This window comes from Malus sylvestris, chromosome 12, assembly GCF_916048215.2.
Source record: "Malus sylvestris chromosome 12, drMalSylv7.2, whole genome shotgun sequence".
NCBI classification, from domain to species: domain Eukaryota; kingdom Viridiplantae; phylum Streptophyta; class Magnoliopsida; order Rosales; family Rosaceae; genus Malus; species Malus sylvestris.
In genome coordinates this window covers 14,273,658-14,345,746 of record NC_062271.1, presented here as the reverse complement: position 1 = coordinate 14,345,746, position 72,089 = coordinate 14,273,658, and the positions used below count along the sequence as shown (strand labels likewise).

Sequence of the window (72,089 nt, the reverse complement as noted above, 5' to 3'; positions counted from 1 at the left end):
AAGCCCAAAATATTTCAACACAGTTCTTGGTTGAATTCATGAAGGGTGGAAATTTAGAAGGAAGAAAACCCAAAAAGGAAATAAAAATCCAGAAATACCCATAAAAGAATAAATAATTACATATAAAAGCTATAAGTGATTGAGAAGATGAAGGAGGAGACCATCAGGGAGCGCACACAAATTGAATGATAGTAGTAGAGAAATTTTTCAGATCCATTTTTCGGAAAGGGATCCGGAGAGTTAAAGTTATTATAACTTTTAAAGGAGCCTCCTGTTTTTAGCTGTTTTATCAAATTTCAAGGGTCCGGATTTGTGGATTTGGTGGAAGAGATCTAGAGAGGATCCCTTTCCCATTTTTTCCTCTTTTTGACGGGTGAAGTTATCTTTTCGGATTTCGAGGCCCAGCGTTTAGAAGTTTTAGAAATCATTTTTAATTGAAAAAAAAAGTCACGTGTCTAATAACTATAAATAGGGGCCTTAAAGTCTTTACCAAAAGGATAAATATGTTATTAACATTTTCATTAAAAGTAGCAAAAAAAAAAAATTAATGTATAGGCTTGACAATTTTTTGCACGGCCTGTTATACCGACATGAAAGGACACGAAACTAATAGGTTTTGGGTTAACCCGTTAATGAGTCAGATCGTTATCAGGTCACCTGTTAAAGAGCTGGGTCATTATCAGGTCACCGTTAAGATATCGTTTGCCAGATCTAGACATTAAGCATAACAATTTCTAGCATGACCTATTAACCCGACACGAGATGACACAACCCGTTAACGAATCGGGCTATATGAAATACCATTCCCGGATTTCACTATTGTAATTTATGTTGGGAATTGTTATTGGCACTCTAAAAATCTCATTTTGCACTCTAAACTCACTATAATCAGAAACAAAAATACACTTATGAGGAGTCTATAATGAGATTTTTAGAGTGCTAATAACAGTTCCCTTTACGTTTTATGTATTCGCGGGATTTTATATTATTTTCGTTAATTTTAAACCTTTAGTTAACTAGTTACAAAGTTTAAATTTTCGTAAGTAGTCATTAAAAATTTGTAGACCTTCTGGGATTACTCTTAGTATTTTCGAATATAGTTCAATCCCACGAACTGATGCGAAATATATAAGCACACAAATTAAACCCTCTTTTTATCAATTGTAGTAAAGTATGTAAGTAGGGATCGTTCTAGGCCGGGGATTAGGATGGATTGCTAAATCACTTGGAAACTGACTTGAAAACGTAAAAACAAAGTTTAAAACACTAACTAGACTCAAAGAATGCAAAACTATACTTTAAAACACTAAAACAAACCAAAAGACTCAAAACAGCCCCTAAACATTCAAAACTACCTTAAACACACAATCTGGGCAGTTTTGGGACTCTAACACAAACTTGGACGAATTTTGGTTTTCTAATGAACTAAAACACTTAAAAACATAATCTAAGACAAGTTCTAATTAATATGACTCAAAGAAATAAGATGGGGTTGATTTTGGACGAAAATAATTAAATTAAGACAAGAACAAAGTAAACAAATTCTTAGACAAATTTAAGTGAATCAAAACAGATTGTAAAATGAATTTGAATGAAACTTATGGGTGGAAGGCTAGTTAGGAGGTTCTTCTCCACACATGTCACACTTGCATACAAAACGATTTCCAGTTGCTTTTCGATAAGCTATGAATACTCAACGCCCCAAATTAATCGTGAATTGCACTAATTAACCCTCAGTTTTTCCACAAGTTATTGGGTTGGATGATTGCATACGACAACCCAAAACATTCCCTACAAGTTCCCTACATGAATTGCATAATAGAGATACAAGCAAGAATCATTAAGTTCTATGAAAAACATAAGCATTGACGAGGCACTCGTTACTATGATTTGTATGAAACTTATGCCAAGAATTTACTTAACGTGATTGTGACTAGCAACCTTCACTACTTGTGAATATAAGTTCATAACGATTAGGTGAAACTCCCTTATATTCTAGCGTTAAATTCATGCATGAAAATTAAGCGTGCACTCTCAACCAACATACACAAATCATTTTTTATACGATCGGATAAGTAAATTGAATTCACAACTTATGAATCACAACTGGATGTAATCAAATCATATTGCAAGTATGAACATGGTTTCGAATCACCCCCTAACTAAGAGGGGTTTAGTTCCTCATACTCACAAAGCAAAGATACATAAAATTAGACATTAAAATCAAAGGAAAGAAAACACCTAAAATGCTCCAACTTGGGTATCAAGCGCATCCAAGAATTCTCCTTTGCTTGCTTGCGGCAAATTGCTTTGTGGACGGATTTTTGGGTAGTTTTATGATGTAGAATGGATGGGGAATGGTATGGAAAGGTTTAGGGTAAGTGTGGAGGAGTGTTTGAGGGTTGGAGGGTGGTGGAGAACTAGGCAAAGAGGGTGGAAGAAGGTGGAGTGGCTGTTATGTTTTCTAGGCACTAGAATGGTGTTTTTGGGGTGTTTTGCTACCTAGAGGTTGTATGGATGAATTTTCTGTGATGAATGATGAATATGAGAGTGTGAACCCTTTGCCAAGGGGTGTAAACATGTATATATAGGCCCCAAAAACCTTAGAGAATTAGGTTAGGCTAGGGAGAATGCACGGCAAAGAGTGTTTGTGGTGTGCAATGGTCCAAGGGTGAAAATGAAGTGATGATGCAAAGTGTGAAGGGTAAAATGGAGTGGTCTTGTAGCTAGGGAGCATGAATTATTGTGTACATTGCATAGAGATGGAAAGGGAGGTGAAAATGTGTCAATAAATGGGTCAAAGGTGCAGCAACATGTGGTACACAAGGCATGGGATTCCAAATGTGAATGATGGAGCATCAATTTGTGCATGTTATGGTTGTGAAAGTTGTATAAAATTTTGTGGGTGAAGGGAACAAGAGGTATCAAGCAATTAAGTGTAATAATTAAATGAATTGAAGCATGAAATCAGAAATTATGTAGGGGACAAGAGTGATCAAGCATGGCATGGGAATCCAAAGGGAATTCTATGTTGTTTTGCATGGCAATGAAGGCAAGTTGGGGTGACAAATTTTTGGGCTGAGTTCTTCATCTTTTGGACTATAATTCTTCACATTCTTGGCCTCTTTAGTTCTCAAATTCGTCCATCCACTTTGGCCCAAATATGTGACATGCATTCCAAGCTCCATTTTGCTCCAAAATGCATCTTCTTGCCTACTTTGTCCATAAAATCTGAAAACACACGAAAATGACTTTAAACATTAAAATAACTAAGGAAACACGACATAAATGCACAAGAACAAGCCAACTAAGTCGCATAAATATGCTCCTATCAAATTCCCCCACACTTAGCTTTTGCTAGTCCTCGAGCAAAACAAAGAGATAAAACGAAACAAAGTAAAAAAAAAACACAACCTAAACCTTCCAACATTTGCCTCAGGGATTTCCAATGCACATGACATGTTAAAAATTATTATCCCCACAGATTTGAGTCATCTTCACACTTAAGCATGTACTTAATCATAGTCACCACTTACTTGTTCACAATTAATCGATTAAAATAATGTTTTTGATGTAGTAACATGCCTTAAAGAAATCACTCAATTCCTTACAAGATATGCACTCAATTTTCACTCAGATTTTCTAACTACACACCCTATACTAGTTATATGTGAGAAGATTGATGTAGATATGAAAACGAACGCTCACATATATGTATCACAAAGAAAGCAATTTCTGGAGTTAATAAGCATGTTTAGATATGATCTCATGAATGGAATGCTACTACTTAGATGCGAGAACCAGTGACACCATATGCTCATATCAATTTCAAACTCCACATATTGAAACGCATGACACTCAAGATGAAGTTAAGGGTTGTAACGGGGCTTGGGGTGATGGCTAACAAATGAAGGATAAGGATAACAATCGTTCTTAAAGCAATAGCAAGTAAAGTAATGAAATTGAAACTTAGAATTCACTTAGATTGCAGAAATCAGCTTTTAGACACGAAGGGAAAATTCAAGCAATATTTAGGGCCGAATTCTATGTTTTGGACCCTTTCTTCAACAAGCAGCACTTTAAAACTCTTTTTCGCATATTTTTCAACTCCTTTTTTTTTTTTTTTTTTTTTCAACTCTTCTTTTCTTTTCAACAAGCATAATAACTCACACTTCCCCCACACTTGTTTTCTGCCATACATTAATCAAAAGAAATTCAATTTGAATCATGCTTTACTATGCTTCAAGAACAAGGGTATGGATGGTCCTAAACTAGGCTAGGTAAGGATAATGTGGTTTAACAAAGAATGTAGGCTATCAAGGCTCAATGGGGTTAACTTAAACATATAACGATATGGGATACATGGCAGTTTGGCTTTGGTGGTGGTAACTACACAACTTCATCTTGAATATGTTTTATGCAAATCAATAGCATGCTTTGAATGAAATAGGCATGAGTTCTAGCTTTTGGAACTAAATGATGAAACGCCTTCTAAGTAATAACCAAGCAAAGAATAATGAGATCATGCAACGACTTTAGAAAACAAGAATGCACAGATTTTAACTCTCCAAATAAACGTTTAAGCTCAAGTCTCACAAGGTTGTAGCGTTAGTTTGAGTTCTTTCCTTCAAGCATGTTACAAAAACTAATTTTTTTCTTTTATGATTACATGTGATTTCATAAGTTATAACCACAACCACGCATAAATTAAGAGTAAATCAAACTTTCATCCATGTTTATAACTCTCTTTATCAGTCATGCAATTACAAACCGAATCCTCATCATTGTGTTGGAAGGTACCCTAAGACACAAATAAGCACACAAAAACAACTCTTTTTTGGATTTTCAAAAACAATTTTTCAAATTTTTATGAATTTTCGGATTTTTATGTCAAAACACACTGAAACACTCCAAAACAGCTTAAAAATACTTAAAACAACAAGGAACAACACTAGAAGTAATGGGTGATAAATTTCTACGAATTTCATGCAAAACAATGGTTACCCCCCCACACTTAAATCAAACATTGTCCTCAATGTTTCAAGCATATACTCACACCAAAAACAAGCAAATAACAAACGACAAATAAACATGACAAATATGGCAAAGTAAAAACCAGACAGAGTAGAGTTTAAGAACGCAAATATGGTTTTGGAGAAAGTTGATCTTGTTGACTTTCCACAGCTTTGATCTAGAATTGGATTGGAATTGTACGGCGAAGCTTTGCTCTTTGGTGATGTTGCAGTTCCTTATTTGTTCTCTAAGCAGATGTGGCAGCTTCTTTAGTTCTTCATCTCAGACTCCTTGTGTTGGGTTGATTGTGCAAGCTGCATTCTTCTCTGCTTGTTTCTTCTGCACGACGGGCGGGCACGAGGGAGAGGTGTTGGTCTATTTCCTTCTTCAATCTTTCCAAGTGCCCACCTCTTGCTTTCTTTCTCCTTGTCCCTAGTTGAGGATGAATCAGCACGTTGTCTCCACATGTTTCGAGGTATCATCTTCACTTCCCTTATACGTGAGAGACGAAGAGGAAACATAAGATGATGAGTACTCGAGAGCAGGTGCTGGTTGGAGAAAGGACAGGGAGAAAACATGATATGAGATACTCGTGCTCTCAACCCTTATGATATGAAATACTTGTGCTCTGGATAGGTTGTTTGCAGGGGTATCCCAAGGGATGAAAAATACAGAGTGACTCGAGAGGGTTTGTTGGAAAGCCATTTCAGAAAGGATGAAGGGTTAAGTGAGGCTGAAAGTTGGGTGAGACTGCTTCACTTTGAAGTTCAACATTTATAGAATTTTCTTAATGGCTGGGAAGGCATTGTTCCATTACTCGTGTCGGTAAGCCTGGGATAATTTAACAGTAGTTTTCACGTGCATTCCGCTTCTCCAAAAATTTTCGACAGATTACGCGTGATTTACGCAACGCAGATTTGCAAATTGACAGATGCTGACACATCTCGATATAGCAGAAGCCTCTTTAATATCCGGAATTTACGCTTCGAGTTCTGAGCTTCGTTGAGGGCAGAGATTGCATGTGACAAGTGCTGACGAGGCTGAGAGAGACATATGGTTGGAATCGGTGCTTCGACAGACCGCCCGTGATTTTCGCAAAGCTGAGTTGCGTGTGATGGGTGCTGACGAGGCTGAGACAGTTGACACTCTTCGGTATCTGGAATTGGTGGTTTGTGAGCAAGCCCAACTTTTGAGAAAGCTGGCGCCTCTTCGATCTCCGAATGGCTTCTTCGATTTCTGAGCTCACCTCTTCGATCTCTGAAATCCCATCGCGTGCTGATTTTTATAGAGGTATGCAGGACGTTCAAAGCACTCTTGAATTTCTGCCTGTAAAAACTCCCGTTTTGCACTTCTACGATCTTGACTTGTCCGATCTCTTCTTTCTTTAACACCTCTGAAAAATGTCTGGCCCTTCCGACCGTCGTTTTGACTTGAACCTTGGTGAAGGCGCAGCCCCTCCTTCTCCAGACAACATATGGCGTCCGTCCTTCATATCCCCTACTGGTCCTCTCACCGTTGGGGATTCGGTGATGAAAAATGACATGACCGCTGCGGTGGTGGCCCAGAACCTTGTCACCCCTAGAGATAACAGACTGCTCGCTAGACGGTCTGATGAATTGGCGGTTAAAGAGTCTCTGGCTCTTAGCGTGCAGTGTGCGGGTTCGGTGTCCAACATGGCCCAACGCCTATTTGCTCGAACCTGTCACGTTGAATCGTTGGTGGCTGAAATACAGAGTCTCAAAGAGGAGATTAGAGGACTCAAGCATGAAAATAAACAATTGCACAAGCTTGCACACAATTATGCCACAAACATGAAGAGGAAAATTGACCAGCTGCAGGAAACTGATGGTCAGATTTTACTTGATCACCGGAGGTTTGTGGGTTTATTCCAACAACATCTGCCTTCGTCTTCTGGGGCGGCACCGCGTAGTGAAGCTCCAACTGATCAACCTCCGATACCTCCTCCTTCCGTGGCCCCACCGACTGCTGAGACTCCGCCGACTACTGCAACTCCGCCGACTACTGCGACCTCTCCCAAGCAGCCTTTGTGAAGGCTCCCTCTTGTATTATGCTATGTTTCTTTATTTCCCAGTTTCCTGTTCATTTCCATGAAGTTTAATGTTAAAATCCTTTGCATATTTGTTAATGTTTCAAAATAGAAAGTCATAACCAAAAATAATTAAACAAGTAATAAAATTGACAATCAAGCAGAATAAATGGGTTGCCTCCCTTAAAGCGCTTGCTTTAATGTCTTCCAGCCGGACGATGAACACCTTGATCAACCTTCATGGGAACCCACGGCATAGTGGGTTGTCTCCTCCACATCTTGTTCTACAAAGCTCTCGTACATTGCATCCTTGAACGGAAATGGATAGTGATGTTTGTTGATGGGTGCGTTGTGTTGCCTAAGGTTCACGTTCCTGTGCCCACCGTCGGGGATCTGCTTGGGTATCTGCACCAAAGAAGGGAACCACCTATCAACTTTAATGGGAATTGGATTTGGATTAGGTGGCTTACCTATGTGATGTGATGAAGTGGCATCAATGTGAACATTCTTCCCCATGGTGCTTTCGGCCAATTTGAGCATTGTGAGGGCAGTGGCCGTATGGTCCTTGTACTCCACTCCAATTCCCTCGTCTTGCATGGTTGTTGATGCATCCTTTGTGCTTGGTGCTGAACGGTCCAGTCCTATCTTTTCAATTTTATTAATGGCACAACAAGAATGAACAACATTAGGAGTCTCAATGGATTCAGAAATTTTAAAACTAATCATGTCACCACCAAATGCCATAATGACTAATCCTTTGGCCACATCAATCTTCGTTTGAGCCGTTTTCATGAATGGCCTTCCAAGAAGGATGGGCAATGAAGGGGCATGGTCCGATTCATCCATTTCGAGGACATAGAAATCTGCCGGGAAGATTAAATGATCAACCTGCACTAAAACGTCTTCCAAAACTCCCTTTGGATAAGCGTTAGATCTATCGGCCAATTGTATGATTACACCATCATTTTTCAATGCTCCTAAGTTCATAGATGCATAAATGGAATATGGCATAACATTTATAGAAGCACCTAAATCAAGCATGGCAGATTTGAAACGGGTATTACCAATGACACACGGAATTGTAAAACTCCCCGGATCTTTGCATTTGGGGGGTAGTTTATGTTGCAAGATGGCGGAGACATTCTCACTTACATGTACCACATCTTTCTCCCGGACATGTTTCTTTGTTGTACAAAGCTTCTTTAAACACTTGGCATACTTCGGGATTTGCTTTATGGCATCAAGGAGGGGAATGTTGACATGCACCTTTCTAAATGTCTCTAGAACATCTTTTTCCTCCTCTTCGTTCTTTGATTGCAAAAATCTGCTAGGAAAGGGGACATTCAAAGGAAAAACATTAGTCGGAATTGAATTTAACACATTCTTACCCTTATTGGATGAATTGGACAGATTTGGAGCCATGGGGGTTTGCGGCATAGGTGTGTCCACCTTTGCCGTGGGTGGGCATGCTTCCTCCTCCTCAAATTGAAGTTTTTCATCCTCTTTGTGACCTGTTTTTGATGAAGAACCTGCCCCAATCTCTTTTCCACTTCTCAAGAGTATGGCCTTTGCACTTTCAAAGCCTCCCTTCGGGTTTGGAATGGTAGAACTAGGAAGCCTTCCTTGGTCTCTAATCTGCCCAACAACGTCGGCAATCTGCCCCATTTGTTTCTCTAGTTGGTCCACTCTTTTGTTTTGATTTTCCTGCCCATTAGTCAAAGTGGTTAGTAACTTAATAAGTGTATCATTATCCAAAGCATTACCTGAATTATTTGGGGCAGATTGTGGTTGGACTTGAGGGGGTGCGTATCGTTTGTTGTAGAAGCCCGGGGGTTGTTGCCTAAAGCCTCCTTGTGGTTGGGCTTGTTGTGGCTCTCTCCATTTGAAGTTTGGATGATCTCTCCACCCCGGATTATACGTGTTGGAATATGGATCATGTCTTGGCTGATTTTGGCTTTGAAACCCAATGGCATTAGCGCTCTCCCATCCACCATTCTCAATGAGTTGAGGACACTTTTCGGATGCATGTCCTTGGATAGAACATACGCCACATACCATGGGTCCTTGAATCTTCATTCTCTCGGCCATCTGTGAAACAAGAGAAGTAAGATTAGCTAACTGAGATTGAATATTGGAAGTGGAACTTACCTCATGCACTTGTTGCCGTGGGGGTCCTCTTTGGCCTACACCCTCGTATTGTTGAGCGTTCAATGCTCGATTAGCAATCAAGATTTTTGCAGCCATGGGCGTTTTGTCTACCAATGCTCCACCAGCCGAGGCATCGAGCATTTGACGTTCTAGTGGTAGAAGCCCTTCGTAGAAGTATTGCAAAAGCAATTCCTCCTTCATCTGATGCTGTGGACAAGAAGCAACAAGTGATTTAAATCGTTCATAATATGTAGGAAAAGACTCACCTTCATCTTGTTGAATTCCACTTATTTTTTTACGAAGAAGAATGATGCGAGAAGTTGGGAAAAACTTCTCCAGAAACGCCCTCTTCATACTCTCCCAAGATGTAACTGTACCGGGAGCCAACTCGTATAACCAATCCTTGGCTTTGTCCATTAAAGAGAATGGAAAAGCCTTCATCTTTAAAATACTTCCGTCAACGGTAACCGGAGTCATACTTGAGCACACCACTTCAAATTCTTTCAAATGTTTGTTCGGATCCTCCATGGACAGCCCATGGAACTTTGGAATGTGGTGGAGCAAACTTGACTTTAACTCGAACTCTTCAGTTTTACCTTGAGCAGCCATGGGATATTGGATACACAATGGTGCGGCATTATCCAAACCCGAGGCGGCAAGCTCCTTGAGCGTACGGTTGTCCATGGCTATACCTTGCTCTTCTCCACCCACTTGTGCCGTGGCCTTCTCTTCAACCTCAACTTCTTGCTCTTCTAATTCAGGCTCGGGACTAGGAGGATTAGACTCTTGCAATTTCTTTTTCCTTCTCAAAGTCCTCTCAAAATCACCGTCAAAGTCGGAGATATGCTCACGAACAGGTTGTGAGCTACGGGTCATAAACTAGTACCTGTACACAAGAGCAACAAAGTTAGTAACCAACTTAAGAGACTCGGCACACAAACAAAACACACACACACGGTGCAAAAAAAAAAAAAAAAAAAAAAACTAAACAATTTAAACAAGACTCAAGACAAGGAATTAGCGACTTTGCTAATCCTCGGCAACGGCGCCAAAAATTTGATGCGAAATATATAAGCACACAAATTAAACCCTTTTTTTATCAATTGTAGTAAAGTATGTAAGTAGGGATCGTTCTAGGCCGGGGATTAGGAGGGATTGCTAAATCACTTGGAAACTGACTTGAAAACGTAAAAACAAAGTTTAAAACACTAACTAGACTCAAAGAATGCAAAACTATACTTTAAAACACTAAAACAAACCAAAAGACTCAAAACAGCCCCTAAACATTCAAAACTACCTTAAACACACAATCTGGGCAGTTTTGGGACTCTAACACAAACTTGGACGAATTTTGGTTTTCTAATGAACTAAAACACTTAAAAACATAATCTAAGATAAGTTCTAATTAATATGACTCAAAGAAATAAGATGGGGTTGATTTTGGACGAAAATAATTAAATTAAGACAAGAACAAAGTAAAAAATTCTTAGACAAATTTAAGTGAATCAAAACAGATTGTAAAATGAATTTGAATGAAACTTATGGATGGAAGGCTAGCTAGGAGGTTCTTCTCCACACATGTCACACTTGCATACAAAACGATTTCCAGTTGCTTTTCGATAAGCTATGAATACTCAACGCCCCAAATTAACCGTGAATTGCACTAATTAACCCTCAGTTTTTCCACAAGTTATTGGGTTGGATGATTGCATACGACAACCCAAAACATTCCCTACAAGTTCCCTACATGAATTGCATAATAGAGATACAAGCAAGAATCATTAAGTTCTATGAAAAACATAAGCATTGACGAGGCACTCGTTACTATGATTTGCATGAAACTTATGCCAAGAATTTACTTAACGTGATTGTGACTAGCAACCTTCACTACTTGTGAATATAAGTTCATAACGATTAGGTGAAACTCCCTTATATTCTAGCGTTAAATTCATGCATGAAAATTAAGCGTGCACTCTCAACCAACATACACAAATCATTTTTTATACGATCGAATAAGTAAATTGAATTCACAACTTATGAATCACAACTGGATGTAATCAAATCATATTGCAAGTATGAACATGGTTTCGAATCACCCCCTAACTAAGAGGGGTTTAGTTCCTCATACTCACAAAGCAAAGATACATAAAATTAGACATTAAAATCAAAGGAAAGAAAACACCTAAAATGCTCCAACTTGGGTAGCAAGCGCATCCAAGAATTCTCCTTTGCTTGCTTGCGGCAAATTGCTTTGTGGACGGATTTTTGGGTAGTTTTATGATGTAGAATGGATGGGGAATGGTATGGAAAGGTTTAGGGTAAGTGTGGAGGAGTGTTTGAGGGTTGGAGGGTGGTGGAGAACTAGGCAAAGAGGGTGGAAGAAGGTAGAGTGGCTGTTATGTTTTCTAGGCACTAGAATGGTGTTTTTGGGGTGTTTTGCTACCTAGAGGTTGTATGGATGAATTTTCTGTGATGAATGATGAATATGAGAGTGTGAACCCTTTGCCAAGGGGTGTAAACATGTATATATAGGCCCCAAAAACCTTAGAGAATTAGGTTAGGCTAGGGAGAATGCACGGCAAAGAGTGTATGTGGTGTGCAATGGTCCAAGGGTGAAAATGAAGTGATGATGCAAAGTGTGAAGGGTAAAATGGCAATTAAGTGTAATAATTAAATGAATTGAAGCATGAAATCAGAAATTATGTAGGGGACAAGAGTGATCAAGCATGGCATGGGAATCCAAAGGGAATTCTATGTTGTTTTGCATGGCAATGAAGGCAAGTTGGGGTGACAAATTTTTGGGCTGAGTTCTTCATCTTTTGGACTATAATTCTTCACATTCTTGGCCTCTTTAGTTCTCAAATTCGTCCATCCACTTTGGCCCAAATATGTGACATGCATTCCAAGCTCCATTTTGCTCCAAAATGCTCCAAAATGCATCTTCTTGCCTACTTTGTCCATAAAATCTGAAAACACACGAAAATGACTTTAAACATTAAAATAACTAAGGAAACACGACATAAATGCACAAGAACAAGCCAACTAAGTCGCATAAATATGCTCCTATCACGAACATGTTGGAAAAAATCGTTCGCTAAATGGAATTCTAACTAAAGAGAAATATGAGAGCAAAGTCAGGGGCAATTCAGTCATTTAGAACTTCTATAATAAAAGGCACCAGAAATATTGGAGCACTTACCTATTTTGGAATGCTGACTAGCGTGTTTGACCTAATTTGATTATGCAGAAAATTTTTAACGACTATTCACATTGTTTTTCGGGGAATCTATCGTCGCCACCACCACCAACGGGTAGGTCTCGACCCCAGAAACGGAACCCACCCAAGTTTCAATGAGTTAGCCGTAGGCGGCGGTTCGAGACCACGATTCCTTTGTAGCCACATGGTTTCTCGTAGTTTTTTGGCGAATCCACGAAACGAAGATTGTCACCCTTACCTGGGTTGGACTTGCCTTAACTCCAACTGAAAGACCCAATTTCAGATTGTCCATCAGAAGTTGGATGGTAGCACCTAGTGGGTGCGCCTTCATAGCCTTCCGAGGTTCTCCGGTGATTTCACCACCTTTCGGCTATTTTTGGGAGTCGGCCCAAGTAAGAAATGTCTTCCCCTAATCTTATTCTACTTGTCTGTGAAATTTGGTGGCATTTAGCTCTAACAATCGATAACTATCATGCTCATTAAATTTAATGATGATCCCATGATTGGATTAATGTTAAGTACATAAATCGAATAGTGGAACAATTATCCCATAATCCGAATAATTGAACTATCGTATCGAGCTTCAACAAACTAACCATGGATATAGGGACAGGACATCAAGGATGTCTTGCTGCCTAAAATCTAGATGGTTGTAGTTTCCCACGCACTGCCATGCATAATGGATTCTGGTGAACAGAAGCTGAGATTTCTTATATATACACCAAAATAGTTTAGTCAACCTAGGCAACATAGAACAATATTTTGACGGAACAGTTAAAATCAACTTTGACAGTCCAGCCAGAAAATCTAGTGTCCACCTACGCAAGTTAGCCCAATCATCTTTAGAACCAAGTAGGAATTCTTTTTCTGGAACATCAACCGATATGGTGGGTCAAGATCAAGATTTAATCAATTCCTTAGTCAACAGAAAATTAAAAGTAATAGAAACTAGCTCCACAATCACCCCAACAAGAATTAATTAATGACTTGATCAACATAAAATTAAAACCGTTAGAAACAACCTCTCAGGTAACTCACCCACGATACCAACCTAACACTCAAAACCAAGGAGAACAAACCTTTCCAATAGAATCCGACTTCAAAGCAAGTCAAATCAACCACCAATTACTCGTACTGAACAAACCATTCAAAATTCAATTGAAGAAACTCAATGCTGACATTGAAGCAACATAAAATATTCTCACAAGGAATATTTTTCGAAATAAATATACAAAAGAACAAAAATTGGACATTTACAATAAATGGACCAATTTCATGAAAAATCACAGATTTGAGTATTTTTCTTCGATTTCGTTGAGAAATATTACGAGTCTGAAAAGAAGTTAGAAGTCATCACCAAAGAAAATTGGGTTAAAGAAGACAAAACCGTAGTCTCTTCTAGTCACCCTCCATAAGAAACAATTTTAATTACAATTGCAAAAACACAAATACCAACCACTCCTTTCAAACTTCCAAAAGAAGATGTAGGAGTCAAGCCAGTCATTGAACAAAACAATTTAACAAACTAGAGTCTACGCACCATAGGAAAATAATTAGACAAAATAGAAACCAAAATAGATAGAATTTCTCAACCAAAGCCAACAATCAAGGAAAACCCCATAGTAAACTTCCTAGAGTCTTCCTCTAGCACAATGGCTTTAAAAACAATTTCCACAAGTAAGAAAATAGATCAAATGTTACAAGAGTTAAAACAAGAAAAAACAGTCAATATTTTAAAAATAGGATGCACCGATACTTGTTGTAAAAAAATTTCAGTCCTCAATAAACAAGAAGAACAAGAAGATCTTTTTATCGAGTTAATCAGCAAAGTAGATGACCCTGAATTAAAGTCATTTTATTTAAAGAAACTTAATAAATTAGTCTCCCCTGAAGAAGCCAATGCTAGTCAACCCCAAGTGGCCCCAAAAATCTCTCTTAGCACAACCCTGGAAAGGTTTAATAAGGCTAAGAAAGAAATTACAATCAACGATCTACAAAGCGAAGTTAATAAAATTAAGGAAGAAATTAAGTCATTAAAATCAGAAAATATAGAAATTCGCTCACATCTTAGTAGTATCCAAACACAAGCACTCCTTGGCAATAATGATGAAGAACACAATAGCTCTTCCTCCGATAAAGAATCAGAATCCAAGTCCGTAGAAAACCCAACAGAAAACTTAGTTTTAGGATTACTACAAAAAATTAGGATCCAGAAATGGTACTCTAAAATAAAAATAATAATTGAAGACTTCCAGTTGGAAACAATTGCCTTAATTGACTCAAGTGCAGACTTAAATTGTATTCAAGAAGGTTTAATTCCCACTAAGTACTTTCACAAATCAACAGAAATCCTTAGTGCTGCAAATCAGTCACCAATGCAATTAAAATATGAAATCCCAAAAGGCCATGTTTGTCAAAACAATGTTTGTTTTAAAACTCCATTTGTTTTGATAAAAAATATTTCAAACCTAGTCATTTTAGGTCTCCCCTTCATAGCTCTTCTACATCCTTTTAAGGTACACCATAACCGTATAACCACCCGAATGCTAGGACAAAAAATCACATTTGAGTTCTGCACGGAAACAGATCTAAAAAAACTAAGACAATTACAAAAAGATAGCATCTCAAAAACCATCAATCTAGTTACCAAAAAAATCACAACAAATTAATTTCTTAAAAGAAGAAATTAATTACAAAAGAATTGAAGAACAATTAACAAACAAATCTTTGTTACAAAGCATGGACGACTTTCAAAAGAAACTTGTTAATGAAATTTGTTCGGCTATTCCCAACGTCATTTGGCACAGAAAACAACACATTGTTAAACTTCATTACAATAAGGAATTTAATGAAAAGAAAATACCAACAAAAGCCAGACCAATCCAAATGAGTCAAGAAGTTATGGAATTCTGCAAAACAGAAATCCAAGAACTTCTCAATAAATGAATCATTAGGAAAAACAAATCACCCTGGTCTTGTCCTACTTTTTATGTCCAGAAAAATGCTGAATTAGAAAGAGAAACTCCCAGGTTAGTCATTAATTACAAACCTCTTAATGAAGTCTTGGAATGGATATGATATCAAATTCTTAACAAAATAAATTTAATTAAGAGACTTAGTCAAGCTGTAATCTTCTCAAAATTCGACATAAAGTCTGGATTTTGGCATATTCAAATTCATGAGGATGATAAATACAAAACAACGTTTGTCACTCCTTTTGGTCATTATGAATGGAATGCCTTCGGTCTAAAAAATGCACCCAGTGAGTTTCTGAATATCATGAACGAAATATTTAATCAATATAGTAATTTCTCAATTGTTTATATTAACGATGTTCTCATTTATTCCAAATCGATTGATGAGCATTGGAAACACTTAAATATGTTTGCTAGGATAATTAAGTCAAATGGATTAGTTGTCTCAGCAACCAAAATTAAGTTATTCCAAACTAAAATTAGGTTTTTAGGATTCAATATCCACCAATCAACCATTCAACTAATAGATAAAGTAATTCAATTTGCTGATAAGTTCACAGATGAAATCACTGATAAAACCCAATTACAGAGATTTCTGGGATCTTTAAATTATTTTGCAAAATTTTATTCACATCTTATACAACAATGCAAACCCTTATTTGATCGTCTAAAAGAAAATCTCTCATCATGGTCCAATACTCATACTTCTATAGTCAAACAAATCAAATCACATGTTATGACTCTGCCCTGTCTTGGTATTCCTGATGCGTAAATTAACTTAACACACAAATTTAACCCTCTTTTGACAATTGTAGTACAAGTATAAGTAGGGATCGTTCTAGACCGAGGATTATGAGGGCTTGCTAATAACCTCTAAACTGACTCAAAAACATAAAATTAAACTTAAAAACACTTAACAAGATTCACAAGACTCAAAGCAAACTTAAAATACTCAAAACTGCTTAAAACAACCAAATAAACTTAAACTAGTCTCTTCTAGTCACAGAAAACAACACATTGTTAAACTTCCTTACAATAAGGAATTTAATGAAAAGAAAATACCAACAAAAGCCAGACCAATCCAAATGAGTCAAGAAGTTATGGAATTCTGCAAAACAGAAATCCAAGAACTTCTCAATAAAGGAATCATTAGGAAAAGCAAATCACCATGGTCTTGTCCTGCTTTTTATGTCTAGAAAAATGCTGAATTAGAAAAAGCAACTCCCAGGTTAGTCATTAATTACAAACCTTCTTAATGAAGTCTTGGAATGGATACGATATCAAATTCCTAACAAAAGAAATTTAATTAAGAGACTTAGGCAAGCTGTAATCTTCTCAAAATTCGACATAAAGTCTGGATTTTGGCAGATTCAAATTCATGAGGATGATAAATACAAAACAACGTTTGTCACTCATTTTGGTCATTATGAATGGAATGTAATGTCATTCGGTCTAAAAAATGCACCCAGTGAATTTCAGAATATCATGAACGAAATATTTAATCAATACAGTAATTTCTCAATTGTTTATATTAACGATGTTCTCATTTATTCCAAATCGATAGATGAGCATTGGAAACACTTAAATATGTTTGCTAGGATAATTAAGTCAAATGGATTAGTTGTCTCAGCAACCAAAATTAAGTTATTCCAAACCAAAATTAGGTTTTTAGGATTCAATATCCGCCAATCAATCATTCAACTAATAGATAGAGTAATTCAATTTGCTGATAAGTTCCCAAATGAAATCACTGACAAAACCCAATTACAGAGATTTCTGGGATCTTTAAATTATTTTGCAGAATTTTATTCACATCTTATACAACAATGCAAACCCTTATTTGATCTTTTAAAAGAAAATCCCTCATCATGGTCCAATACTCATACTTTCATAGTCAAACAAATCAAATCGCATGTTATGACTTTGCCCTGTCTTGGCATTCCAACTCCCAATTCATTCAAAACTATTGAAACTGATGCCTCTGAAATTGGTTATGGAGGTATTCTCAAACAGTTAATTTCTTCTGGATCTCCTAAACAAATTGTTCGTTTCCATTCAGGAGTATGGAATCCAGCATAAAGTAATTATAGTACTATTAAGAAATAAATATTATCTATAGTATTATGTATTAGTAAATTTCAAGATGATTTTGTGAACACGGAAAATTCCTGAAACGAAAGCGACAAGAACAACGTGTACAAAGAAAGATTTTGGTGTTAATGGATTTGTAGGGTTACAATCTCTTTATCTTGATCCTTTGATTCGATCTCCGTAAGGTGTTGATTTGTGGATGTTTCGTTGATCCAAGGGTCGTCGAGGCTTGATCTTGGATGAACTGTTGGAAGTTTCTTCAAGGGGCCGTGGGCTTGATCTTTGAAGGTGGATTTAAGCGGATCTTCAAGGAGCCGTTGGGGCTTGATCTTGAGGATGAGTGTTTCTTCAAGGGCCGTTAAGGTTTGATCTTGAATAACGGTGATGAACGATGGTGCTTTCTTCAAGGGCTGTCGGGGCTTGATCTTGAATTGGTGGAAGTTCTTCAAGGGCCTTTGGGGCTTGATCTTGAATTGGTGGATTGTTGATCCAAGGGCCGTCGGGGCTTGATCTTGGAAGAACGATGAACGAAGAACGAAGAACACTTTCTTCAAGGGTCGTCGGGGCTTGATATTGAAGAATAATGATGAACAGATCTTCAAGGGCTTTTGGGCTTGATCTTGAAGATGGATGATTGTTGATCCAAGGGCCGTCGGGGCTTGATCTTGGGATGAACAGTTGTGTGGATTTATTGATGTTGTTGATCCAAAGGGCTGTTGGGGCTTGATTTTAGGATGAACAGTTGTGTGGATTTGTTGATGTTGTTGATCCAAAGGGTCGTTGGGGCTTGATCTTAGGATGAACAGTTATGTGGATTTGGTGATGTTGTTAATCCAAAAGGGCCGTCGGGGCTTGATCTTAGGATGAACAGTTGTGTGGATTTGTTGATGTTGTTGATCCAAAGGGCCGTTGGGGCTTGATCTTAGGATGAACAATTGTGTGGATTTGTTGATGTTGTTGATCCAAAGGGTCGTTGGGGCTTGATCTTAGGATGAACAATTGTGTGGATTTGTTGATGTTATTGATCCAAATAGCCATTGGAGCTTGATCTTAGGATGAACAATTGTGTGGATTTGTTGATGTTGTTGATCCAAAGGGTCGTTGGGGCTTGATCTTAGGATGAACAGTTATGTGGATTTGGTGATGTTGTTGATCCAAAAGGGCCGTCGGGGCTTGATCTTAGGATGAACAGTTGTGTGGATTTGTTGAACACTTTCTTCAAGGGCTGTCGAGGCTTGATCTTGAATTGGTGGAAGTTCTTCAAGGGCCGTTGGGGCTTGATCTTGCAGGAGAAATTTCTTCAAGGGCCGTTAGGGCTTGATCTTGAAGGAGGATTTGACGAAGAACGAAAAGGGCTTTCTTGATCATTCGGGATTTGCTTGAATTTGGGAGGTTGGATGCTTGAAAGCTTTAGAGTTTCAAAGCTTCAAGGATTTTGGATGTGTGGGGAGTATTCTCTTCCATTTTGGGAGTAGAGAAATGTATTTGTGAATTGGTTTATGATACCTTGATGTAGAAGCCTATTTATAGGCTTTGAGAATGAATCACCACCACAAAATATTTTTTTCTTTTCCAAGCACCATTGCCTAATTTCCCACTTAATACAATTTTAAACTTGAAGTGGTAATTTTATGGCCTAATTTTCCACTTAATATCATTTTAAACTTGATATGTGCATGCTTTGTCATTGCCCAAAATGAGAAGAAAACCTTGTTTTGATCTTCAATGGATTGAAATGTGCTTGCCTTGTCATTGCCCAAAATGAGAAGAAAAACTTGTGTAATCCTCCAAGGGTATTTCTTTTTATTTTGTTGAGTCACACACCATGTGTACAATTTGTATGACACGTGGCATATGCCATGTATGCCTTGACACGTCAAAATTTTAATGCGTTGGTGAACATTTATTTCACCGCAATTTCGATGTCTACAGATTTATTAAATCAAAAGTTTTTAGTCAGAGTCGATTGCAAATCTGCAAAACATGTTTTACAAAAAGATGTTCAAAACATTGCATCAAAATAGATTTTTGCACGATGGAAAGCTATATTAATGACAGCAAGAAGATCTTATCAGAGAAGGCTTCCAGCCACTCTACCACCACCACCAGTCAAACAAGAATCAAACCTAGATTCTTCATCGGCCCTAGCCATTACCAACTGATTCACCCCCTTAGGTTCCACAATAGGAAACCTTAGGCCAAACTACCAATCACCACGTCCCAATTATCAAACGGCATTAGTCAGTAAATATGACCCTTATCCCAATATACCAATCATCATCATCCCAACCAGTCAGTTATACCAAAACATCACCATATGTCAAGAAAAACCCCAGTGAATATCTTTTCAATATCCCTTTCAATCTCAATCAAGAACAAGCATTAGAAAAATTAGCCAAAACAGTCTTTCCACCCAATTTCCATTATCATCCTAAAGAATCACATAAAACACTAAAATACTATCAAGCCATCCTCAACGAAACTGAGTCCATTTCAATCAAACCTCTCTACAGCAAAACCCATGAAAACAAAATCCTCTACCATTCCCTCTACATTGGAAGGTTTTTAACCGAATCAGATTGAGGAATCCCTCTTTACAAAATCAAACCTCTTCATACCCAATATATCCACATTCCTAATAACCATTACAATTACTTTGATTACATTGATGCATGGACTAACATCTTTCTCCATGAAACAGAAGATTTTAGTCATTCATGGTTCATTATTTTTTACAAGTGTTTCAGATTGAATTTTCCTGCATTGTTCCCAAAATGGTGGTCAACTCACGGCCCAACAGCCAGTCTCATACAAGAAGAACTTATGCAGGTCCTCTCTACCAGTTTCCAACAAAAATTTGACAGAAACCGATTCAACTACAGAATTACACTTCTCCCAATATTCATGGCCAAGTACAAAGTCCCATAGATCATGAAGTAGAATTATGAAGTCGAAACAAGTGAAGTATACAAAGCCAGATCAGTTAAGTAGTGGGATAAATTCAACCATCGGTCAGGTCCTCACCGAATTTCCCATTACTCAACTCCCAGTCATTCCAGCACAACCAGCACTGCCAATCATCCCAGAACAATCATTATCGGACATTAGTCCATCTTCATCCCTCAAAGGAACAGTCAAGTCTACCAAATCGTCAAGCTCAAAGAAAAATAAAGCCACTCAACTTGAAGATTTAGCACAACAATTACTTGCAAAAGCAGCGATGCTCCATACTGAAGAAGAAGAAGAAGTTGTAGACCCTGAATCTTCAGACACATCCTCACAATAACCATCTAACTCAGCAAGCCAAAAAACACAGTCAGTTAAGTGGGACGACTATCAAGATTCCCAAGACTCATTTGCATAACGACATGTGAAAATTTCAATCATCTATCCAAAATCAACCATGTCAAGTGTTCAGGTGTTCAGGTATTATTCGCACCATTTGGTATATATATATATATATATATATATCAAATAGGGCGGAACTAATGGTAATAATAACGATGAGGGCAATTGAACCAAGGGTAATGATGATTAGAATTGAATAAACTGTTAATTAAATAATTGGAAATTTGATGTGGAGGATAACCATGATTAAATATGCCATGAAACCAATTGTTGTAAAGAAATAGAAAGAATTGAACAAATGATTCATCTGTGTTTGCCTTGAATTTATGTCATTCAAAATCAGTTGTTATGAAAATATTCTTCATAATGAAAATAATGAATTAAAAATAATGATGCAAATATAATTTGAAAATAAGTTTTATTGCAAAACTCACACTGGAACTTACAATTGATTTACTGACGATTGAGTCAGCAAATAAGAAAATGACTAATGAAAAGGATATTGGTGCAAGCAAGCATCCTTGACATTTGAAAATTAAAAGTGTTTACAATTTTTTATTTCTTTGAGTACAATGTGAACTCAAAGAAAGCTTTTACTGAGAAATTGTGGAAATTCCAAACTTTAAAACTAAACTTCTTCCGTAGTCCACTTCTTATAGATTTGGAAAAAGGTTTTGGAAGACTTGCTTTCACTATTTGATGAATGATGACTTGCTTTCACTATTGATGAACAATGAAATTTGTTGGAATAATTACTGTTTTCACTGTAGAAGAATAATTGTTGCTTTTAATGTGGAAGCACGGGATGGATGATTGAATGACTCCAAACTTTGTCAGAATCATTGGTGGGAATGTGTTGGCTAACTGAATAATTCCATGCTTTGTTAGAATTATTGGCGCGAATAATGCCTGAATGCTTCACATGGTGATTTTGGAAAGATGACTGAAGTTTTCGCATGACTTTATGCAAATGGGTCCTGGGAATCTTGGTAGTCGACCCACTTGGCTCTCTGTGTTTTTTTGGCTTGCTGAGTTGGCTGGTTGCTGTGAGGATGCGTATGAAGATTCGGATTTTGCGACTTCTTCTTCTTCTTCAGTATGGAGCATCGCTGCTTCTGCAAGTAATTGTTGAGCAAGGTCTTTGAGTTTGGTGACTTTTTCTTTGCCTTTTGAGCTAGTTGACTTGGATGACTTGGCTGTTCATTTAAGTGATGATGATGGACTAATGTCTGATAATGACTGTTCCGGGATGGTTGGCAAAGATGGATGTGCTGGCTATGTTGAAATTATTGGAGATTGAGTAATGGGAAATTCTGTGAGAACCAGACTGATGGTCTTTTAATGATTGAATTTATCCCACCACTTGATTGATCTGGCTCTGTAGACTTCACCTGTTTCGACTTCATAATTCCACTTCATGATCCATGAGACTTTGTACTTGGCCATGAATATTGGGAGAAGTGTAATTCTGTAGTTGAATTGGCTTCTGTCAAATTTTTGCTGGAAACTGGCGAAGATGACCTACATAAACTTTTATGGTAGGAAACTGGTTGTTGGGCCTTGAATTGACCACCATTTAGGAAACCATGCAAGAAAATTTAATTTGACTCTTGTCAAAATTAATGAACCATGAATGACTACAATCTTCTGTTTGACGAAGAAAGATGTTAGTCCATGCATCAATGTAATCAAAGTAATTGTAATGGTTATTAGGAGTGTGGACATATTGGGTATGAAGAGGTTTGGTTTTGTAAAGGGGGATTCCCCAATCTAATTCGGTTAAAAACCTTCCAATGTAGAGAGAGAATGGTAGAGGATTTTGTTTTCATGGGTTTTGATGTATAGAGGTTTGATTGAAATGGACTCAGTTTCGTTGGGGATGACTTGATAGTATTTTAGTATTTTATGTAGTTCTGTATGATGATAATGGAAATTGGGTGGAAATACTATTTTGGCTAATTTTTCTGGTTCTTGTTCTTGATTGAGATTGAAAGGGATACTGAAAAAATATTCACTGGGATTTTTCTTGACATATGGTGATGTTTTGGTATAACTGACTAGTTGGGACGATGATGATTGGTATGTTGGGGTTGAATATGGATCGTATTGACTGACTAATGCAGTTTGGTAATTGAGACGTGGTGTTTGATAATTTGGCCTAAGGTTTCCTATTGTGGAACCTAAGGGAGTGAAACGGTTGGTAATGGCTAAGGCCGATGAATAATTTGGGCTTGATTCTTGTTTTACTAGTGATGGTGGTAGAGTGGCTGAAAACCTCATCTGATCAGGTCTTCTTGCTCTCATTCTTCTCTTGCAGAAATTCTCTGGTTAGGAAATCAGGGATGCAATTTTGACTACCTTTGATGTATTCGATTTCAAAAAAAAAATACTTAATATAGCTTGCCATCGTGTAAAAATCTGTTTTGATGCAATGTTTTGAATATCTTTTTGTAAAACATGTTTTGCATATTTGCAATCGACTCTGATTATTTTTTTATTATTTTATAAAAAATAATAATATTTCAATACCTGAACTATTTTTTAGGGTGTAGTCAAACTAAGATTTTAAAGGATTTTAAAAATGATAGATTTGATAATACCTGAACTATTATTTCTAATCGTTGATAATACCTGAACTATAAGAAATAATTTTAAAAATAATAGTTCAGGTATTATCAAATCTATCATTTTTATTATCAATGCTTACAAAATGCTTGATTATTAGTAAAACCCCAGAAATAATAGTTCAGGTATTACGTTGGAGAGAAATAATACCTGAACTATTAAATGTTGTGATTCCCTCTGACTCGAGAACTCATAAAAAAAAAACCAGCACAAACTGTGTACAATATTGCGAAATGCTTACAAAAAGAGATTATACTAAAGTATATGGTGATACCTGTGTGTGGCTGGGGTTGGTAGAGATTTGAGGACTACCTCAGATGGAAAAAGATTTGAAATCCTAGGGGGTGAGGTTGGATTCTTTTTTTGTCTTGGTTATATGTACTTCTTGTTCTCAAATCCTACAAAATCCACAACTTATTGAAATCCTCCAAAATTTTAATTTTTTGAATACACTTAGATTTGGATGGACTTTAAAATCTCTAATAAAATCTCAATGGACTACACCTAGATTTGCATGGATTCTAAAATCTTTTAAAATATTTTAGTTGACTACACTAGGATTTTAAAGTTTTTTTAAAATTATCTTAAATCCGAGATTGACTACACCCACTTAGTTTAGAGGTGCACGTGCACTTAAACAGTTACCACTAAAAGTGATTACGGTTGCCACTTAATACTACGGTCTAGTGGTAATGCTCTGTACTTATAAGGAAGAGGTATTAGGTTTGATTTTCGCCAAAATGAAGTTTGAATCATATTATTACTAACTAATTATAAGACAAAACCCGCTACTTTTCCATGGGTAGATAATATCACTTGTTTAAAAGTTGTTACTGTTCACTATGGGCTGGTTTGGTATTGCTGTGCTTTAAAAAAAAGCTGCTGTGAGAATAAGCGGCTGTGCTGTAAGAATAAGCGGCTGTGAAATAAAGCCAGTAGAGTGTTTGGTAAACTTTTTTGTGAAAGTGCTTTTGAAAAAAAAAAAGCAGGATGATAGTGTGTCTTTTCATTAAATGAGCACTGTAGCTCCGTGTGCTTTGAAAAAACTGGCTTTTTTTCAAAGCAGCAAATAGCAGCTTCAGCTTTTCCTTTGATTTTCAGCTTATTCTCATAGCAGCTTCCAAAATAAGCCTTTTTTTTTCAGTTTACCAAACACAAAAATGACCCTCAGCTTTTTTTCACAGTGGCCTCAATCCCAAACGGGGCCTGAATTGGCAATAGCCTGAATTGGCAATAGCCCGGCGTGGAATTGCTCTAAAGCTCAGCCTGTCAACCCCAAAACGTCACATTTCCAAGTGCCCAGAACCCTTCAATCCATTTCATTGCAGGAAATGGCTCTAAACCCGGCATCCCTCACTCGTAAAACCCCGCTCCTAAACCGGTTCGTGGGTTCTTCTCGTAGACCTTCTTTGCATTCTTGTACTGCATATAGGATTGCAGCAAATCCAGTTCAGATATGGGGATTTAGGAGCACTTCTGTGTGCCAGTCTCACCCGCATGCTCTGCATTCTCACTCATTTCCCCTCAATTCCGGCATTGGAGTCGTGCTTAAGGACTTGGGTCGTTCTGAAATGGGTTTTAGGCAACTGGGCTATGACGGGTTTCGTCTTTCGGTTGTTTCCGATGGTGGGTCGGGTGGAGCTGGTGGAGACGGCGGCTTTGGTGATGGAAATTATGGCGGCAGAGGTGAAGGAGGTGCAAACGGTGAAGGTGGTGGCGGTGGTCGTGGTGAAAACAATTGGTCATTTCTTTCGTGGTAACCGTATATTCAAATTTCAATTTCCAGCTTTTGTTGCATTGATGCGTATTTTCTAATGAGAGCTACAGCATTACTGTTGACTTGCCGGAAGTAAAAAGGGAAAAACAAAACAGACAATTGAACCTTTTGTAAAATTTGCAATGAAACAATTCCAATTTCAAAGAATAAAATGTAAGATGAAAGTTTAACGGTTCCAATTTCCTACGTAGTCTTCAACTTGATGTGCTTGGATTAAAGAAGCCAATAAATAAGATAGTGATGACTACTTGAGTTGGTAACACATTACTTAGGTGCTAATGGGTCTTCAATGTCACAAGCTAGGATGATAGAAACGCTTTAGTCAATTGCGTAGGTATCAAAATGGTATTGCCCCCCTTCCCTCCAACATTCAACCTTTGAAATAGGAAGGGCATTTATCTGTTATGTAGCCTACTATACTGTCTATCCAAATGGAATAGAATTCTTCATCAATGTTCGTTGTAAAAGTCAGGTTGGAGATCTTGGTCGCGTTGGACTTGCATTTTGATAGCATTCTGCATAATGACATAATTAAAATGTCAGCTATTACCAGTTAATATAAACACTTACCTTCCCATTATCTTGACATTTTCTTACTGATGAGGTGATACTTTTGAGCTATTGATTTAAGTGTATGCATCTACTTCATAATTTGAGATTCTCAAAGCTTTAGCAAACAAATTGTATGTATATTAGCACTTTGTCTTATGTTCTTCAATCCTGAGGATAGAATTAGATTTTTGTTTTTTTTTTTTTTTTCAGCTAATCAATCTGAAAATATAGTTCCTGCTCAACATTACCAGCCTGGATGTTATATTTTTACAGGTATTTGGATCTTCTTGCAAAGTATCCAGTTGCAACAAAAGCTCTGACATCTGCTCTTTTAACTCTTATTGGGGATATGGTCTGCCAGGTATAGTTCCTGTAGTTTCCGTTAACGAAATTATTGAATGGTATATCTTTCTTTATCTGGTTTTCTGCGTTATCTTCAACTTGCATTTCTACTAGTACATCCTTTGTTAATTTGGTTAGAATCATTAGATGGTCAAAACAAAAAAAAAATGTACTGCTGTATCTACCTAATAAATTGTTATAATTTATGTAAAGAATGATGCATAGATTGTTTATATTTGTACTGGTATAATGTTGTCATTCTACTTTAGGGGGTTGTGGATTTTGGGGCTGGGGATCAGGTCGTGGTGCGGTCCCAAAGGTAGTTCTGGATACTTGAGTGGGAAAACAAGGGTTAAAGGTGATTTAAGATTCATGTTTTTTTCCCCAAATAGATAAATGTGTCGTTGAAAATATTATAACGAGGCAGCTTAGAGAAGGCACTTTCATGTGTCTAGAAGACAAGTTCATCTGATACCAACTTTTATGCATGATAGTTTATATTCAGCATTGCTTAGTTCAAAAATGTGGTTTTTGTCTGACCGAAAGGGTCTAGAACCAAACTAGGAGTGAATGGTGATTATTAGACATCAAATGGTTCTGTGAAAAAAGAAACAAAAAATTGTTATCTGGTTGGATGGCTAAGTTGGCATATCAGATATCATTTATAAAGAAGAAAATTGGAAGAATCGAAGAAGATAAAACTTGAAAGGGACAAAACTAATTCTATGATCTCTGTTCCAGCAGTAGATTAGCTTTGCAAATCTGATTTGGTGCTTACTAGAACGACATATCTTGAACCCTTGATCTCAAGTAAGTTACACAGTTATCCTTCTGAGTTGGAAATAACATACTGAAGTTTATTTGAACTAGGACTGGTGATCCTAGATTATTCTGGTTGAGTGGTGTTACTTGTTACTTTACTTGAGATGCTCAGTTTTCTTGTTGTAAATCATCTCATAATACAAGCTGAATAGGTAACTGCCTCAAGACCATGGTATTGCATTGGCTCAATCATCTTTCAAAAAGACTAAAGTTTTTTACATGTTGTAATGTTGAAACTTGAGTGGTTTCTGTTGTGCACAATGATGTAACATTTTAAGTTATTATACTGAGGGTTGTGCCATTTGCAATTGGTAGTTATCATTTTGTGATCATACTATTTTCTCACGGAATATGACAATGCTAGTGTAATTCTTTGCCCCAGCTTGTCATTGATAAAGCTCCGTACCTGGACCTGAAAAGAACGTTCTTGTTTACCCTGATGGGGCTGGTGTTAGTAGGTCCGACGTTGCATTTCTGGTAAGCATTCAAAATTCCATCTGTAAGCCTGAAGATTAGAATCATCATTTTAGTACTGTTTTCCTTATTATTATTATTATTACTAGCATATGGGCACACACAAAGTGTGAGAAATTTTTTTATTTTTGTTTTTGAAATAGGAGAGAGGAAGAGAGTGATAGAGAATGTGGGAGTGGGAAGTTTTTATTTTTTATTTTTTATTTTTTTTAATTAGAGATATGTTAGGATTACATGTAGGTGAGGCTTTGAAAAAAAACAGCAAAATTTGGTTGTGTGAATTTCTGCCCCATATTTCTTATTTATGTTCTGTTTTAATTAGAGGGTTAAACTGGTAATTTCATAGGGTTTTGGTTGACAAGGAGTGTTTTATTAATTAGTAGAGATTATTATTATTATTTAAAAAAAATATATAGGATACAAACTTTAGAAACACACAGTAACTGTCAACTGATATGAATGTATCTGTACATCTTTATGGTACAAAACCTTAATGTTTGTTCTGTCCCTCCTGTACAGTAAACAGTTTAATTTATCATGCCATCAAGTTCCCTGGAAAAAATCTAAGATTACTTTGGATTTGTAAATAAGTGATATATCTAATTTCATGGTAATTTTTCCTTGTTTCTATGCTTCTTTCCTTCTTTTTCCTGTTTTGCTCTTGTACGTTTTCATTACACCACCTTTTGTCATTAGGTATTTGTATCTAAGCAAACTGGTAACAACGCCTGGAGCATCAGGTGCATTCCTGCGCCTTGTACTTGATCAGGTGACCAATTCATTTTAGGTTTTTAAATTTCGTGACAACTCATCATTATTTTTTTCAATAACAATACTGTCTTGTGACTTTTGAGTCAATTTGCTGCAGTTTCTTTTTGCTCCTATATTCATTGGAGTTTTCTTATCAACATTGATGACGCTGGAGGGAAAACCTTCACAAGTCGTACCCAAGCTTCAACAGGTGGTTTTAAAAGAATCGTATCTATGAGCGTTGAAATTTAACGGAATGACTGCATTTACTTTCATAAATTTGTATACAAACTACGTTTGTTAATATGAAGTATCTGGTTGTGTAGGAGTGGTTTTCTGCTGTGCTAGTTAATTGGCAACTGTGGATACCTTTCCAATTTCTCAACTTTCGGTTTGTCCCACAGCAATTCCAGGTTAGAATGCTATAAAGAAGTTATTCATATTTTATGGCTCCTAGACAGAATATGTTTAGAGATTGGGTCCTAGACAGAATATGTCTATAGATGTTGTTTGGGATATTGTAAAGTTTCAGACTGAAGATGCCTAACTACCCCCTGACTTCTAAAATGCCTGTGAGGAGCCAAGAGTCTCAATGCACGGGCTTCTTGGTGTCACAAAAGGGACTGTCTCTCTACCTCTTGATGTATAAAAGGTCGTACCCAGTGCACAAGGCTCCCGCTTTACGCAGGGTCTGGGAGAGGTGAATGTCGGCTAGTCTTGATGTATCACAATTAAAAAAGTTTAGTTAGTACAAAAGTAGGTTTTCCATATTAGAAGGTAATGTCTACATGTAAACTTCTTGTTTATGTAATTTTCTTTCAGCCTAGATTGGATCATGACACTCTACCTGAGAGGACATAAAATGGATTATAATTGAACTTGTTTATTGATGAAAAAACTAGACTGGAAAATACTGAAAATGGATGGCATGCTTTGGTCAAAGTAAATTCACTGTACAGGAAAATGGATGGGATACCTGATGTAGAACCTATATAGGGAATTAGAGGAGAGTTTGTTACAAAACAGATAACCAGATTTTGCTTTGGACAAGAGTTTTTGAAATTAGAGGATACCTGCTTTATTAGAACCATGTATTATGATGTTGCTTTATTTTCCAATTAACAATGTGGAAGTATGTAGTTAGTCTTATAAAAACGAGATTTGGCAGGGTATTTTGATCCTTTTTTGTTCTACTTTGTAACCTTAATATAAATTTTTTCTCTACATATTGTTGCCCAACTAATGTTGAAATGTGGTGCTGTTTATTATGACCTTTTCCTATACAATTTTTCTTTCTACTTGGCATTTATGGGTGAAGAGCTACCGAACCAAATAATGAAAATTAGTAGATGATTTCTATGGTCATCGTCCACAAATGGAAACTTTTCATTGATTCATTCCATAAGCATTATTACATGATAAGCATCTGACCATATATGGGACAACAGTATGAAAATAGGTAAATAGAAAACACAAATAATATAAAGGAAAAGCAAAATCACATAACCAGTTGCAGAAATCTAGCAACGGAATGGAATGAAGCAGCGGATTTCAGAATCCTTTAGAGCTATCGTATTTACTCACATCAGAAAATTCCAAACAAAGCAGTGGTCCAAATCTCCCGTCGGTGGTTATGCCTAGTGGCTAGTGTGATGGGTATCTGAACAATTTAGAGCATTGAAATGTGTCTTGTCTGATTAGAACCCTCATCTAGTTATGTTTACGAGTTTCATTCCCAAAGCTGGCTGCTTATTATTTGATTCAACTTACGGGAATTTTAATAGAAGTCTTTGGTTTTAGTGTAATTATTTATTTTCCAGTTTCATTTAGGGAATCCTCTCGTTTTATTTTGCTTCATGCTGTTTTCTTTGTGTGTTTTCAGGTCCTTACTGCTAATTTTATAGCTTTGACATGGAATGTTATCCTCTCATTCAAAGCTCACAAAGAGGTTCTTCAAAAATAGGTATGTTAGAATCTGATGTTGTTGGTTGATGTTTCTTGCATCAGTAAAAGAAAAACTAACTCTTGCAAGCCATTTTGGTCTCCGTCAAATTTAACGGTAAAAAGGACTTTTTTGTTAAAAAAAAAAAGATATGCAATTCTGTCAGCCATCACGATCTCCACTCACAGCCACGCCACCCACCACCCTCCCCTGACCTACCTTAGTGACCCCACCCCAAAAAGAAAAAGAAAAAAAATTCTTTGAACAACCCAGCTCACCTGTGAACAATTGAACTTCAAAACTAAATTAAGCGCCCTAGACTCGAGAGAACCCTATTAAATAGATCAATATGGCGCTTCTTGGTTGGCAGCAACTGCAAAGGTTTTTTTATGAAATATTTGGAATCTCACGGGACTTTTAATTAGATCAATATGCAGCATGATTGCATGGTATGGTGACATATTATTTCATAGCTTTGGTCTTTGTTGTATGTAATGGTAGCTAAAATTTTAGGAAGGTTTTCATCCAAGTATTGTAGTGTAACACCCGCATACCTTACTGTGCTTTCATAGGAGTTCTATAGTTACCATAAACATGGTGGGTTGTTTTAGATCCTATTCTCCTTAGTTCATATTTGTTTTGCTTCATTTTGACAGTTAAAAGGAACTCAGAATTAAATATTGAATAGTATCTGAATCCGTGGTTAATTTAGACTATCTTAAAGTCTTAACTAAGATGATTGTGCCTTCATAAATGGAGTGTGGACCTTATACCAGCTGGTAATAAAGTCCATGCGACCGCCATGACAATATGGTTTCATTGAAATCTCTCATGGGGAATACATAAGCTATTCCATTGTTCTTGTTTCTATGAAAGTAAAATAAAAAATTATCACAAATGGTCCTTGAAATTGAGAGCCCTCGTGATTTTGGTCCTTAAAGTTGAAGACCGATTAACTTCGTCAATGAATTTGAAACTGCACATCAGGGAAGGGTGGGATAACCGGTTGACGGATCAACGGGGTTGCTGGTGGCTTGGATCTGGAAGAAGGTAGCCAGGTTGTGGCTGGGGGGGGTTGACTTGGGGTTGCACCTGGGTGGGCGGATGGTGGCCATGGCGTTGGGTGGCAAAAATGATGGTGCAATGGCATTGGGTGAGGGTGGGAGGGATGATAGTTTTCTTGGAAGGAATTCAACGGCTGGGGAATTTGTAGGTTGTCAATTTTGGGGACGACATTTGATCGCTTTTCAATTTCTGAAACCAAAATGATGTGGGATCCTAATTTCACGACCAATTGTGATACTTTATCACATGCTTTATACATTCAGTTGTATTTTTGGCTGTTGATTTGTCTTGCACTGATTTATGTACCTTTTTCAATTTCCATCAGATATGGGATGATTGCAGAGAAGAAGCTGTTTCCGGGAGACCTTTGTTCCGTTTTAGAAGGTTAATGTTGTACGTTTGAAAGAACTATGCACCAATGGAAAGTTTTGTATCGGCGTTTCGGAGTCGGAATTCCTGTAGCTTGTCTTTTAATGTAAATTGCTAGACTAGTAATGGAAATTGAAGTGTTTATGCCTGCCTGATCGAATTTGAGAATTTACTGCCGGTTAGATTTCTGATTGAAGAATCCCCTAATAGAGATTTCACTGTTAAATTTGCTCAAGAAAATTGGGAAGCTCTCTGAAGTAGTGTTACTCCCAAGATAATTGTTTTTCTTTGTTTATCAGAAGATACAGATCAGACGTCATGGATTGCACAAATTATTTCCTAATCGCTCGATTTGCAGTTGATATGTAGAGATTATTGATCGTGTTGTTTGTGGTGGTTGGTTTTTGTCGTATAAGTTAGGCTGGCTTAGGCTGGTGCAAAAAGGTTGACTTGCGTTGCATTAAGTGTTTAAAATTTCTTCGATACGGTTGATATTTTTATGTAAGTTTTTCTTACATTGACGGTCCCAAGCCCGGATAAAGGAGGAGGGGGAGGGCATCAGGTAATCGAAAGCTGGCACTCTTAGGTTACGTCGAATCCTTATGAAAATGAATCCATAATGAAATCACGCTAAAGCTAGGGCGTCACACGTAAGTGGTAGAGTGTGGCCAGAGCACAGTGATAAGTGAGTAAGGGTCGCTGTAACTCCATCGGCACCTGGATGCAGTGTTAAATGAGCAAGGAGGTCATAGAAACTTCTTTTTGAAAGACTCCACTCAAAGTTGTTTGGAAGCATATGCTCCTATCAACTTTACATAGGACACACAAAAGAAGTACTTTGATCTTATTAGACGGGGGAGGGTGAAGAAGCTAGGACAGAAGGGTAGAGTTCAAGAAAGTAGAATGCGTTTAGGAACGTGGAATATAGGAACCTTAATGGGAAAATCTATGGAAGTAGTGGAAGTTATGGTGAGGAGAATGATAAGTATTATGTGCCTACAAGAAACTAAGTGGGTTGGTCTTAAGGCAAAGGATCTAGAAAACTAAGGTTTTAAACTTTGGTATTTGGGCACAAATAGAACGAGAAACGGTGTTGGCATCATCGTGGACAAGACCTTGACACAAGATGTTGTAGATGTCAAAAGGGTAGGAGATAGAATTACTACAAGATTGTAATAGGACAAGAACTCATCAATGTGATTAGTGCGTACGCACCTCAAGTAGGGTTGGATACGAGTTTGAAGGAGAAATTTTGGAAAGATCTTGGAGACTTGGTGCAAGGAATTCCTCAGACGAAGAAGGTATTTATAGGAGGAGATTTAAATGGACACGTGGGCAAGGAGACATACAACTATGGAGGTTTTCATGGTGGCCATGATTTTGGGGAGAGAAACGAGGATGGGGAAGCCATTTTGGATTTTGCAATGGCATATGATCTCTTCTTAGCCAACACCTTCTTTAAGAAGAGAGAAGAACATGTGATCACCTACAAGAGTGGGTCGTCAAAAACACAAATAAATTCTCTTCTAATGAGGAAAGGGGATCGTATAACTTGTAAGGATTGCAAAGTTATACCGGGAGAGAGCTTGGCTAATCAACATAGATTGTTGGTGATGTATGTACATATCAAAAGAGAGAGAAAAAAGAACAAGACCTAGAAGTGCCCAAGGACTAGATGGTGGAATCTAAAAGGAAAAAAACAAACCATTTTCAAAGAGAAAGTAATCACCCAATGCGTGTGGGATAGAGAGGAGGAAGCTAGCCAAATGTGGGATTCCATGGCTAGTTGTATTCGAAAAGTAGCAAAAGAGGTATTAGGAGAGTCTAATGGCTTTGCTCCACACCAAAAGGAATCTTAGTAGTGGAATGAGGAGGTACAAACAAAGGTGAAGGCTAAGAAGGAATGTTGTAAAGCCTTATACAAGGATATGACCGATGAAAATGGTGAAAGGTATAGAATAGCGAAGCAGGAGGTGAAGAAAGTTGTGAGAAAAGCTAAACTAGCGGCTTATGACGATATGTATAAGCGATTAGATACCAAAAAAAGAGAGTTGGATATCTATAAACTAGCTAGATCAAGGGAAAAGAAGACAAGGGACCTAAACCAAGTGAGGTGCATCAAGGATGAGGATGGAAAGGTTCTTGCTACAGAGAACGCGGTCAAAGACAGATTGAGAGGTTATTTTCATAATCTTTTTAATGAAGGACATGAAAGGAGTACTTCTGTAGGGGAGTTGAGTAACTCAGAAGAGTGTAGAAACTACTCCTTTTACCACCGAATCAGGAAGGAAGAAGTGGTTGTAGCATTGAAAAAGATGAAGCATAGAAAAGCAGTGGGCCCAGATGATATACCGATCGAAGTGTGGAAAGTCTTGGGAGAGACGGGTATAGAATGTCTCACATACCTTTTCAATAGGATTTTGAAAATGAAGAAGATGCCAAATGAGTGGCAAAGGAGCACTTTGGTGCATATCTACAAGAATAAGGGCGACGTACAAAATTACATGAACTATAAGGGTATTAAGCTAATGAGTCATACAATGAAGATCTGGGAAAGAGTCATTGACCATAGATTGAGGTAAGAGACACGGGTTTCAGACAACCAATTCGGGTTCATGACAGGGCGCTCAACCATGGAGGCAATCTATCTCTTACGAAGATTGATGGAAAGATATAGAGATAGGAAAAAGGATTTACACATGGTCTTTATAGATTTGGAAAAAGCGTATGATAGGGTCCCAAGAGACATTCTTTGGAGGATTTTAGAGAAGAAAGGAGTATGAGTAGTGATAAGAGCATATTTATGCAACTTTGTTAGCTTATTTCTTTGCATTTACTTAGTTAGTTTCTATTTATTATAGTGATTTAAGCTATTTTTGTGTGTTTGTAGGTCCAATTGGCAAAGGTGACAAAAAAGGGCAAAATTGAGCAATTTGGAGCAGTTTTGAACTTGGATTGGATAGCATGCGTATGGAGCATAATGGATGGACGTTTTTTGTGACAAATGATGTTAAAAATGTGATGTGGTAAAAACTAACACACAAATGAAACCCTTTTTAGACAGTTGTAGTATGAGCAAATAGAGATCGTTATAGGCCGGGGATTAGAAGGGCTGCTAATCAACACAAATTAGACTTAAAAACTGAAAACTAGGCTAAACTAACAAAAATAAGAACTAAGGGGGGTTTTGGACGAATTTTGAACTAAAACAACTAAATTGTAGAAACAAAGTGAATTTGGACGAAAATTGGGTGAAAGGCTAGCTAGATGGTCCTTCTCCACACATGACACATATGCATACAAATCGATTTCCAATTATTATTCCTATAAACAATGAATGACAATGCCCCAAATTAATCGTGAAAAGCACAAATTAACTTTCAGATTTTCCTAAATTCATTGAATTGGACTCAGCGACGCAACCAAATTATTCTTATCAAGTTCCCTATATGAACAACATGATAGAGATACATATCAAAGATCATTAAGTTCTGTGAAAATCATAAGCATTGACAAGGCATTTGTAACTATGAACTGCATGATACTCCTGCGAGGAATTTACTTAACACAATCATGACTAGTGACTTTTACTACTTATAAATATAAGTTCATAACGATTAGGTGAAATTTCCTTATATTCTAGCATCATATCCTTGCATGCAAACTAAGTATGCATCCTTAATCAACATACAAGAACAAGTTCTCAATAAAACAGATAAGTAAATTGCATTCACGGTTTATGAAACAATAACTGGATGTAATCAATTTATACGAAACATATGATCATGGCTTCGAATTCACCTCTAGCTAAAAAGAAATTTACTTACGCATGTTCGTCATAATTAAAGAAAAACAATCTAAATTAAACATTGAAATCAAATAAGGATAGAAAGAACTCTGAGACACTCCAGCAATGGCAGAATTGGCTCCTCTTCTCCTTGCAAGCACGGCTTAAAATCTCATTCTCTCATCCAGAATCCTGCGGCACTCTCACCAATTTTCTCTCTAAAACTCTCCTGAAAGTTGCGACAATAACTTGTATTTATAGGGCTAGGGCACGGCCTACTTTGTGGTGAAAAAGGATTGAGTTGTTTGCAGTGTTTTAGGACTCCTTAAATCAGATTAGAAGTGGTTGAGTGTGATAAGGAATCCCCCTTGCAGCTGGAGATAAGGTAAGGTAGGATTAGGATATGATAAGATAAGATAAGATAAGGTTGAGATAAAACATGACTGGATAAGATAAGGTAAGTTTGGATAAGGATAGGATAGGATTAGATAAGGTTTGTTAAGGATAAGGTTTCCCTTTAATTTCTGATTCCTTGTCTCCCAAGCCTCACTCTTAATTCCTCTAGATTGTAGCACATTTCTAACATTATTTAAACACCAAAAACGTCCATCCAAAGTGCTCCCCACACATGTTATCCAATCCAAGTCCAAAACTGCTCCAAATTGCTCCATTTAGCCATTTATTGTCATCTTTGCCAATTGGACCTACAAACACACGAAAATAGCTTAAAACACTCTTATAAAATAGAAACTAACTAAGTAAATGCAAAGAAATAGGCTAACAAAGTCGCATAAATATGCTCCTATCAAAATGTGCTACAAATCTGGAAGAATTAAATTTAGGCTTGGAAGACAAGGAATCAACTGAAAACAAGGTGACCTTATCCAACCTTATCCAAACTAACCTTATCTTATCCTATCCTAATCCTATCTTACCTTATCTCTGGCTGCAAGGGGGAGTCCTTATCATGTTTTAACAATGCATATCTGATTCTAGAAGTCCTAAAATCATGCAAACAATTTAATCCCTTTTCTCTTGGAATTGTGCCGTGCCCTATCCTTGTCCTCCAAGGATTGGTGCTGTTAGTCTGCCTATATATACACACATTGTGCCGCAGCTTTGAGGAAAGGATTTTTCAGAGAGGGAGTTTTAGAGAGAAAATACATCAGTGTGCACAGGTTTCTTAGAATTTTAGAGACTTGTGTCGTGCTTGCGAGAAAGGAAAGAAAGAAGGAGTTTTGAGTTGTGCTGTATCTGAGGATTGTGCAATCTACCATTGGATTGCTGGAGCAACTTGAGTTCTTTCTATCCTTAGTTTAAGTTTCGATGTTTATTTTAGATTGCTTTTCAACTATGACAAACATGTGTAACTAAATTTCTTTTTAGCTAGAGGTGAATTCGAAGCCATGATCATATGTTTTATATAAATTGATTACATCCAGTTATTGTTTCGTAAACCATGAATGTGATTTACTTATCTGTTTTAAAACTTAAAACAGAAACTTTGCATAAAACACTTTAAGAAAACAAATTTGGTGAATTAAAAAGAGTGAAAGGCTAGTTAGAGGGTCCTTCTCCACACATGACATATGCATACACAAATCGATTTCTGATGCGAAAATTAACTTAACACACAAATTAAACCCTTTTTTGACAATTGTAGTATATGTATAAGTAGGGATCGTTCTAGGCCGGGGATTAGGAGGGATTGCTAATTGATTCTAAACTGACTCAAAGACACAAAAACAAACTTAAAAACGTTAGGATAGATTCAAAAGACTCAAAACTAGTTCATAAGACTCAAAATAAGCTTAAAAACACTCAAAACTGCCTAAAAACACCAACTAGGCAGTTTCTGACACTAAACACAATTTTGGACGAAAATAAGGTTTGGGCTTGAATCAAAACACTTAGAACACAAACAAAACAAGTTTAAAACAATTTGAAACAAGAAAGTAAATGGGGGTTTTGTTTTGGACGAATTTAAAATAACAAAATAGATTGTAGCTTAAAAACAAGTTTGAAAACAATTTTAGGAAATTAGATGGATGATGGGCTAGCTAGAGGCTTTTCCTCCACACATGACATGTATGCAAACAACTCGATTTCCAGTTACTACTTCATTGAATTATGAACAAAAATACCCCAAATTAACCGTGACATCACTAGTTAACCCTCAGATTTTCCTTGTTTTATTGGATTGGATGACATCATTCGACAACCCAAAGCATTCTTCAAAAGTTCCCTACATGACATCATAATAGAGATACAATCAAAGATCATTACGTTTAATGAAAATCATAAGCATTGACAAAGCACTTGCAACTATGACATCATGTCACTCATGCTAGGAATTAAACTTAACGCGATCGTGATCAACAACCTTCACTACATATGAATATAAGTTTGTAACGATTATGTGAAACTTCCTTATACTCTAGCATCAGATTTATGCATGCCAATTAAGTGTCGACCCTCAATCAACAAACACAAATAAGTTATCAATTAAACAGTTAAGCCAATTGCATTCACGATTCAAGAATTCATAACTGGAATTTATCAACTCATATTGCACACATAATCATGGCTTTGAAATCACCCCTAGCCAAGAGGGGTTTAGCCACTCATGTTCACAACAAAACAAAAGAAAATGAATTTAAACATTGTAAATAAAGAACAAATTACACCTAGAATGCTTCAACAATCAAGCTTGAACATCCAAGAGTCTTCCTTCTTTCTTCACTCGACGTCACAAGGTTTGGTGTAAGGTTTGGGTGGTGATTTGTATGGAAGAATGGCTAAGAAGATGAATGGATGTTTATGGATGAAGGTTGTGTTGAAATGGTGGTGAATGATGGATCAAAATCTACACACTTATGGCTGTTACACACACTTCCTTTTATAGAAAGAGTGCACAGCTTAGGGAAAGAAAAGGGAGTGGAATGGTGCAACAATGATTCCATGAAATGGTGCATAAATGAGTGCATGAAGTGGACAAGGATGGTGTGCACGGCATGGGAATGGAAAGTGGAGTGATGGTGCAGCAATGAGTGCAAGGATGGAAGGTTAAAGTGATGAAATGATGCATGAAATCTAGTACAATGGAGGGGACAAGGAATGGTGCAGCAATGAGTGCATGGAGTGGAGGTTAAAGTGATGAAATGATGCATGAAATCTGATATGATGGAGGGAATAAGAAATGGTGTAGTAATGAGTCAATGAAATAAGTCAATGAAATGGTGCATGAAATGAGTGCATGAAGGGGACAATGATGATGATGCACGACATGGGTGGAAAGGAGAAGAAGTGGTGCATCAATGAGTGCAAGGAGTGGACAAGAATATTGTGCACATGGTAGACAAAGGAAAGGAAGTGGAATGGTGCAGCAATGAGTGCAATGAAGGAACATGGATGATGATGCACGGCATGGGTGGAAAGGTGAAGGAGTGGTGCATCACTGAGTGCAAGGAGTGGACAAGAATATTGTGCACATGTTAGACAATGGAAAGGAAGTGGAATGGTGCAGCAAATGAGTGCATGAAGTGGACAAGGATGGTGTGCATGGCATGGGAAAGGAAAGTGAGGGATAACACCCCTTTGTGGCTGAGATTAGGCTTCTAGAATCCTTTATTTAGTGTCATAATATCTTTCGGAACCCTTCTTGTGGCTGGAACTTAGTTGGATTAGGATTAAGAAAGGTTAAATCAAAATAAGGTAATCTTGACTCATGTTTCTTCTTTGGTTGCTGAGCTCTTTGTCCTCTGTAAATTAATTTTTCTTTCTCTTTAACACATTCCTAGCCTCTTTAGTCTTCAATTTCGTCCATCCACCTTGCTTCATGCATGTGTTATCCATTCCAAGCCCAAAACTGCTCCAAAATGCACCTTATTGCTTTATAAGGCCTATGGACCTACAAACACACGAAAATAGCTTAAAATACATAATTAACTAAGAAATAACAACATAAATGTACGAGAACAAGCTAACTCAGTCGCATAAATATGCTCCTATCAATTTCCAGTTATTATTCCTTTAAACCATGAATGACAATACCCCAAGTTAACCGTGATAGCATAAATTAACCATCAGATTTTCCTTATTTCATTGAATTGGACGGGATACGCATCACAACCAAATTATCCTTCTCAAGTCCCCTAACTATGAAAAGCATGATAGAAAACATATCAAAGGTCATTAAGTTCCTTCAAAATCATAAGCATTGACGAGGCATTCATAACTATGAAAAGCATGATACTCCTGCCAAGGATTCACTTAACACTATCGTGACTAGTAACTTCCACTACTTGTGAATATAAGTTCATAACGATTAGGTGAAACTCCCTTATACTCTAGCATCAAGTTCATGCATGCAAACTAAGTGTCGACCCTTAATTAACACACACAAACAAGTTTTAATAACTCAGATAAGCAAATCACATTCAAAACTCAAGAAACAATAACTGGATGTAATCAATTCATATAAAGCATATAATCATGGCTTCGAATTCACCTCCAACTATAAAGAAATTAGTTCCACATGTCTTTAAAAACTGAAGATAACTTTAATTAGACATTGAAAATAAAAGTTAGAAAACACCTAAGAAAGCTCCAGCAATCCTATGTTGAATGACAATGCACGGCAAGGGCTTTTTCTCTCTGATTTGCATATGAATATATGGATGTGTGTAGAAAAATATGGTAGAGGGTTGTGAATCTGAAATAGGCGCATAATAATGTATTTATAGGGCTAGGTGCGGCACAATCCCTAAGGATTAGGCTAAGTTTCTGAAATCAAATTGGGACAAGGATTATGTAACCAAAACCCAAGTGGAATGGGTTAAAACAATCAGAAACCAAAGAGGATTAGGTTAGAAAGGTGTGGCACAAATTCCTGCAAGGAAAGGGATAAATTTGGCCTAATTCAAGAGGGAAAAGGATTAGGGTTGCAGGTTCTAGGGCTTCTAGAAGAGCTTAAAGGATGTGGCACCTAAATAGGGGTTCTAGAAGGAATGAGGCGCCACTTTTGTAGGAGATGAGATAAGGCTTCTAGAATCATATTTTTATGTGTCCAAGTTTGAAAATAATTCCCCCTTACAGCTGGATTTAAGGTAGGATAGGATTAGGATAAGATAAGATAAGATAAGGTTTGTTTGGATAAGATAAGGTTCGATAAGGTTTTGGATAATGTTCATTCTTTTGAGCTGATTCCTTATCTTCTTTGTCTTGGATTTATTTTCTTCATCTTTTCAGCACATTCCTAGCATCTTGAACTTCAAATTCGTCCATCCATCTTGCTCCATTCATAAGCTATCCATTTGGTGCCCAAAACTACTTCAAAATGCTCCAATTTGCACTTTCTTGCTAACTTTGTCATTTGGACCTACAAACAAACGAAAATAGCTTAAAACACTAAAATAAGCACAAACTAATTATGAAAATGCAAGAAACAAGCTAACTAAGTTGCATAAATATGCTCCTATCATCGCTCTAATGACGAACTTATTCCGTCAGGGATCACCATGAGTAGCTTTGTCAGCGACAAATCCCAAACTAAAGGGAGTGTTTCCGCTAGAAGTCAATATCGTAGGACGTAATCACATGACTGCATTTTTCATAGTTGATTCTAAGACCGAGTATAATGCATTACTTGGTCAGGACTGGATCCATCAAACAAGCTGTATTCCCTCATCGTTATATCAAGTACTCATCTTTTGGGACAGCGAATCAGTCATAGTTCATCCGGTCGATAATCAGCCGTTCAAAGTTAATATGATCCAGGCTCGATACAACAACAACCACGTCGGCTACATTACTCTACAGGGTTTTAATGAAGATGGTTGGCCAATTTGGATCTCAATTCAGAAAGCCATAGAGATTAGCGCTAAGACTGTTCATCAATATTCAGCGAAACTCGGGTTGGCTGACCTCATTTCCAATCTTGATGATTGATGCCAAAGAAGACGAACGCGGGGCCGTGGTTTCATCTACCATGGAACCACTACTGGCCCACTGGTATGCTATTTCCAAACAACCAAATTCGAGCGTAAACCTTGTAAAGTTTCTCGCCAAATGAGATAATGGTCCTGTCCTTTCCCTTGACAAAATTCGAGCTATACCGGCCGAGCTCGAGGACAGTCGGCCACAAGTCAAAAACCCATTAGAGGAAATAAATGTTGGAACGACCGATAACCCTCGGCCGTTATTTATCAGTGCTTTGTTATCCCAACCCATGAAAATCGAAATTTGTAAATTATTGAACGAATTGAAAGATCTTGGAGTTACCATGAGATGCCATAGAAGACCGTCAAAGGGCAAGCACTGGCCGATTTCTTAGCTCAACATCCTTTTCCATATGGTTTCGGGGGCACTGACGTTGAAATTGGCATGGTGAACACATTTGACAATTATTGGACGATGTATTTTAATGGCTCCAACACTTCAGCCTCTGCCAGTGTTGGCATTGTCATTCAATCCTCATATCAACACCGTTGGTATTTCTCTCTTAAGCTCAATTTTGATTGTACAAATAATTAGGCCGAATACGAAGCCCATATTATCGACCTCCATGTTCTTCTTGATTTGAGGGTAGCCCGTGTACTCATACTCGACGACTCGGAACTTGTGATTAACCAACTCAATGGAACTTTTCGTTGCATGAGTTATACTCTGGCACCCTATCACATGGTTGCCAACTATTTGGTCAAATCGTTCGATGGTATCACGTTCAAACATATCTCCTGTGGACGAACTAGCTCATTTAGCCTCCAGCGCACAACTTATGGGGGGCATGCTAAGCCGAGCTACACCTATAATACGACAATCGCACCCGGCCTTGGTTAATCAACAAGTTCTCCAACACAACCACGTGATTCGTACACGAGTAACATCTTTACCTTCGTTAATAGAATGAGGTGATCCTGTAAACGTGTGTGCTGTTGAGACATTACCAGACGACTGGAAAAGGTCAATCATGCGATATCTCGGTAATCCTAGTGACAAACACGACCAAATGACAAGGGTTCGTGCCACAAATTACCTGTTATATCAAAACGAGTTGTACGAGAAAGGTGAGGATGGATTACTTTTATTATGCCTCGGCCCGCAGGAGGCTGCCCAAGCAATTGCAAAAGTACACAAAGGAATTTACGGGGCTCATCAATCTGGATAGAAAATGCGATGGTTGCTTCAACGACACGGTTATTTCTGGCCGAGTATATTGAATGATTGTATCGAGTATGCATGAAGATGTGTAGAATGTCAAATTCATGGGCCTATATAACGAGTCCTGACCGAATTACTTCACTCGGTCACCAAACCTTGGCCGTTCAAAGGATGGGCCATGGACGTAAACAAAAAAATTATGTCGTCTTCCAGATCAGCTAAGCATGCATGGATACTAGTTACAACAGATTACTTCACCAAATAGGTCGAAGCAAAGTCATACATCGAGTTAACGTCTAATGAAGTTTGTAATTTTGTGACAGAAAATATCGTAACCAGATTCAGTGTGCCAAAAACAATTATAATGAACAACGGTACAATCTTTACATCCGACAGATTCAAAGAGTACACGGTGAGTTTAAAAATCCGGCTTGAACAGTCCATGCCGTATTACCCACAAGTAAATGGACAGGTTGAAGTAAGTAGCAAAGTATTGATCAACATTCTTGAAAAAAACAATAAAAGAGAAGCCTGGTATGTGGCATTTAAAGTTACACGAGGTTTTATGGGCATATTGGACTTCGTTTCGATTGGCAACAGGGACGACCCCATATACGTTAACTTATGGACATGACACGATGTTACCAATCGAGTTAAGTATAAATTCATTGCGAGTAATTAAATAAAGTAGTATGTTCAATGCCAAATATAATCAGTCCATGAGACAAAAGTTAGAAGACTTGGAGGAAGTTCAACTCGATGCTTATAACTTATTGGTGGCGCAAACGAGCCTATAATCAACGGGTTAGACAAAAAACGTTCAACGAAAGAGAGTTGGTTTGGCAAACCGTGTTACCTATAGGAATCAAAGATCCTAGATTCGGGAAATGGTCGCCAAATTGGGAATGATCGTTCATCGTCCATAAAGTGCTCGGCAATGGGACATACCACCTTAAAGATCGAACCGGTCTAATTCATAAACTACCAATCAATGGGAAATTTTAAAAGAAATATTACCCAGTCACTTCGGAAATGCAAGAATACAAGTTCATTTCATTAAATTCGCGAAAAGGGTGTACAAATAGAGCTGGCCGACTAATATACAACTAAACAGTTCTACGATGATGAAGGAAGAAAGGCTTCAAGGGCAGCCTTCAACTCTAACCACCTTACTTCGCCCATTGTGACCTCAGCTTGCCAATTTCTCTTATCCATCTTCAACTACTCGATCCACTTCACACTAGCCGCATATTCGATCAAGCAAGATTTGTTCGACTCAAAATCCTTTGCAAGCTCTAAGGCAACTGCCTTTCTTCGATTTTGGAGTTCAGTAATTTGACGATCAAGGTCAGCCAGTTATTCTTTCTTTGTCTGTAATACCTCGACATTTGGACGAAGAGTTTCCTGAACCGTTCAGCCCTCAGGTCATCTTCGGCCCCAAAAGCTCTCTCGAAGATACCAAAATATTCTCAGGTTCATTCTAAGATAGAAGACACTCGAGTGACAACTTCATTGCTCAGACAACCGTCGGCTACAAAGTCGTTCAAACATTCTCTCATAGAATCGAGGCCCTTACATTCAAGGATCTGAGAGGCCGAGAAGGATAAGAGCTCTTGTAGCTTGGTAATGGCATTTGTCTCGGTCGACCCTAGCATAGCGGCGGAGGGACCGGCCATCCCTGAAAAGCTGGCAATGAGAACGTCAAGTTCAACTTCCCACGAAGGCTGCATTAAGGATATATGTATGTTTAGAAAAATCAAGCCAGAAAAATAGCAAAAAGGGGGAAGTTTGCTCTAAGACCTGCCGAGAAGACACTTCGGCCATGTATGTCGGTTCATTGCTCGAACCTAGATAACTTAGTGGCCAAGCCCAATGTTTAAGGGAGCCTCTTAATTCACACGGTCGATTGAGGCTATCCACATTTGATGGCCATTAAGGCGGCCAAGAAATATAGATAACACCCTTCGGCGCGTAGAATTTTTTATGAAATGAATAATCAGGCACCTGACATTTAATATTTTTCCTGGTTTAGACCTGTTATAGTAAAATTAACGAGAGAAAGTGATCAAGCCTTACAAAAGCCGAAGTAACTTCTTAAGAAGGAATGCCGAGATTTTGTTCTTGAGGATGAACCAGAGTCTCTATTGTTGCTTCTGGTTCAACTAACTATGCTTCTGCAGGATCGGGATCAACTTCGACCCAGGGGGCTCGACTCGACTAGCCGCTTCCACCACCGATTGGGGATTAAGAGCGGTTTTCTTGGCCGATCGAGGCCTTCTTACCAGCTGGAGACTTTCACTCTCATCATCTTAGATAAAAAAAAGGTCAATCATTAGACAAGGAGTTTTAGATGGAAGAACATTATGAATTTTATACCTCTTCTTCCAAGATGACCACCGCAATCTTCCTTGGGTCAGGAAGAGAGTTCTTCTTGGCCGAGGGAGTCGCTTCCTCTGGGGTGACAGTCACCGAGCCGACTTCACCGTGAGCGGTTGCTGGTGCTGAAGTCGCAAGCAGCTCAACAATTGGATTAACGGCTGGCTCAATTATTGGATCTAGCTGTACCACGACTGAAGCCTCTACGATAGGAAGAGTGAGAAAAACGCTATGAGCAATTGCCCCCGTAGTTTGACTGAAGATAACGTGAATCTCCTGCTCCCCTTTCTTAGCCAATTTCTTGACACATTTTTTGGGATGGGGAACGTCTCCCTCCGTTTCAGCTTCCGGGCGGGGACGTTTACTCGGCAGAGTCAACACAACAGCTACCACCTTTTTTGGAGGAGGGGCAAGTTTCTTCTTAGTTGTGGCCATCGCCACCACTTCAGCCCTCTTGATTGTACGGCTACCGGGTTAAGCTAAAGCTCAAAGGAAAATAAATGAACGAAGAAAATAGAAGATATATACCTTAGGCCATTTCTTTGGATTTTGGAGCAAGGACTTTCTTCGAGCGACTGTCAAAAAGTTTTTTCAAGATTTTGTCGGCCAGCGTGTGAAAGAAGTCCTTAGTGTAAGCCTCCCACCACTCGACGAAGGTGTCAGCACACCAGGATTCTAGGTTTCTTGGCCGAAGGCAGAATTTGGTGAGCCGATCGATAAACTCATTCTCGGTTGTTTTGCATTCCTTTTTTGAGGAACTAGAAAAACGTTCTCAGCTTAAAAGTGAGCGAGGTGAAAGGAATGGGAGGTGGCACCCTTGGAGATAGCCCAATTGGCAAGCCAGGAAATTGGGGTGGTAGACCTCCCAACTACCTCATCGAGGTTCGTAGCCATAAGGTAGGTCGCGAGTCATGATGAATGACCCCTAGGACTTCCAAAGATCGGCATCCTCGACCGTTTCCCATGCCCATTATGGAAGAATAATGGAATATGGGTATGTCCGGCGACAGTATATTTGGAATTCGTCGTCGGGCAAATCTTCTAGGCCAAAGAAATATTTAAATATTTCTTCAGCCGAATGCATAGGGATGGGGTGCGAAGCTAACTCCAGACCCACAGCTGTGGAGGAACTAAAACCTAAGATTTCAAGCCACAGGGTTGAGAAGTAGACTTACAGCCAGAACTGGAAGACCCAGAGTGGGCCATTTTGATGAGGGTCGATTCTCCCTAAGGTTGCTTTGGCCAAACACTGGGTAAGGTTGGCAAGGACAATTAGGCTGAGAGCTAGGACATGACCGCATCGACGACCGGCATGTTCTCGGCCAAGCACTTATTCGACTTGGCACAAAAAAGATATTTGTTATACCAGTAGAATAAGAAAGCCCCATGTTCCCCTTTCTTGAGGTTTTCCCCTTCTGAGCCGACGAAGTGGGTGATCAAGATGTTGTAATTGAAAAAGTTTTTGTACAATTTTTGTACTTCTTCTTTTAACGGCCTTTGATCTCCCTTCAACAGAACTTCGACGGCGTGTTCCTCAAAGACTGCCTTTAGGTTCGAGTCGAATTTGTACCCGGCGAGAGAAATGTTGACCGAGAAGTCGGTTGGAGAGGTGCCGAGTATGGCGGTCATGTCTAGAACCGTTGGGCCAAGAGGGCTGAGAGGGAAAACCATCGTGTTACTGGCTGAGCACCAAAAGCTTAACGCGACCATCATAAGCTCTCGATCCAAGTTCATCTCGATGGTCGAGAGTTTGATGGCATCAAAGATGCCGAGAGCCTTCCACTCACTGCCTAAATATGGTTTCATTCAGGTAACCCAGGCAACCCAGGTCATGGTGGTCGAGGGCCGAACGCCCTAGGGTTTGGCCAATTCCCATTTCGACTAGTCGTACCCTTGGAATAAAGGTTTTAGGCAGTGTTCCTTAAGCATTTCGATGATTGCTTCTAGAACATTGTCCTTGAACAATGGGCATAGGGTCTGGTGGGAGACGTTTGGCTCATCTTCAAACCAAATGGTTTCGATCGTGTTTCGATCAGTGATATTTTAACATTTGCTGCACTCATCGATCAACTTGTTAATGAAAGTATTGGCAGCCATTTGAGATGAAGGTTTTTTGGGTATTGGAGGCTGGTTTTCTAGAGAAAATGGCAAAAAGCTTTGAGAGAAAATGGCACGGGGATTTAAGGGTTCTGAAAGCGTAAAAGGTTGAATGAAGAGAGTTAAGTATTTATAGGCGTTTTGGAGGAAGATTCAACGATTTAAAATAAGAGGTAAGATTGATCAGGGGATTAGTAATCATGAAGAATATTAAAAAATCGAGGTTGCACGATGGCGTGTGACGGCGACCTTAATGGTGAAGGGACGTTTGAGTGTCTGCACATCTCAAAAAGATTGAAAACTTCACGAATCGAGGTTGTAATGATGGTGTGTGATAAGGAGTTCAGTTTTGAGAAGGCGTTTCAGTGTCAAATGAGGACAAACATGCCAGGGAGGTGCTACGTGGCTGGGTGTCTGACAAAATTAAAATCGTGCAATAGTTCTTCATAAGTGCACCTGAGTGGATGGAATATTCGGGACTTTTCGTTGTCCTCTAAAGATATATGTTAATGGATTGATTTCGCTTCTTCAAGGTCGAAACTCGGCCAAGAGGTTATAGGTCAAAGACCTTAGAAGCGAGGGGGTAGTGTTTGGGCCCAAAATAACAATTTGGGCCAAGAATGACAAAATGAGCCAAGACTCTCGAACCAACAGTCTTCCGAGTGTGTCATGGGCCGGCCAGGCACCTTGTTTAGCTGGTTTTCGGTCGAGTCCTTTTGCGAGAATGAGTGATTTGGATAAAGATAAAGATTGAGTTTTTATACCACCAAGGGTGTTAATGCTGAAAGCACCGAGAGTTAGGGAATGAATCTAGTTCATTATGAAGGTTGGTTCAAAGTCCCAATTAAGTTAGGATTAATCGAGTCCTAGTTAGATCAGGATAAGGAGTCCAAGTCTGGGTGTGGTTCTAACTCGGCCAGAAGCAAGTTCACTACTATAAATAGAAGATGAAGTGCACTATTCAAAGCCCTCTCCAATTCAACACACAAACTGCCCTACGTAAACCCTCGCTCTATGCGAAACCTCTCAACAACCTTGAGATTTTTGTTTTCCTTTTTCGCCAACACATCTTCAGTTTGGATAAACAGCACTGTGAAGGCAACCAGTGACACATTCAGTTTGGATAAACAGCATTGGAGCCATAGAATCAGCCGACCGAGGAGCACCTTCAGTTTGGATAAATAGCATTGCGTGTCATATCCCGGCCCGGGCCCCCACCACATCTAGGGCTCGACTCTGCCGTAACACGAACTGCAAAGCCCTCTCCAATTCAACACACAAACTGCCCTACGTAAACCCTCGCTCTATGCGAAACCTCTCAACAACCTTGAGATTTTTGTTTTCCTTTTTCGCCAACACATCTTCAGTTTGGATAAACAGCACTGTGAAGGCAACCAGTGACACATTCAGTTTGGATAAACAGCATTGGAGCCATAGAATCAGCCGACCGAGGAGCACCTTCAGTTTGGATAAACAGCATTGCGTGTCATATCCCGGCCCGGGCCCCCACCACATCTAGGGCTCGACTCTGCCGTAACATGATATTGTTCGCTTCGGGCCCCGACCACGCCCTCACGGTTTTGTTTCTGGGAACTCACTCGAGAACTTCCCAGTGGGTCACCCATCATGGTAGTGCTCTCATGCGCTACTCGCTTAACTTCGAAGTTCCGATGAACTCCGAAGCCAGTGAGCTCCCAAAATGTCTCGTGCTAGGTAGGGATGGGAATATACATATAAGGATCACTCCCCTAGGCGATGTGGGATCTTACAATCCACCCCCCTTAAGGGCCCGACGTCCTCGTCGGCACACCACAGCTAGGGTTAGGCTCTGATACCAAATTGTCACATCCTGACCCGAGATCCACCACATCCCGGGCCCGCTCCACCGCCGTAGCATGATATTGTCCGCTTTGGGACCCAACCACGCCCTCACGATTTTGTTTCTGTGAACTCACACGAGAACTTCCCAGTGGGTCACCCATCATGGGAGTGCTCTCGTGCACTTCTCGCTTAACTTTGGAGTTCTGATGAACTCCGAAGCCAGTCTGCTCCTAAAAAGCCTCGTGCTAGGTAGGGATGGGAATATAAATATACGGATGACTCCCCTAGGCGATTTGGGATCTTACACTGCGTCGAGGCCGACTGATTACCTAGGATTTTCGAGTCTTTAGCCGAGACGTGTTCCTTCCTCAGCCACAGTCGCAAGATCGAGAAGTCAGTAATGCAACATCAACATATTTTACTTACCAGCCGAGCTCAGCCGACGAGTTGGCACGCCCCGCACACAACTGAATAACGTAGTTAGCTTTTTAATTACTCGGTCTATGCGCCACGTAGGCTTGGTAGTTTTTAGGGTCAACACTTTCGAAGCCCTTTATGCTCAAGGTAAATAATTTTGGATTTTTCCTTTTAGCCTTTTCTCCAACAATTTTTTTTTTTTTTAATTTGAATATTTTGAAAGTTGTGTTTTATATGTGGTGAAAGTTGAATTTGTGAAATTTTTTTTTTAATCATGGTATATATTCTGTTATTTTATAGTTTTGGATGATGTTGGATTGAAAACCTTTTCTGTAAAACTTATAGTTATTTAAAGTGTTTTATCCGTTCTTACATTTACTGACATAAATTATACTTCGATTCGTTGATCTCTTACCAAAATAAACAAATCATTTTGTAAATTTGTTCTTATTCTAGCAGGAACCACAATGCATATATAAAATCAGTGTTATTCCAGACAAAACCTTTATTCAAAACATTGGGTATGATTGTTCAAAGTTTCAATTCATTGTACCTAAACTGAAACAATTTACTACAAAACAACCTTTTTTATATTTTAAACATAATCTTTCATGCATTTTCTAACCAGCAGCAACGCGCGACTAGTACTTTCTAGGTGTGTTCCAAAAAAGTAATCTTTTGGTCAAATTGGAATGTATGAGATGTATATATGTTTATAGAATTAAAACTCTTGAAATGTTGTGGGGAATAGGCTTAAATCGACAAAACCAAACCTACTAACAATGGTTTGGTTTGATTTGGTTTCAATAGTATTTGGTTGAAACCAAACAAAACTGATTAACCTATTTGGTTTGATTTGGTTTCAATGGTATTGGTTGAAATCGAACCGTTAAATGCTAATTGATTTGATTATAGTTTTAATATCAAATCGAATCAAACCGAATTGCGTCTACTCTTCAATCAGTCCAATCAGTTTAGGAAACTTCAAAATCGAATCAAGCCAATCTACTATGCTAAAGAGATTTAGATCGGCTTATTCAGTTGATTCGTTAGGATTGATTAGACCTGGTATTTGTGTTGTGTTTTCTGTATTCGTATCATTTTTGTGGCATATCTGATATTTTAACGGGTTATGTCGTGTAACACCTGTTGAAATAAACGGGTAATAAAATCGACCCATTAATATTAACGACTCATTACCCGTGAAAGAAAATATATTTTAAATCAATAAATAATCAAATGAAAAATGTAATACTAAATTAGTATTTACATACCACATTATTGTTGGAAATGTGCCCTAAAGCCAATCATGTGATGATACTTTACGGACATTTCACATGTTAAACTAATCTAGTTTTACATATAAAGGGCATACATTATTGTTTGAGCCGTCTCATATAAATGTTATATGCTTAAATGATAAAGTCCAAGGAATATGTGATTGGGAGAATGTAATCTAATGAAGTTAGATTCATGAGACCATTCTTTCGTAGACACATCCTAAACGTTCCTGATCATAGGATTGCCAATTGGGCGTTGACAGTCCGTTAAGATCAGTACGTACTATGTCTTCTCTCAGGGAGAGTGATTAGTCTCGAGTCATTGGTGTGTGTGACATCAAGACAAGTACGGTAGGTGCTCAATAGAGAATGAGTTCACTGAACGCGATCAACGAAGAGTTCTCATATTCCATGTCACATGAGAACTCATGGTTGGGATAATGCAAAGTAGTCCTTTGACCTGAGGCATCATAGTTGTCTTGTGGTTAAGACCTTGATCTTTGATTATGTCAAAGTCACTCCATCAGGAGGGTGTCCACGGCATCGTTGGGGTCAAGTGACTTAGCTATGGAGACAAGTGAATGCGCAACAAGGGATCTCTAACCTTCAAACCGTTTGAGGGAGAATACTCTATGATATGATTTAAATCTCTGATCAGAGTATGAATGAGATTAGGGAATGCGTTCCGAATCACATTCATGGTAATCATATAAGCACAAGACACACATTGGATAGTAGACATGAGAAAATAAACTATCAAACCAAACAATGTGGTCAAGAGTATTAGATTAGAGAAAGACCGTATTGCATTTGTAATCTCGAACTGAATAGGTTCTCTAACCTCTTCTGATTAGCTTGGGTAACCATGATATGCTGCTAGGTGTCACTCATGGTTTGTGGAAGCCCTAAACGTGTATAATCACTAAAGGGAGAATTGAAAATAGTTTCAATTCACAATCGATGTAAAATGGTTTTAATCGCCCACTACCTCGCTAAAAGGAACCTAATGGATCGCACACCGTGAAAGGTGGAGATTGGAGATTAAACGGAAATGAGTAAGAATGATTAAATGGTTTAATCATTTAATTATGGCAAGGATTAATTAATATGTTAATTAATCAAACGAAAAAGTTCGTTAAAGACTTCGGGATAGTTTTGGACCTTAAGGCCCAATGGGCTTCGAACGTCAAGCCCATTAACTTAAGTTGTATGACAATTTAATGAATAAAGATTCATTAAAGCCCAAAAGCCCAAACATCCCTAAATGGCCAGCCATGATGAAACGAATTAGGGTTTTGGTTGTTTAGGTCACTTAAAGAAGTGACTATATAAATGACTTTATAACTAAAATTCATTAAGGATGATTAAGGGTTTATTTTGGGGGAAAATTGGTGAGAATTGTCTCTCCATTTTCTCTCTAAATAGGCCAACACCTTGGAGGGTACATCTAGCAATCCTACTACTCCAAGGTCACTCATTTCTTCTACAATCGAACCTTGGTGTCGAGAATTAGAGGTTCTCAATTTTGGGAACTTGGAGAACCTATTCTTCCATCCAAATCCATGGATCTAAGAAGCAAGGAATGAAGGCCCCTATCTCTTTGGGTGATTAGCCTTTGCTTATGCAAAGAGGAATCTACAAAGGTAAATTTATCAACTCACTTTGTTTTTGAGTTGATTATTGGTTCACCAATCTACTAGGCTTTGAATTTCATGGTCATGTTTTGTTTTTGAGTGCATACAAGCATGATTCCGCCTTTAATTGTTAAATTGCATGCTATATGATGTTGCTCAAATGAACATGTTTTTCAAAATAATTCCTTCAATTATCACATAAAATATTACTTCAAAACATAAAAATACATTTGTCAAAGTATTACATATCCCAAAATAAGAGATAATTAAAAAAATAAATAAATAAACATTAGTATAACATTACTACAAAATATCAAATGTTCAAGGATATGCAAAATGAGGGAGGTTTTTTTAAGGTTGTGGAGCATTTCTCAAAAGTCAGAACCATGCCAATGAGACTCAAAGCTTGCACTTTTTTTTTACAATAAAACCCTTCAATTTTCATCAATCACCAAGGGAAATGGTATCGGAACTTGGCTTCGTCTATTGTCTTCAAGACTTATATTGATGTCATTTTCAATAAGGCTTTCCATATTAGCACACTCTCTTCCACATAAACTAAGCATAGAAAAACCAAACATTATAAACCATCCAAAATCCAACAGTGAGGATTTAATATCGCGTGATGTAGAAGTGTAAGCAGTAAGTGAGATTAAATCTTATGGCTACTATTATAGTAACGTTTTTTAATAGTTTATAACTAACGTAGAAGTGTGAAAAATATTTAAAAATAATAATACACACACACACAAATGCTCGTAATGACAAGCTATGCAACTTTTGTGAAGAGGTCAACTCCGAAATTCGCTACTATAATCCCATAAACCATAGATTTAAATTTAACTTTTGATTGTCGTTAACGTTTACGCTTTATTCTTGTCACTGAATTTCGTTTTTCAAATTTTCTTTTTTGAAAATATGATCTCTTGTGGATATAGAAAGATGAATGGTTCAGGTAGTTGATATCACGTTCATATTTTTATGGTTAGTGGACATATTGCTCAAAGTTTATAAAAACATATTACTTGGAGTTTATAAGTTCTCTAGAAACTACATAATATGGACACATATTTCAGTTAATCATAAACATCAAAACATGATATCAACGATCTGAACCGTTTATTTTTCTACTTTCGCTAAAAGAATCATGTTTTCAAAAAAGAAAGTTTGAAAAATGAAACCGGTGAGAAGAATAGAGCGTAAACGACAAACGACGATTAAATATAAATCTAGGGTTTATGGATTATGGTGTCGGATTTCGAAGTTGAAACCTTCACGAAAGATGTAACAATTGTCATTACAAGCGATAGTATTTTTTTTTTTTTTTTACATTTTTTTCACACTTCTACATTAATTATTATGAATTTTTATTTATTTTACACTCAAACAAAAAAACTATTTACGACAGTTTGAAGGGTTTTAAAAATCCAATCTATATTAAAACTGAAAGCACATTGTTTTACTGTTCATAAGAACAGTGTCCTTCCAGTTTTATTCCCGATTAGTTTATTTTATTTCATTTTTGCCACTACCAAAATATACCAATGACATCTGGCATCGCACCCACAAACTCACAATCGCTGCCCCCAGTGCTCTTTGTTTCTACAATTCAATTTCCTCCCCTTCCAAGACTTGGTCGCTACCACCAGTTCTTTTAGTTTATGCAATCCAATTTCCTCCATTTCCCTTGGATGAGAAATTTGAAACTCAGAACCCAAAACTTGCTCGTATGTCGCTCCTATGTTGGTCCGCCGCTTTCCTTTTCACCATGACCTTTGCTGCAATCTCGCCACCTCTCATTTTCCCCTGCTTCTGACGTCGTTCCTTTTATTGGGTAAGCTCTGAAACCTTTTTAGAGCTCATGCATGTTGTGTTGATTTCAGATTTTCGCTATCAATCACTCAACTTTCCACAAAACATTATTTTTTTCATTTTCTTGAAGAATTTAGTGTCTAATTTGGAAATCCCATCTACTAAAATGTGTAGATTTCTCAATGGATTGAAGGAAAAAGATGGTAATTTGGTTTAGCCACCCCTCCATGTATTTTATTGAAATTTTTAGTGTCTAATTAGAAAAACCTAGCAAAAACCTTTGCTTTTTAGCAAAACCCATCTCCTAAAATGTCCAAAATTTTGCATGATTTGCAGAAAAATATGGTAATATTTGAAAGACTCTGAATGTTAATAGATTCACTTTGTTTGATATTTTCAGAAACTCGAGTCGTTGGAGGAAGAAGTGGGTTGCTTGACATTTTGAGGTACACCCTGCTATTTATTCAAAGCCTAATTAGTTATTTATGTTTATAATTTATCTCTAAAAGCTTTCATGCTTGGATTTTAAATATCTTAGTAATTACCTATGGTGGTGTGGTGTGATAGTTTACCTGACTTAGTTGATAACTTTTTATGACTTGAGATGTGAAAACCGATTTTCAATAAATTTGATTAGAGTCCAACTTTGCATGCAGGGTCATCCCAGAGAGTGTAATCTACAGTTATGGAACTATCCTGCTGGACCTTTTGAGTGGAAAACATATTCCTCCAAGCCATGTATGTGGACTTACATTCCTTGAACCTTTACATTATTCTTCTTTCAAGGATTTTTTTTTTTTATCTCTTCCCTGTGAATTCATTGACATTTCCTGATTTTCTACTGTGTTGGTGCATGATCTCAGGATTCCAAATATAGGCTCCAATTATGTTTTAGGATCCTACACTTTAATTTTCATTAGCATTCTGTGAAGCTCCGGTCGTTTTGAATGTTTTTTTCTTCATTGTATATAATATGTATTTGTCACATCCCGGCCTGGCCCCTACCACATCGTGGGCTCGACTCCGCCGTAGCACTATATTGTCCGTTTTGGGCCCGAACCACGCCTTCACGGTTTTGTTTCTAGGAACTCACACAAGAACTTCCCAATGGGTCATCCATCATGGAATTGCTCTCGCGCGAACTCGCTTTACTTCGGAGTTCCGATGGAACTCGAAGCCAATAAGCTCCCAAAAGGCCTCATGATAAGTAGAGATGAGAATATACATATAAGACTTACAGGATCCTCACCCCTAGGCGATGTGGGATCTTACAGTATTTATGTCCTCCACTTGATTTATTATTTTGACATGGTTGGTATTACTGATATCTCAAATTCAACAAGTAAAAATTGGACTCCATGAACAGTATAGGTTCATTATGTTTGTTTACTCAAAACATTACTTATATGTTGAAGATTTTTGTCTTTTATGAATCTTCCTGAGCTAGAGGTCGCACTTGGTGCGATGGCAAGTGCCTTCGCCAGGCGGTAGGTCTCGGGTTTGAGACTTGGGAGCAGCCTCTCCATAAATGGGGGTAAGGCTAGCCGACATTCACCTCTCCCAGACCTTGCGTAAAGCGGGAGCCTTGTGCACTGGGTACGACCTTTATGAATCTTCCTGAGCTCATATTGCACTAAACTCAAACTTTTTTAGGAATATAAAGTTGGAAAATAATTCTCTTTTGTTTACTGCTTTTAAAGACAAGAGGATTGTTTAATGGATTATTGTATCTTCAGGCACCGGACTTGATAAGGAGAAAGAATGTTGATGGATTCATCATTGAAGGGCAGTATGCGAATGATGATGCCACATAATTGGTTGAACTTGCTTCCAAATGTCTTCAGTCTAAGGCTAGGGATAAAGGAGATGTTAAGTTTCTTCTCACAGCCATTGCACCGCTTCAAAAACAGAAATAGGTTTTGTGTTATCCTGAAGCCATCAGTTTGCTATTTCTTTGTTTCGTGTGATACATAGTCCCTCTAATTATTCATATTGGTTGGTTTAGGTGGCCTCTCATGTTTTAATGGGCCTCCAAAAAAACACTATTGTGGTTCCAACCATGCCTTATCCTCTCGGAAAGGCTTCTGCCACCTATTTTGTTCCTTATTGTAAACATGTATGTACATAGTATTGTCTATTGTATATATATTTAGAACTTTCAACATGTTTTTTATAGTTTTAAAACCTGCAGCGCCGCGCAGGCAATTTTTGCTAGTCTAAACTATTTAACAATTGTGTAAGTAAAGAGGGCGCAATCACAAACGTTTATATATTCTTTCACATTATTCAACTTGGACATTAATTGTAAAAAAAAATTATTTTTATTTTGAACTCCCCGTAAAAACACTATTAATGAGGGTTTGTAGGGTTTAAAAATTCAAACCACAATGTACTCATCGTCAAAGATTAGAGGATGTTTGCGTATTTTTTCACATTTTCACAATTGTAAATGAATTATTATGAATTTTTTTTATGTGCCTTGGTTTTTAAAATTGCTTTGTATTTTGAATGGGCTTTGAAAATTTTTAATTCCACTTATATGAGATTATACTATGGCTATTGTAGTAACTGGCAAAGTTTTTATAGTATTTCAAAATTATCAAACTAATTTTTTTCTTAACAAATTGAAACAGGTTATCTATGTGTAAACTCGTTAAGAAATTTGCGACCCAATTAGTTATCGCGTTGACCCAAAATTCGTTATTTTTCATATAGTGTTAACTAGGTCATGTAAGAAATTAACAACTCTAAGATTGATGTAGCTACTTAGTAGTATGATTTAGTGGTATTCCTTCACTTGTAAGTAAAAGAACTTAGATTCGATTCTCGTCAAATGAAAATTTAAATCATATTATTGCTAACCTATTATGAGGTTAAAATCATTTTTTCTCTTTTAATATAAATAATATCAATAATATCGTTTGTTAAAAAATAAAAAAAATTAGCACGGGTTGTAAAGTTGATTATTAATGCGCATTCATACGAAAACAGACAAAAATTGTTGCGCTCTCTCTCTCTCTCTCATTGGCTGTTGTGTTTCCTTCTGTAGGAAGTAGGAAGGGAAGCTGCACGGCTGTCCTCTGTGAATGCGATACCTTCCTTCCTTCCTCCCTCCCTCGTTCCCGTTTGTTGCCGTCTGCGTCTACGTTCTCCCATCGCCCACTCCAATTGTAATCAAAATTAAACAAGATCAATTAAGGTAATGCATTCCTTAATTATTCATTATCATTAATATAAATCTCTCTCTTTCTCTCATTACTACATAATTAATTATATTGTAATTCATTAGTCATGCATCGTTTGCTCTTTTTTCGGTCTACAATTGGCAATTTGGAACCTTTTGTCAACTACAACTTACTTCTAAAGAATTCTTGATGATTATTGTTATTGGGATTTTTTTTTATTCGAAATTCTAATTAATTCTAAAAGAATTCTTGATGATTATTGTTATTAGGATTTTTTTTTATTCGAAATTCTAATTAATTCTAAAGAATTCTTGATGATTATTGTTATTGAGATTTTTTTTTTTTTATTCGAGCAAGCGTTATTGTAATTAATCTATTTTAAAATAGGGAGAGGAGAAGTTTGTTATTGGGAGCTTTAGAACCTGCTCTGTGTAGAATTATCAGAAATATGGGCCAAGGGCCCACCTCCAACTACATCAATTTTGTCCCAACTTGTTAATTACCACTTGCACAATCGGTCAAGTATGGAGTTTTACCACAAAAGTCCTCGGTTTTAGTTGGAGTGCGGTTTTGATATTTAAACTCTTCTTTTCTCATAGATATGGTCAATGTGGGATATTTCAACACTTTGCTCCCCTAAATCAATCTGAGCTTTAATAATTCTCAACTACTCTTCAGCAAGTTCTAAAAGACGCTAGACGCTAGTCGGGCAGTTGGCTAGGGTCAGCATGTGAGTTAACATATTCACTAGATTGTTTGCAGTGCACTAAATTAAATAATTTCTTACCTGTTCTTGCTTAATTACATGCTAATATCATTTATCTGGTTTAATGACTTCAACCAGCTATTTTAATTAATGCTTACTTGCATTGCTAATCTGCTAGCTGCTACGTATATAGCAGATTCGCAATGCAATTGCAAAGTATAATTAGTTGTATTTTTTCTCTCACCCAGATGATCATAATTTTGTTTCCAAGTGTAGTTTTGCTTTGTCTATACGTATTGTGATTTGCGTATGAATCAAGTATCAAGATATTCTTCTTTCTAGCAGTAGCAATGGCATCGCCTGACTCGTGGATGCGAGAATTCAATGATGCTTCAAAGCTTGCTGATGAAATCAATGGCATGATTTCCGGAAGGAGTTCGTTGCCAGTGTCACCCTCTGGACCAGAAACACAACGTCATATGTCCGCAACTCGAAGAAAGGTTACGATACTAAGGACAAAGCTTGAGACTTTGCACTCACTCCTGTCTAAGCTTCCCACCAAGCAGAAGCAGTCAATGTGAGTAATATTCGAATTCACTTATACTACCTGTCCGCCCGCTCTCATACAAAAGAAAGACTTTATTAGTAGTGGCATTAAGTACTCCATACCAAATTTCATAGGGAACCTTAAGTTGGTTCAGTTTTAGTGTACCTTATTACATCCAACGGGGTTAAATTAGACAAACTTCAAACTTAAATCCTATATGAAGTTTCTAAATATTATGCAGTGTCAAACTTGCTAGTTTTACGCTTCTATCAATTGAACCTTCCCCATCATGCAGTCTGAAGTTAGCAAAATATTGAACTTTTAGTGTACATCCATGTTCCAAAGAATTATTGCCTGATCAGGTACAGCCTCGAAAGGCTTCTTCATTCAAACAAATTAAACCACAGCCTTAGACTACCATCACTGGTGTTGCACAACTTCTGTCATCGGCACATTTCTTTCCTAATGTTTCTCCAGCTAGCCAGTATTATTAACCGAACTGCCCGACCATCTGTTGCCATTAACATCTGTAAACACACTTTCTTTGAGTAAAACTTCAAAGCGAAGAATTCGCAGGGTGTTCTTTGTCCTCTTTTTCAACTAAATTGTGTCGAAATGTATGGTTGGTATCGAATTTCAGAGTCATGGGATAAGGATTGCTTAACTTTTTTGGTTTTGTTTTGCTCATATCGTACTTTATTGCAGCTGGTTATCACTCTATTTACAAATTTAATAGCTGTTGTGATAAACAGAACAGGAAAAGAAATGAATCGTCGCAAAGAAATGCTCGCAAGTTTGAGTTCTAAAGCTGATCAAATGGCTACTACTCTCAATATGTCTAGCCTTGCTAACAGAAATAACTTGCTTGGCCCTGATAAGAAGACGGATGACATAATGAGCAGAACAACTGGTTTAAACAACCATGGTCTTGTTGGCTTTCAACGCCAAATCATGAAAGGCATGTGCTTGTAAATTGTATGATTATTAGTTTCTCCACTATGTGATTTAGTCTGCGACTAATTGTAATACGTTTTACGCTCCTAGCAGAACAAGATGAAGGCCTTGACAAATTGGAGGAGACGGTTATTAGTACCAAACACATTGCGTTGGCAGTCAATGAGGAACTTGATCTGCACACGAGGCTTCTGGTTTACTCTTTTGCTGATTTCTTCTCCACTTTATTACTGTTCCTCTCATGTTCAACCAGAATTGCACTGAGGACAGCTGCAGTTTTTTTACCTTCCGTTCCTTGCTTCCACAATGTGCAGGATAATCTGGACCAGCAGGTGGACTCAACAAATTCAAACCTACAGGTTGAATCATTACAGTTATTGCATGCTTTTCTAGCTTGAATTTCACCGGATCGCACCCACATTCATGCACCCATGCACTATTCTTTATGCTCACTTCTTCCAGGCATAGAAACTAGAAAGTGCCACCCTAAATCTCAAATCTCTTTTCAAACAGAAGAGAGCATGTTCTAAAAGAATGAATGTAGTCGTATCGTGCTGAGAAAATGCAGTATTCACCTAGTAGTTGAGCTGCCTTGTTTTAATGTGTATGCATAGCTTAGCTAGTGCTTCACAAGTTGTGTGGATCTTGTATGATTTTTCATATGTTTGTGATCGATTTACCCTTTTAAGCTGCCAGTTTCATTTATTCTACCTCTCCGTTATGCTCTTATTGACACGAGTTTGTTCTTGAAACAGCGGGTGCAAAAGAAATTGGCAGTACTGAACAAACACAACAAAGGCGGTTGTTCTTGCTTGATCCTACTGGTCATTGGAGTTGTGATTTTGATAATTGTCACCTGGGCATTGATTAAGTACTTGTAGCAGTAACGAGAAACTTTGCCAATGCTCGAGTTTTTGAGCTGGATGTGATGCTAGTTAACTCGTAATCAAACGGTTGGAGAGTGAGAAACTCATGTCATTGATATATAAGTATGTGTCAAATTCTCAATCCAAAACTTATGGTTGAATGATACATGTCTATTCATATTGGCTCTGCTGTATTGAGAGGGATTACTATTTGAAAGTGAGACACAGTTGTTGCAATTAACTTGCTTGAGCTCCAGGTTTTCAAAGAGGAACACCAGTGGTCAGATGGTGCGTAATATAAGAGCTTGTTTGGCAACCATTTCGGTTTGTTGTTTTTCGCTTTGATTTTTTTGTTCGAGAGAGATATAAGAGCAACATATGGGAGAAATGAAAAGATAGAAGAGTGAAGGCAGGATGATGGGAGAGATGTTGAAGAAATGTAACAGGAAAGACATATAAAATGAAAATTAAAAACCACAATTGCAAAAGTTGAAACAATAGGGGTCAAAACGAAAAATGATTCAACCTATAGGACGGACCAAATTAAAAACTCCACTTCTTGTCCATGTTGTAACTTGTATCATCGGAAGTTGAGGCCTTAAGCCCCGTTTGGCATACAAGATTAGACTGGAATGGATAACCTTCAAATTCAAGGTATATATGCCGGGACTAGGGTTCAAATCAGGCGAAAATAGTACTTGACATACAAGTTTCTTTACGATTGTTCATATGAATTTACTTTTAATTACTTTGATACATTAAAAGAATTTGAAATGCTTCATCCAAAATTTCTGTTTCTAACTTTCTATGCACAAATATTCTTTCGTGTTACAAAAAAGTGAAAAGAGTACATTTCCACTTGGCGACATGGAAAGCGAAGCCATAATATAGATGAAAATGAAGATGCGCCGTATGAACCTCAAATGAACTACTTACTAAATTTGCAATTTAACCACCATATTGACATCGGCCTATGAAACCACGTACTGCTGTAAATGTTTCGTTCTTTTCTTGTTCTTCAGTTTTCGGAATGCACATGACTCTATTTGTCTAATTCTCTCTCTACTAACTCCCATCAGCTCCCCTATCTCTTGCAGTGTCTTCATCCTTCCATCCTCCAATCCAAACCTCCATCTGACAACCTGCTTCTCTCTAGGATTGAGACTATCTAGTACCTTCTCCAAATCCTGCTTCATAAATTTTTTCATCAGCAGATCTTCTGCTGTTTCTGCATCGGGATCTGAGATTACTTCCTGTGAAGAACAACATGTAATCATCAGAAAAGGAACACACAAAAGGTGACAAAAATGTTGGATAAGAATTGCCATTTCATTGGATGTAGAGATAGGACAGACCGAAGGTTTTAGATTCTGGTTGATTCCAATTTTCTGCTCCAGAGATCTAGGGGCTTTTGGAGTCAGTAATACAGCAGAAAGCCTTTTCATCGACAGCCCTGTTGCCTCTGCGACTTCTTCATCGTTAGGATGTCTTCCATTTAAACTGTACAGTTGCTTTTTAGCCTCTCTAACTCTATATGTCGCCTCCACCATGTGAAACTGTTTTACCAAAATATTACAAATGCAAAGAGTATTAAAAATATGAAGCACTAGGATACACAGATTCAGCAGGAATGTGAATCATAACAATGATCCTCCCCGCCTCAAAATCAATTTCAGTCTCTATATTCATGTTTTGAGAAAGAAGAGACAAAAATTGGATTCTGCCATGTGTTGGTCCAGTAAAATGGGGTCCCAACCATTCAAACCTCAAGAGCCATGATACGAAATAGGAACCACAGGTAAAAAGAAATATATGAAGGTAAAACTCACGGGTAAGCGAATTGTTCTGGACTGGTCAGAAAGAGATTTTCGAACAGCCTGTTTAATCCACCAGTGTGCATAGGTTGAGAACTTAAAACCCTTTGAAGCGTCAAATTTCTCTGCACCTCTTACAAGGCCTCGACATCCTTCCTGAAAGTCAATAGCCAAGAATAAGTATTCAAAGGCGGCAAGACTTTTAAGGAAATAATTTTTTCATCCTACGGGAAAAGTAAAAGCAAATATATATATATGATAACAACGATAAAATCATACCTGCACAAGATCTTGAAGATTCATCCCAGCTCCCTGATAATTTTTTGCAATTGATATTACAAGCCTTATGTTGCTCTTGATCATTTTGTCTTTGCACAGAATACCATAGTTTACACGCTTCCTCAAAGTCTTCTGATCAACTCCTGCTGCTGCAGCCCATTGTGCAATGGTGGGCTGACCACCACATCTTTGTGCAAGCTCCTCATGCAGCTTTTCCAGTTTCAGTAGTTCCTGAAATATATAGCAATAGGCATCAGAAATCAGACTAAAGAGAAATAAATACAATACTCACATTAACTCCAAATACTAGAAACTCTTGTCTATTTACTTCTACTTGTACAATATTACAACGACTTCACTATTTCCCTACTTTTACTGGTACTCCATTACTACCTCTGCATGCATTGAACTTTCTAGGACTGAACAATTTTCTCGAAATTTTCCCCTTTTTCATCCATGACATGATAACATACTATATCAATCAAAATCCATGCGCAATTGTTATCCAACGCTTCCCAGCAAAAGCCTTGTACAATTATACTCTTCGAATTTAATTCCATGAAGTACATGAACTGGCAAAATAACTTCTCAAGTGTTGGCCATAAACAATTTTAGCGAATCTATCAATAGATTCAATTAGCCGACCCCACTTAGTGGGAAAAGGCTTTGTTGTTGTTGTTGTATCAATAGATTCAATATCAACCTATGAGTAGTATGTTTTAGCCTCCGTGATAGCCCACATAATTAGACATCAAGTATACTTAACCCATGAAAGGATATTGTGTGCATGGTTCATTTTTAAATCACTGCAAAATGGAAGTATATTTGTGAGTAGTTCAGTGAAGGATCTTCTTTACATTATTGAACTTTCTAATAGTTATCAGCGAGGATGTGACCTATCAGCTACAAAAAGGGTAAATAAACCTTTTCATTATTTTTTTTTAATTTGTTATTTATATTTTCTGAGGGTGCAGGGGTGCAGTATCAATGAAGATTGCAAGCAAGGAGTAATTGAAAGATTTCATAAGCATCAAGGTGGATTCAAAACTCTCATGTTGACACTAGTAGTACCTGGATTCCTTCAGAAAGCTCAATTTCTTCGTTTGCAGTCAGAAGGCGAGAAGTGTGGGTAGTTGATCTCAAGTAACGCAATGGATCAGAGTGGTCTATTTCTTGTACCGAAGAACGCTTTTTTCTAGTGGCTGAACCAGACTTCATGGACACAACACTTGCAGCAGCCTTTTCTGCTGCTTTTGCTCTTCTGGCCTTCCTTTCCGTTTGACGACTCGATTTTGCAGTTATACCCTTGGAAAGTTGCTCCTGCAGAAGTTCAAATTCTTCATTTGTTCGCTCCACTTCTTCCAACTCTTTTATTGCAGATTGAATGAAATGATCTTCCACAAATGCAGTTTCAGCTCCCATGGAAGCTCCTACTCTAGAAACCTGTTTGGTTTCCATATGCTGAGCCCAATTGAAATGCAAAGCTTTAGTCTCTGGAGAAACTGGAGATGAACTTTCTGGTTTAGCAGAGTGATTAGTGCTACTGCTAACCAGTATAGCCACATCCTTTGCAACCTTCAGTGCTGCTTTTGCAAGAGTGACAGCTTCAGCGGCAGCAGCTTCTATTACAGCCTCTTCACTCATAAGAAGAGTTTCTGTAGCTAAAGTTGCTCCAAAATTCGCCTGATGAGAAACACTGAAGTTACTAGAGTTGTAAGCTCAACATCTTTCATACATAAGGAAAAATCAAATTGGGAAAGAAAATACCTGGAATCCTAAACTCAAAACCCAACAATAGAGCATGAGATCAGAATTTGTAATTGCAGTATGCTATGAACAAGTGAAGCTGGCTAGGCCACAGCATCTAAAACATGTTCAAAAACTATCTGAAAACCTAACCAGAATCCATTCAAATTTTTAGAACGGTTTGTGTTATTTATTTGAATGAATGCAAACCTAGTTTGTGTAAGTTATCTATTACCCAAGAATCATGCAAATCCGGCAGGCATTTAAAAAAAAAACATTCTCAATTTGGTCACAAGCTCAATGATAATCAAAACAAACTACCTAAATGTGTGCACGTCTGCACTTAAATATGATGACCAAGAACAAAACTAAATAGATAAATAAATTGGGGAAGCCTTACACCCATGAGTGACAACTTTAAAGTAAAGATAATATATGAATAATATGCACTGAAGAGACTCGATTATCAATTAGTAACCATTACCTCAGTCGGAGGACCGATTGCCCCTGTGTATGTCCACGGTCTACTTGAAGCCAGAGAATCAGAATTAACTTCTAAAGACGGTAATCTGAGCCTCTCCATATCAAGCACTGTAGTTGTTGCTGTTGATGTTGAATGTGATGTAGTGGATAAGATATATTGTGCCCGGAAACACAGAGGATCTCTAGTTTTTGCTGCATATTTCAACCAATAAAATCATAAGGAAAAGTTGCATTCCGTTTAATTATCACAGAAAAGAAAAAACAAATCAAATTTCCTCGTCTCCAGCTCCAACTAATAAGCCGGAGGATGGTCAATGGGTGACCATGGAAACTCCGTATGTCACTATCATCACCATCACCAACACGAACACCACCACTCACCACCACAATTAACACATATCTAACACTTAAAAGTGCGTCGCCACTTAGCTAAATGGGTACCCATTGACCATCCCTAAAGCAGGGTCTTCCACGACTACATGTTTGGTATAGAGCATCCAACAAAAGTATAAATATTCAACAAAAATTCATTACAAATATACACACACATACTTATGTGACTCATAATATTACATGAACTATTGATTCGATTGTAAAACACCAGCTTTGCAGAGGCGATAGAGTAGAGCAAAGAGCAATCAGAATGAAATGGGCAAAAAGGTAACGAGAATGCAGAAGGTAATTCAAAGGAATGAAACCTTGGAAGCTACTGTGTTTAAACAATTCATCACAGAAAAGAGTGTGTGGGGTCCTGAGGACTGTGAGCTTGGTGGCCATGACTCCTCCTCCAATGGCGGCGGCAGCGCTCCACTTCTGCTTCTTCTTATTCTTCTGGTCATTTGCTGGGTGAGCCCCAACGAGTGGGAGTGGGAGTGGGGTGAGAAATGAGGCATTGGGAAGGGCGGGTATGTGAGAATTAAATAATCCAACGGCTGCGGATGATGAGGATGATGATGAAACTGATAGGATTGACATGTCTTTCTTCTTCTTCTTCTTCTAACGCTTCAAAGGCATTGGCATGGATGCGAGAGACTCAGAGAGAGAGCGGTTTTCTTATCCTCAAGGATTTGGAGTTTTGGACCACCCAAACCCAAACCCAAACCCAAAACTAAAGAACATGCTCCTTCTTTCTTTCCGCGAATTTTTTTTTTTTTTTTTTTTTTTTGTACAAACGATATTATCTACCCTAAGAAAAGGGAGAGGGGTGGGGCTAAGTCTCATAATAAGCTAATAATAATGCGGTTCAAATTCACATTTGGAGAGAATCAAACATAAAGACCTCTCACTTACAAGTGAAGAAGAATACTACTAGACCGAATTACTAAGAGTTAGTTTGGTATTGATGTGATGTGAGAATTAGCAGTTGTGAAATGAAACAGTAGAGTGTTTGATAAATTTTTTTTGTAAAAGTGCTTTTAGCAACAACAAAAAAACAGTGTTATAGTGTTTTGTAAAATTTTATGTAAAACAATTGTGATTGTGTAAAATGACCAAAAATGGTCTAATACTGGATGTGTTATTAATTAATTTATTTTTTTAACAAATAAAGGTCAATTACTATATATATTTTTTTTTTAAATATTTATAAACTTATCTCAAATATTAATTAGTATGACAAGTTACTTCAAAATATATAAATATTTTAGACTTAATAGTTAGGATTCATTAGTACAATATTGTTGATGTATTTGAAAGTAATCTAATTAGATGCATTCATCAAACTTGCCACTATTCTATTTCATATTGCTTCTTTCTCATGTGATCCTTCAACTGCTATCTTCACAAAAGTCACTGGATCATCAAAAATGATAATCACATTTAGAATACCTCTGTATGTAGTTATGAAGAGCTATTGTAGCAATGACAATTTTCACTTGCTTATTGAACAAGTAATTAGGCATATCCCTCAAAAATGCCCATCTTTTCTTCCATACCCCAAATGTTCATCCAGTGATACTCCTAAGAGAAGAATGCATATGGTTGAATACCTCTTTATGACTCATTGATTGAAAAACTCTTGTATCATGTGCAATGTCTTCCCATCCGGCACAAGCAAATGTAAGTTGTATGTCAAAATTACATACAACCATAACATTTTGAGTCGACCTTCCTTTCCCACCAATGTATGGAACTTGATCCGGAGGTGGTATTGAAGCCTCAACATTCTGTTAAACCTAATATGTTCATGTATAATAAAACACCATTGAACTAACCTTGTGAAGACATCTTCCTAGCACAGCAAGCACTACGGTAGTAGTAAGCAATCTCGAACAATTTGAACTTCGAAGGATGGTCTTCTACACACTCACCACCACTATATTACTCGAACCTATGGGAAGTACTCCAAGTATGTGTATCGATGGTGTATACAGGGACCTACCCTTGATATTTATATCACTTCAACCCTAACATACATTCCCATAATCATATGCTAGGATTCCTTATTGAACAAGGATATAATCTACCAAATCTCAATCCAAATAGGATAGTATCAAAAGCCCTTGTTCTCCAATTATAACCGGGTTATATTCCTTTACTTGGAGTCCAAGTTATAACTTATAACTAAACCCTAATCATACTTACATTCCACATCAATCCTTATTAACTATATTGACCTATTAGTTGTTGGATTAGAGTCCAACGTCCAACATTCTCCCACTAGGTCAATTAGCTAACTCAAGGAAGAACTTTAATGAATCTATAAGCATGATTCTTTATTGGCAAATGGATTCAGTTAAGCTAATAAGCTTCTTGCATACTTCTGTCAAGTAAAGATTACTTATTCAGAACTATCAAAGACTATGAACTTACATGAGTTTTCATGAGCTCTTATAATCACATAACAAGATCCTTACTTACATCAAATAATCAATCACAGACTTGGAACAGAAGTGAGCCACATACCATGAGTCGAAAGCATCAACTCCATCACTTACAGGTCCACTTAATCATTCTTATTTATGACTGCTTAATGCTTCCTATGAAGTTGTCAAGCTATAAGAATAGCTCACATATATTTTTTTTCGTGGAAAAACTCAGCACATATGCCAATTAATCTCTCGGCACTACTGAGTGCAGCTAATAACCTTTTATTGCTACATTGTCTCACTGTAATACATATCAGTTGCTTATGATCTTTCAACAACCTTTATTTCCTATAAGAAAATAAGAACTGGAACTATATTGAAACAATGTTTGAATTACTAAAACAACATCCCTTTTATTAAACATTCAATTCAACTAAGTGCAGCGACTAGATAAACACAAAACCAAACTTACTACTCACCGTTGATGAGTAGATTTTATATTATATATTTTACCCTAATCTTAGTATATTTTGGTTAATATTTTGGAAGAATTTTGATGCTTTGAATTGTATTTTCAATATAGGACTTTTGACTTCCTCTGGAGCAAAACAGGATCAAATGGACGAATTTTGGAGTAATTCCAGTTGGAGGACGTTTGTGAGTCACTTAGCTTGATCGTATCAAAATCTGGGATTTTTTCACCAAATGGTTATTTTCTGGCGATAAAATAAATTAGCGATGTGCAGTGCTAGAAAATGACGTTTTTGGGTTTAAATTGATTTTTGGAGCCCAAGATGACCTCGGATGGGTTCGTGGCCTTCTTGAGAAGTGTTCAAAATATTCCAAACATTAAATCCAGCTATATTTGGCCAGTTTTGGAGCAGCTTATGGATCCAAAACGTGGCTGTTCAGATTTTAGGCGAATTTTACCATTTAATTTAGGGTTATGTTTCCTATTTTATTTGATTATTAATTTTAGTTTCCTAGGGGGAATAAAGGACCTGTTTTTAGGGTTTGTGTGGTGGCTTGGCAGATTTATTGCTTGGCCGTCTACCGTATTTCTCTACGCTTTTTTTTATGCAATTTTGGAGACAGAGAGAATTGCTAGGGTTTTGGAGATTTTCTACTTGAAGGTGTTTTCAATCCTTTTTTTAATAATATTTTCTATGATTTCAATTATGAATATGCGTAACTAATTCCTTTTGCTAGGGCGAAGCCTTGAGCCTTAGCATGAATATGTGATTTTTATTTAATTGCTTATGATTGATTGCATGCATACTTTGAATTGTTAATCACCGGGATAAAAACTATCTAATTGTTTTAATGCCTGATCACCATTAGGATATTTAGAAAAGTAATTTGATGCCATTTTGGTCGGAATGTTCCTTGAAATTGACGTTGGCTTCTTGTGATTAATAATTGTAATTTCACTTATGATGAACACCACGTCTTAAGGGTTGCATGGTTTTTCAAAGGGTTTTCATAAAGCATAATGAGTCTTTCATGTTCAGATTTGATCCGAACGTCCGGACGGGTTGCATGTTAGATATATGTTATATGTTGTAGGTTCCAAGTAGAATATGAATTAGGAAAATCTAATCTTCAAATAAGTAATTGGTAAAAGTTCATAGGATTGCTAGGTGATGGTGAAACCTTAGTGTTTTCTTAATTTGATTCTTCCAAAACTGTTTTCTTTTTCCCCCAGTTTTAATATTGCAGGGTGTTTTATTTTAATTAATTAATTTCGTTTTTATTTTAAGTAGGTTATAAAATCAATCACCTCAATTTCTACTTTACAATAAATAATTGAAATTTGGTTTGTTTTGAATTATTTAATAATTTCTGTGGAGAATGACCTTACAAGATCCGTTTATACTACAACCTTGTGATTCTTGCAAGTATTATAGGAGTTTTTATCGCATTCACATGAGTAGTAAAATCCCTATCAATTGTCACAATAATAACTAACATGCATAATTTTACCACATACTATACTACTCCCACTAGTTCAACAAATCTAGGGTTGCAATCACTTCCATATTGGCTGCATGCTTGTGAAAAACTGCATTTGGTAATACCTTAGTGAGTGGATCAGCAAGCATTGCATGAGTGTCAATGTAATCAACCTTAATCTCTCCAAACTTTACTTTCTTCCTCATCAATGCATATTTGGTGTTCAAGTGCTTAGTTCTAGGAGACATTTTATTATTCTTAGAATAAAAGACAGCAGCATTGTTATCATACCAAATTTGAACAGGCTTCGTAATTGAATTCATGATCTCGAGACTGCTGATGAAATTTCTCAGCCATACAACTTGTGATGTAGCTTCATAACAAGCTACAAACTCAACTTGCATAATATAAGTGGCAACAGTATCTTGTTTCACACTTTTCCATGACTGCCCCATTTGCCAACGTGAATATATAACCTAAAATTGACTTAAGTGAATCAAGGCAGCCTGCAAAGTCTAAGTCACTGTAGCCTACTAGTTCGAGTTTTGAATCCATTTTGTATACTAGCTGGTACTCTTTTGTTCTCTGCAAGTACATTAAAACTTTCTTGGCAGCTAACCAGTGTGCATTGCCATGATTAGACTGAAACATTCCCAATATGCTTGGTACATACATGTGCATACATGAGACTCCCAATGAGAGAAGCATATGGCTTGCTAGCCATTTCTTTCTTCTTAAAATCAGTCTTAGGGCACTGATCCTTACTGAGCCTTTCTCCCTTTGTCATGGGAATATCACAGCCATTCGAGTCTTCCATGTTGAACCTTTTAAGGACCTTTTCAATATGCTTTCTGTGATAAACCAAGTAGTCCTCTACTTCGATCTCTTGTGATCTGAATACCAAGAACAAATGATGCCTCTCCCATATCCTTCATCTCAAAACATTTAGACAGAAATCTCTTGGTGTCGCTTATCAATGATGCATTATTGCATGCTAACAATATGCATCCACTTAAAGTTGAGAAAGATAAAATAGTTTCCATTCTTTTTCATGTAAACACACTCATCACTAGGGTTCTCTTCGAAATTATGTGATGAAACAACCTCATCAAACTTCAATTACCACTGTCTCGAGGCTTGTTTTAAACTATAAATGGATTTGTTAAGTTTACAGATCAAATTTTCTCTCCCTTCTTGAATGAAACCCTCTGGTTGCTTCATATAGATCTCTTCATCAAGGTTTCCATTCAAGAATGCAGTCTTAACATCCATTTGATGCAGGAGTAGATCGAAGTGAGCCACTAGTGCCATGACTACTCTAAATGAGTCTTTTGTGGAGACTGGGGAGAAGGTTTCATTGTAATCAACTCATTCTTGCTGAGTATATCCCTTAGCTATAAGTCTAGCTTTGTATCTCTCGACATCACCCTTGGAGTCTCTCTTAGTCTTATAAACTCACTTACAACCTATTGGTTTGCATCCTGGTAGCAGCTCAACCAACTCCCACACTTTGTTTTTATTCATGGAGTCCAACTCTGATTGTATAACTTCTTGCCAATGTGCATTGTTAAGACTCTCAATTGCCTTTTTGAAGCGTAATGGATCTTCTTCTTAGCTACTGAACTTAGCCTCTTGCAAATACACAAGAAAATCATCTGAGATTGCATGCTTTCTTGTATGAGTGGATCTTCTGGTTTCCATGTGTATAGGCTCAATGTTCTCTTCTTGAATGGTTGGTGCATTGTTCAACCGCATAGGCTCTACTGCAATCATCTCTTCTTGTTGAACAACTTGTGTTGGTTCTGCAACTTGATTATTTTACACTGGAATTGGCATAACTACTTCATTTGTCACAACATCACCTAGATTTTCTTCTTGCATTGTTATGGTTTCTTCATTCCAATTAAGATTATCCTCCCATTGATCATTATTAACTTCTTCAATAAACTTGGCTCTCGTAGTTTCAATGAATCTTGAGGTATGATTTGGGCAATAAAACCTATAGCCTTTAGTTCTTTCTGGATACCCTACAAAGAAGCATGTGATTGTTCTAGGGTCCAGCTTCTTCTCCATTGGATTGTATGCTCTTGCTTCTGCAGTGCATCCCTAAATTCTCAAGTGATTTAGCACTAGTTTTATGTTGGTCCATAACTCGAATGGTGTCTTGGGGACATATTTGCTAGGGACTTTATTCAACAAATAGTTTGTAGTTGTGATTGCTTCACCCTAAAGAAAAGTGTGTAGTTTTGAATTACTCAACATGCTTTTCACCATTTCGATCAAGGTTCTATTTCTTCTTTCATTAACTCCATTTTGGTCAGGGGGATTAGTGTATTGAGCAACAATTCCATGCTCCTACAGAAACAATGCAAAAGGACCAGGCTGTCTTCCAGATTCACTAAACTTTCCGTAATACGCTCCACCCTTATCAAACCTTACTACCTGATTTTGCAGTCTAATTGATTCTTTACTTCTGCCTTATAGATTTTGAAAGCAGCAAAGTCACTAGACTTCTCTGCCAATAGGTATACATACCCAAACCTAGAAAAGTTATCTCTGAGCACTCCGTATTAGTATGGGTTTCAAAAGGATACCAAATCTCTGAGCATTTCTTCTTCCCGTTCGTCTTTCTCTGATTTCTGTTGCTTTTAGTTTTTTTTTTTTTGTGATTTTTTATTTTAGAAACACATTTGTGATTTTTTTTAATTTGATTTATTCAAAAAATACCATTAACAAGTAATTAAATATATATACCAATTATCAGTTTAATTCTTTAATTAAAACAAAACATGAATAAGAAATATGAG

At 37.6% G+C, this 72,089-nt stretch overlaps 4 protein-coding genes across 6 annotated transcripts; 3 read left to right on the top strand and 1 right to left on the bottom strand.

The window, feature by feature from the left end:
- The first annotated feature begins 24,693 nt into the window (after positions 1-24,693).
- LOC126594197 (protein sym-1-like) lies at positions 24,694-31,705 on the top strand. The gene is made up of 8 exons (XM_050260416.1): positions 24,694-25,220; positions 26,067-26,154; positions 27,340-27,434; positions 28,128-28,200; positions 28,300-28,392; positions 28,508-28,594; positions 30,064-30,144; positions 31,514-31,705. The coding sequence occupies exons 1-7, from the start codon at positions 24,796-24,798 to the stop codon at positions 30,142-30,144; spliced, it is 942 nt and encodes a 313-aa protein (XP_050116373.1). The 5' UTR covers positions 24,694-24,795; the 3' UTR covers positions 31,514-31,705.
- Positions 31,706-53,784: 22,079 nt separating this feature from the next.
- LOC126594291 (serine/threonine-protein kinase BSK2-like) lies at positions 53,785-56,097 on the top strand. The gene is made up of 4 exons (XM_050260535.1): positions 53,785-53,964; positions 54,343-54,388; positions 54,599-54,680; positions 55,679-56,097. Exons 1-4 carry the CDS (start codon positions 53,871-53,873, stop codon positions 55,754-55,756), a joined length of 300 nt encoding a protein of 99 aa, XP_050116492.1. The 5' UTR covers positions 53,785-53,870; the 3' UTR covers positions 55,757-56,097.
- An 843-nt stretch (positions 56,098-56,940) lies between these two features.
- Positions 56,941-60,519, top strand: LOC126593665 (syntaxin-51-like). 3 transcript variants are annotated; one of them, XM_050259758.1, is made up of 7 exons: positions 56,941-57,141; positions 57,727-57,857; positions 58,179-58,410; positions 59,133-59,338; positions 59,428-59,528; positions 59,649-59,693; positions 60,090-60,519. In XM_050259758.1, the coding sequence occupies exons 3-7, from the start codon at positions 58,184-58,186 to the stop codon at positions 60,213-60,215; spliced, it is 705 nt and encodes a 234-aa protein (XP_050115715.1). In that variant the 5' UTR covers positions 56,941-57,141; positions 57,727-57,857; positions 58,179-58,183; the 3' UTR covers positions 60,216-60,519. The 3 variants fall into 3 exon arrangements, with proteins under 3 accessions (XP_050115715.1, XP_050115716.1, XP_050115714.1); XM_050259759.1 differs by lacking the exon at positions 57,727-57,857 and having other exon boundaries at positions 58,176-58,410; XM_050259757.1 differs by lacking the exon at positions 57,727-57,857 and having other exon boundaries at positions 56,942-57,141.
- A 362-nt stretch (positions 60,520-60,881) lies between these two features.
- LOC126593664 (RNA polymerase sigma factor sigB-like) lies at positions 60,882-65,620 on the bottom strand. Its single transcript, XM_050259756.1, has 7 exons — positions 65,221-65,620; positions 64,524-64,714; positions 63,365-63,976; positions 62,294-62,524; positions 62,030-62,170; positions 61,556-61,756; positions 60,882-61,453 (listed from the first exon to the last, which is right to left on the bottom strand). The coding sequence occupies exons 1-7, from the start codon at positions 65,495-65,497 to the stop codon at positions 61,172-61,174; spliced, it is 1,935 nt and encodes a 644-aa protein (XP_050115713.1). The 5' UTR covers positions 65,498-65,620; the 3' UTR covers positions 60,882-61,171.
- Positions 65,621-72,089: the final 6,469 nt, after the last annotated feature.

Bases quoted from the DNA above. Each gene is read 5' to 3' on its own strand.
- LOC126594197 (XM_050260416.1), top strand. From the start codon at position 24,796: ATGGCTCTAAACCCGGCATCCCTCACTCGTAAAACCCCGCTCCTAAAC. The intron at 25,221-26,066 runs GTAACCGTATAT...ATATTTTTACAG, and splicing joins AATTGGTCATTTCTTTCGTG to GTATTTGGATCTTCTTGCAA. The intron at 28,595-30,063 runs GTTAGAATGCTA...GTGTGTTTTCAG, and splicing joins TTGTCCCACAGCAATTCCAG to GTCCTTACTGCTAATTTTAT.
- LOC126594291 (XM_050260535.1), top strand. From the start codon at position 53,871: ATGTTGGTCCGCCGCTTTCCTTTTCACCATGACCTTTGCTGCAATCTC. The intron at 53,965-54,342 runs GTAAGCTCTGAA...TGATATTTTCAG, and splicing joins GACGTCGTTCCTTTTATTGG to AAACTCGAGTCGTTGGAGGA. The intron at 54,389-54,598 runs GTACACCCTGCT...CTTTGCATGCAG, and splicing joins GGGTTGCTTGACATTTTGAG to GGTCATCCCAGAGAGTGTAA.
- LOC126593665 (XM_050259759.1), top strand. From the start codon at position 58,184: ATGGCATCGCCTGACTCGTGGATGCGAGAATTCAATGATGCTTCAAAG. The intron at 58,411-59,132 runs GTGAGTAATATT...TGTGATAAACAG, and splicing joins ACCAAGCAGAAGCAGTCAAT to AACAGGAAAAGAAATGAATC. The intron at 59,339-59,427 runs GCATGTGCTTGT...CGCTCCTAGCAG, and splicing joins TCAACGCCAAATCATGAAAG to AACAAGATGAAGGCCTTGAC.
- LOC126593664 (XM_050259756.1), bottom strand. From the start codon at position 65,497: ATGTCAATCCTATCAGTTTCATCATCATCCTCATCATCCGCAGCCGTT. The intron at 63,977-64,523 runs GTAATGGTTACT...GTTTCTCATCAG, and splicing joins CAATCGGTCCTCCGACTGAG to GCGAATTTTGGAGCAACTTT. The intron at 62,525-63,364 runs GTACTACTAGTG...TATATATTTCAG, and splicing joins AGCTTTCTGAAGGAATCCAG to GAACTACTGAAACTGGAAAA.